Source organism: Apium graveolens, chromosome 10 (assembly GCF_009905375.1).
Source record: "Apium graveolens cultivar Ventura chromosome 10, ASM990537v1, whole genome shotgun sequence".
NCBI classification, from domain to species: Eukaryota; Viridiplantae; Streptophyta; class Magnoliopsida; order Apiales; family Apiaceae; genus Apium; species Apium graveolens.
In genome coordinates, this window is record NC_133656.1 from 196,498,609 (window position 1) to 196,570,697 (window position 72,089).

Consider the following 72,089-nt stretch of genomic DNA (forward strand, 5'->3'; position numbering starts at 1 on the left):
ATAATCTTGTGAGTTTCTCAATGAGACTATCATTGGTTTCCATTCCTTTGAAAGAGATCTGAGAAATTTCAGATTGGAGTCTTTAGTCTGATAGACTCTTCCATGCAACTTAAGAGCATTTAGTAGTTTTTGGAATCTACTAAAAATGTCAGTGAGTGACTCACTTTCTTCATTGTGAAAATGCTCATATTGCTGAATCAGGAGCTGCATTTTATTTTCTCTAACTTGCTCAGTGCCATCACAAATTATCTGTATTGTGTCCCAAACTTCCTTGGCAGTTTTGCAGTTGATGATGTTATCAAACATGTCTGCATCAACACCATTGAATAGAATGTTCATGGCCTTTTTATATTTCCTGACTTGTTCAATGTCAGGATCAGACCATTCATGCCTTGGTTTTGGAACAGATGGCTCGTTTCCTGTAGCAGCTCTCATTGGAACATGAGGGCCTCTTTCTATGCAGTCCACATAGGCCTCATCTTGAGAAAGCATATGAAGATGCATCTTTACCTTCCAATGATGGTAATTATCTTTATCAAGAAAAGGAATCTTGACTCCAACATCTTTCTTGTTCATCTTGCTGAATTGTTTTGATCTTTAAACTCTTTGTAGATTAAGAGCTTGCTCTGATACCAATTGTTAGTCCCTTAACAATATAGCAAGAATTACAGAAGGGGGTTGAATGGAATTCTTGAACATTTTTCTTGAAATAAAAATGTTCAACTCGAATATAGATATAATGTTTTGATTGGCACAATGCGGAATAGAAATATAATGAATCAAAACATAAGTAATTAAAAACAAGAGTCTTTAAAAACTTTCTGGTGGATTTAAACAATTCCACCAGAGATATATATAATATATCGAGAGGACTCTGTGTGCAAGAATGCTCACACCTGCTTACAAATGAACTACTGAGTTTACAGGAAATGCTAAAGATTCTGTTTACAAGGATTTCTCTGTTTTTGTGTTTCTCTCAGTTATCTCAGTTATTTTTCTATTTGCTACTCTCTTGGTTTATATAATACCAAGATTACAAAGTCAAAAAGACTGAACAAATATAAAATCTAACAGTCTTAATCTTTTCTGCTTTTCATCCTCTATTACCCAGTTAATGGGCTTCCATAATGTGTTTGTATACAACTCGACGGCTGTGTGTCAGCTTTCACTGTTCAACTGATGTTTGAATTCTTGATATGATCATCCGTCGACTTTTAGATCATCCGTCGATGACTTAATTGATCATCTGTCGACTGCTATGTTAAATATCCGTTGATAGTCATTTGATCATCCGTCGAAGGCTTTGTTAATCATCCGTCGGTAGCTATTTTGGCACTTGACTTCATTTCACTTATACAGAATTATAAGACATTACTTATGTACAATTAATCAACCTATTCTGCATATCTAGTTAAAGTCAACATGACTTATATGCTACTACAGATTCTATACAAAGGTGCATACATCACTGTGCTACAAACTTATTGTTACATAAGCTACTCACTCGATGGATAATAAGTTAATCATCCGTCGGGACTATAATGAGTTCTCCATCAGGACTATAATTCTTATCCGTCGAGTGCTACATTATTTCACTAAGTAAAATCTACTTAGATGTTTTGTTTAAGTGATCATCAAGTACACAACATATTCACAACACTCAACATCAGCTTTTTCTATGAGAGCATAATTGACTCCATCATCCAAATCTGATGAATCATCCAAGTTTCTCTTCTTTGAGATCAAAGCTTGTTTCTTCTTAGCTCTGGGTTTTCTTTAGTCAGCTGTAAAGTGTCCAATTTCATCACAGTTGTAACATCTCTCTTTTGACTTGTCAAGTTTTCTAAATCTAGATCCCTTTCAATCAGTATTTCTTCTGTTGTTCCTCTTATCAGAGTTTGAAGAACTAGAAACCTTTTCTGGAAAATCTTCTCCCTTTCTTGAAGTTCTTGTAGACCATCTTCTTGAAGATTTTAACTAGTAGGGAAGCCATTTGATCCATGTCTTCATTGTTGTTATGATCACTGTCAATATCTGATTCATTATCAGTATTGAGTCATCATCAGAATTTGATGATTCAGTAGCTAACTTTGCAATTATGACTTTCCCTTTGGAGTAGCTTTTCCTCCTAGCTTTCTCTTTTGGTTTCTCTTCAACCTTGAGTGCAGCTGGTGTAGATTTAGATCATTTCTCTTGCTTCTTTGCTCCATCTCAAGTTCATGAGTTTTCAGAACTCCATAAATCTCATCTAGAGGTGTGTCATCAAATTCATAGTTATATTTTATTGATGTGACTTTAAAGTCCCCTTTTTCAGAGAAAGCAAGTAGCAACTTCAAGTTTGAATCCTCCAAATCACATTCTTTGTCGACAAGGGATAAGTCATTCAGCAACTTCTGAAATCTGTCATAGATCTCAGTTAAGGACTCATTGTCCCTTGAGTCAAAGTGCTCATATTCTTGAGTAAGTACTGTCCTCCTGTTCTTCTTGATAGCGGTTGTACCTTGACACTTTACTTCGAAAGCATCCCACATCTCTTTTGTTGTCTTACAATCAATGAATCTATTGGACATAACACTATCAAGACTGTTATGCAGGATGTGTCCGACCTTAGCATCCTTCATGATAGATGAGAGACCTTCAGGAGTATAGTCCTTCTTGTCTTTGTATATCATCTTCTCTAGTTCTCCTACAAGAGAAACAACTACCTTCTTTGGTTTATGAGGACCATCATAGATCCTGTTTAGATATTCAGGATCTACGGCTTCCGAACACATGGCCATCCTGACTTTCCAGATTAGATATTCATGTATCTTCAGGATAGGAACCTTGATTGCTTCATACCTACTCATGTTGCTGCTAATTTGTGATGTGGCTGGGAGTGATGGTCTTGGATTCTGTGTTTCTTCTTCTTTGTCTCCTATTGTAGATTGATTTTCAGATCTTAAACTGTTTGTACGTTAACAGCAAGCTCTGATACTAATTGTTAGGCCCTTAATCAACTGTAGAGGGGGGTAAATACAGTTAATACAATCAATTCAACAAAGCTTCAATGGAATCAACAGTTTCTATATTAACAGATAAAAATTGATTACAAACGTACTCTCTCAAAAGGATGAACAATTATCCTTTAAAGTTGCTAGGTTATGCAAAAGATATAACAATATTGCGATGCTTATAGCATGGACCTAATCCGTGCTTTATATAGAGCACAGCTACACAATGTATATAGTATCATATTTAATTAACAAGGAAACCTAATACAATGCTTCTGAGATAAAGTCCTTCACCGCCTTGAGTTCCTATTTCCTTTTCCTTATTGAAGATCAACCGATGTGACAAATACTGATTACATCATCCATTGATATCATCATCATCTGTTGAAATATAAGTTCTGATGTGAACTTCTGATAGTTTCTGCTTGATATCATCAATTGCTCTTAACAAATACTATTGCCGCTAATTCCAAGTCATGAGTATGATACTTTTGCTCATGAGGTTTCAGTTGTCTAGATGCATATGTAATAACTTTATCGTGTTGCATCAAAACACAACCTAATCCCTTATAAAGAGCATCACTATAGATTACAAAATTTCCTTGATCATCTGGAAGTGACAAAATAAGTGTCGTGATCAATCTTTTCTTCAGTACTTAAAAACTTTCTTCACACTTCTCATTCCATATAAACTTCTCATTTTTCCTTGTAAGCGTCGTCAAAGGCATCGCAATCTTCGAAAAATCATGAACAAATCTCCGATAATATCCCGCTAATCCCAAGAAACTTTTCACTTCTGTTGGTGTTTTTGGCCTTTCCCAATTCATAACGGCTTCAATCTTCAATGGGTCCACTTTGATTCCTTCATTACTAACTATATGTCCTAAGAACTGAACTTCCTGTAACCAAAACTCATACTTTGAAAATTTAGCATACAACTTTTCCTTCCTCAAAATTTCCAAAGATATCCTTAGATGTTCCGCATGGTCTTTTGTTGACTTCGAGTAAATTAAAATATCATCTATAAACACAATGACAAACTTGTCCAAATAATCCTTGAAAATTCTATTCATCAAGTCCATAAACGCTGCTGGGGCATTGGTCAATCCAAAAGTCATCATTAAAAATTCATAATGATCGTACCTTGTTCTGAAAGATGTCTTTGGTATATTTTTAGGTTTAATCTTCAACTGGTGATATCCGGATCTTAGATCAATCTTAGAGAAATACTTGGCTCATTTTAGCTGATCAAACAAATCGTCGATTCGAGGTAATGGATACTTGTTCTTAATGGTAAGCTTGTTAAGTTCTCGTTAGTCGATGCACAACTTCATGCTCCCATCCTTCTTCTTAATAAATAACACCAGTGCACCCCATGGGGATACACTGGGTCTAATCACTCCTTTTTTCTAACAACTCTTGTAATTGCTTTGCTAGTTCCTTCATTTTAACTGGCGCCATTCTGTACGGGGCCTTAGATACTGGTTTCGTTACAGGTGCTACGTCGATTATAAACTCAATTTCTTTATCTGAAGGAAGTCCTGATAACTCGTCTGAAAACTCATTGACTACTAGAATATCTTCAAGTTTTGCTGGCTCCTGATTTCTATCTATCACATAAGCAATGAAATGCTCACATCCTTGTCACAGTAACATCTTAGCTTGAATCATTGTTAAGAACTTCTTTGCTTGCCTCTAACCTCTAAACGTCACCTCTTTCTCGTCCAGCATCTTTAAAATTACCCTCTTATTACGATAGTCTATCTGAGCATCATGCTTAGATAGCCAGTCCATTCCTAAAATAATGTCAAACTCTCCTAACTTAAATGGTATCAGATCCACACAAAACTTATTGCCGGAAATCTCAATCTCACAGTTCACACACACTTGATTAACAGATACACGCTCTTGATTTGCTAATTCCACAGTAATTATTTCATTTAACAATTCAACTGGACAATTCAACCTATCAATAAAATCTTGAGTAATAAAAGATCGAGTTGCTCCCAAATCTACTAACACTTTGGCACATAAAGAATTTACAGTAAGCGTACCTGCCACAACATCAGTGTCTTGAATGACGTCCTTCACGGACATGTCAAAAACTCTAGCTCTTGGAGGCTCATTCATTACCGGAGTAGATCCCATGATTCTCAACGCATTAATGACTGGAACTAATGTCTTGCAATCTCTCGCTATGTGTCCTGGCTTTCTGTACTTGAAACATGTAAATCCAATTGTTGGAACTTTGACTGCTGGATTCCTGGTAGGCTGGTCCTTATTTACTGGCTCTCTGGCTGGTTGATTATGGCACTCCCTTGAATAGTGCCCTTTCTGGTTACATCTATAACAAACCACATTCAAATTATTACAAACTCCTCCATGTTTCCTTCCACATACCTGGAAATCTGGAAAAGTTAGCCTCTGCTGATTTGGCTGATTTCTAGTGGCTGGACGGTTGCCTTGTCCTCCGTCGCATGCATTTTTGCTTCTAAAAATTGAAATTTCTCCCTGGCTGAAACTTTCCTTTCTTCTGGTTAAAATTTAAAAACTTCCCTGCTTGTGACTGCCCCTCATTTCCTTCAAACTTTCTCTTTTTACTCTCCTTCTCCTTCTGTGACATTTCACTCTCCGTCTCCGCAATCATAGCCTTCTGTACAACTCCTGCATACGTGTCCAATTCAAATATGGCTACCTTCCCTCTGATTCATGGCTTAAGACCTTTCTGGAATCTCTTAGATTTCTTCCTATCAGTATCCATATATGATGGTACAAACCTGGACAATTCCTCAAACTTACTTTCATAGTCCGCTACTCACATATTTCCCTATTTTAACTACAGAAACTTCAATTCCATTTGATCCTGAACAAACTGAGGAAAGTACTTCTCCAGAAATAATTCCTTGAATCTTTCCCAAGCAATAACATCCGTTCCTTCCAATGTCTTAATAGTTTCCCACCATTAGGTGACTTCATTCTTCAAATAGTAACTTGCAAACTCAACTTTCTATTCCTCTCTCACCTTAACCAAAGCAAATGACTTCTCTATCTCCTTTAACCAAACTCTCGCTTCAATCAGATCTAAAGAACCTTTGAATTTTGGTGGATTCACCGCCTGAAAAGTCTTAAAAGTTACCCGGGGATTGGTCTGTCTCTGCTGCTGTTGAGTCAGGTTGATTGTTTGTTGAGCCAAGATCTGGAGAATCTAGGCTACTGTTGGGTCTAGGGGACCTGGATTTGCATTTCGGTTATTATTGTCTTGGTTGTTTTTGTTATTGGTTTCTTCATTCTGGTTGGTAGAACGGGTATTTCTTCTGGGAGGCATTTTTGGTAAAGAATCAAACAACTTATTTAGCCTTTAAATCAAATCCTTTTAATGAAAAGTTTTTGTAAAGCAGAAATATCCCTTTTTGAAAACATTTGTAATGGTTGAACTAGGTAAATTGCATGCTTCTTTATAGAATGTAAACAGTTAAGGGGATAGGGTACATGTTATCATAAGAGTTTATAACTGGTGCAGTAAATAAAGTAAGATAAAACAAGTGCAGTAATGTAAATGACAATGTTGGAAAAGAAAAGGTATTGATATATATATATCAAAGTTTGGTAGTATAAGCGTGAAAACGCTTCAACAAAAGTAAAAGATACAACAGTCCTACACACTAGTCAGCAAGTCTAGTCTATAAATACAAACCAAAACCTGTGATGCCCTCCAAACCCGGGTCAGAAGTTTGGGGTTCATAACACATACACACACACATAATATTTATATATATATATTAACCTGCTTATGACAATAATAATATGCAGTGACCCTACTTACCATAAATCACGGGTCGCAACAGGTTAAAGTATGCACACAAGCCACAACCACACTTATATTAAAAATGTACCAAAACCCAACTAGTTTAACTTACATCTAAATAGTAAATATCCTTACAATTTTCAAACTTAAACTATTACAAAAGTCTTCCGCTAGCTTATTCCGTCCCAACCTGGAATCTGAGCTTGCACACTTGACTGGGGATCCTCTTTACCAACGGGCTCCTTCTTAACTGGAAAAGAACATAAACAGATTTGCAAGAGTGAGCTAAGTAGCTCAGCAAGTCACAGTGACAATATTGAGATTAAACAATGATCAAATGAAATGATTTAGGTTATCAAATTTTCTTAATAAGCAATGGTTAGAATTGGATATTCAATTTTTTTTAAAAAGCAAGGTTAGACTGCTAATCAGTCACGCACTAACCCCGAGCAAGGCACACAGCTCTGCTCTATATACTGTATCTAAGGAACACATTGGCCTAATACGACCACGAGTCTGGTTTGACCACGAATCTGGTCCACATTTATAAAACAATCCAATTCTATAACAACAATAAAATAATAATGTAAATTAATAAACAGAATCATAAACAACATTTTTCTTTGAGCATAAGGTGATTTGCAATCACCAAAAGGTTATAATAAGGTAAGTACAAAGATTGGCTATCAGCTAGTAAAAGAATCAGATAACAGAAGAATCAAGGTCTCGTGGTTATAAGGATTAATCTTCTGATGTATGAGGTTTGAAGGTTGTATTAAACAATTCCGGTTCAGTGATCAGTGTATAGTTTGTATATATTTGTGGAGTAATATCGTATATTTGTGGTTTATAACTGGTATTCAACAATCAATGATTTACAAAGAATAAGGCTTACGGCTCAAAATTAATAACTGGAATCAGGGTTTAGGGTTAAATACTTCAAAGCACTTGTAATATAAAATAGAACTATTCAATTACTTGTAACATATCTTGAGAAGGTTCTGAACACTTGCCTAATCTCAATTTGCTAACACTTCTCTTGCTCTCGTTCACCGACTCCTAATCACTGTCTATTTGCTTCCCATTTCTACGCCTCGCTTCCTCTTCTAGACATCATAAGTATCTATCAATACTCATTCTCACTTTATTATATTCGTTACAAACTTTTATCTACCCTTCGTTTCACTCAAATCCGACTTACAGTTGAAAGTTACGACAATAACCATCAAATAACATACACATAAGCTGATTACACATCAATCACATCACATATAGCACATAGCACATAAGATATTTGAAAAAAATAATTTTTCAAAGAAGATTCGGGGTTAAAATAATTTTCCAGGTATTTAATATGGATTTTTAAACATTTTTTGGAATTAAAACGGCTCGAAGAATCATTAATAACCGATTAAAAGGGTTTGAATACCTGAATCTGACTTTAAAATAATTTTATAATAATTATCGAGCCTTAAAAACAATTTACCATAATATTTTAAAGCTCGAAACTATTTTTCGGGATTTTTAAATCAAAAAATAAATTAAATCTAATTAAATAATCAATTAAAAATAATTAATAATTAATTAAATCAATTAATATTAGAATTAATTGACCAATTAAATAATTAATTATTAACCAAAATAAATTAATTAAATAATTCAGATTTATTTTTGAATTAAAAATAATTTTTAGAATTAAAATAATAATTTTTAGAATTTTTAATAATTAAAAACGAATTTATGAAATTAAAATAAATAGAAAATATGATTTTATATAATTTTAAAACAGGAATCGTATTTTCGCAACTTCTGGAAACCTCAGGGACCAAACTGTTTCATTTTCTAAAGTACAGGGACTAAAATGCAATTTTTACAAGGTTTGCCGGAAAACACCCATGTCTCGCCAGAGAACACGATCCGGGTACAGTCATGCCATGAAAAGCTCCAAATCACATCTTCTAATCACCAGGAATTCAACCATGCAATCAAAACAAACAGATAACCCCTGAGTTGGCCGGAATAACTCGAAAAAAACTCGCCGAATGGTGAGTTCTTCTTTTCTCCGGCCAGCTCGATTCCAGAATCGTTTGTTCATGAAACCACCACCAATCGATTCCTCTTTTCAAGTTCTACATGTTGGTATTAATCAATCATACTAATAACCCCTATATCAAAAAGCCCTAATTTTCAATTTAAAACATTCATACGGGTTATAAACTCTAATTTCATAATTCAAAAATTAAACTCAATATTGAACATGTTATTGAACTCCAAATTCATCATATGACATAACAAAATAATCAGAATCAAATTATCTACAACATGTAATCATCAAATCATGCAAACAACATCAAAATCAAAAATTCATAATTTAATCCAAAATAATTCGAAATTAAATAAAATTATAGAAAAATACATATTGATTATGTAGTTGTATGGCTTATAGATCTTGATAGTACTCTTCAATACCTTTGTTTTGATTACTTGAACTCCAAAATCCGATATCGATAACACCTTCGAATATAGGTTTGATTCTCAAGAACACTTATGAATATTATGGTTTTCTCTGAAAATTATATATTTTTACTGTTTGCAAATGATTATCTCTATAAAATAAAATACGGTAAGGGCTATTTATATTTACGGAATATTGGTACCCCGTTGGATCATATCGGATATGAAAATAGAATACTTAATCGCTAAGTATTAATAAAAAAGATCCAATTTGGTACCGATTTTAGGATAATTATCAAAACCAGGATATTTTGTAAATACAGACTTGGTCTCAGCGCTTTGGTTACACGAATTACGAGAAGATAATATAATAGTTTAATCAAAATATCTTCTGGAAGATACGGGTTTTATCGATTTACAGAAACGAATATTGTATCGAAAATTTTGTGTCGGGACCCGCACAGGTGAAACTGTACTCCGGATCGAAAAAGTCAAAACTTGGAAAATGCTCAGAATATTCCAATTAGGTTAGAAAGGAGTTTTACCGAGACTTTCGGGCTGTAAAAACGTACAAACGATTGAAGTCGCTCGATTCCTGATTATACAAAATAGTTTATAAATACTCGGAAAAATAATTTATTAAATCCATAAATCATTTACAAAATCATATAACAACATAAAAATTAATTAAAATATATCAAAATTATCTATAATTTATTTCGGACATATAAAAATTAAAATACTCAAATTTTACCACATTTAAACATCCAAATACAAATACCAATCAGCAGATAATTCACAAAAAAATTCATAAAATATTTATTTATTGATAAAAATAATTACATGATATACCCCGGATATTACAGTAACTTACAATGTAGAAGAGCTGGAAGACGAGGTGTCTTGGGACTTCCAAATACTGATACTTATACTAGCAATGTTTTAATTCTTAGAGAGCCTGGAAATCTGATAGGGATTGGAGAGAATATACAGCTTGAAGACTTACAGAAGATCATATCAGTTCAGATAGTGCTTGATTTGTATGACATAAATAAGCCTAAGGAAAAGATGCTATATTTTTTGGAATCCTGTAAGAGGTTGAAGATTTCACAAGAGTAGATGAGAGACAAACCATGGCAAGAGTTGGAATATATTATCACATTACTCAAGGTAATCAACTCTACTTTTGCTAGATGGTCTGCTTATCTAAAGGACCTAGTATACAGAAAGCAGAGAGGAAAGACTTACAAGTCAAGGTACACTCCAAAATATATTGATATATCTGGAAATGTTGTTGATATGCCTATTGGAGGAGCCAAGGTGCTTATGTCTTTAAGATCACACGTTCTTACTTTTAATTCTGATGGTAAGAAAATTGGATTCTTGGAACTGGATGACTTGTCACTTGAAAGATCTAATTTACATGACCTCAGAGTTGCTATCTATCAGAATGATGAAATTATATAAGAGATCAAGGTTATCAAACAGAGGATGAAGATGTATTTGAATGTTCTTGAAGCAAATCTACTCAAGAATTTCTTTGATGATGCTACTGGATTTAGTAGAATTGAAGACTAAAGTCTGAAGACACTGACTGTAAGATAGATTATTTATTTAGATAGTTTTGACATCATCAATTAGGAACTTGTACATGTTTACATAATGCACAAGTTGGGGGAGATTGTTAGAAGAAATTTATAATATCAGTACTTAAAATATCAGAGTTTATTGATCATCATTTGATATCAGTATTTGACAGTGATGACGTCATCATCATTTACCATCAGTATTTTCTGATAAGCTTTTGTCATCAAGACTTATTCATATCAGTATCTGTCGAGCTAGAAATCAGGAGATATCAAAGGAGAATATATTTGCAAAATCTATGTCAGTGTAGGAGTTTACTTATTGTAGCAATCAATAGATGGATATGTTATAAGATTCCTTTTTATATTGTAATAGGATTCCTTATTGATTGTGTAACTGTGCAGTATATGAGCACGAATTAGGTTTACACTATAGATGTTACAGATTGTTATATCATTCAAATAACCTACCAGCTCTCAAGGATAATTTTTCATTCTTTGAGAGAGTATTGTAAACAGTTTTTATACGGCAATAATAAAAGCTGTTGACTCAATTGTGTCTGTTATCTCGATTTGATTGTTGAACTGTATTCACTCCCCTCTACAGTTCGTTAAAGGCCTAAACCATGTCTGAGACATAATCTTTACAATTGGTGCCATTTTTTCTAGGTTTGCAGTTACATAGAGAAAGAGGGTTTTGGAGACGAAAGAGAGTAAAATTTGCCTTGTGAATTTAGAGAAAGATAAAAGTGAGATCTGAATATGAAATTGGCTTTTATACTTTCCCAGAATAAGATAAATAAATGATTAAAAATAAAAGTAAATACCCAATGATAAATGCCAAAAATAACCATTTAAAAATAAAATAAACTATAGAAATTCTAAAATTATCCATCAACGTATACACACAGACTGTAAGTATATATCAACGGATAAAGTTTTAGAATTAACGGTTATGATTGATCAACGGATGTCCAATACACTATTATCCGTTGAAGGACCATGTATCCAAAAATATTTTTGACTTTCCAGCGGATAATCCTTATCCGTTGAAGGAGTAATTTTGACTTAGCCAAAATTTCACTTCTTCAAGAAAATGAAATTTATTTCTGGCTGCATTACCAATTGCATAGACATCAATAATATTAAATTAAGAGTAGTTTAACATACCTAACTCATTTACCAACCTAGTAAAATATGATTCATCAAGTGGATTGGTAAAGATGTCTGCAAGTTGTTGCTCACTTGGAATAAAATGAAGTTCCACAGTATCATTCATCACATGTTCTCTTATGAAGTGATACTTGATGTCAATGTGCTTTGTCCTTGAATGTTGCACAGGATTTTTACTAATGGCAATGGCACTTGTGTTGTCACAGAAGATTATAATCTTGTCCACATGTAGTCCATAATCCAGTAATTGATTTATCATCCATAACATCTGTGCATAACATCTACCAGCTGCAATGTATTCAGCCTCAGTTATAGAAGTAGAAACTGAGTGTTGTTTCTTACTAAACCAGGACACCAGCTTATTTCCTAGAAATTTACATGTTCATGTTGTACTTTTTCTGTAAATTTTGCGACCTGCATAATCTGCATCTAAATAACCAATTAGATCAAAACCAGAATCTCTAGGGTACCAAATGCCAAGTTTTGGTGTACCCTTAAGATATCTGAAAATCCTCTTAATAGCTACTAAATGAGATTCTCTAGGATCATCTTAAAATCTAGCACAAAGACATGTAAGAAACATTATATCTGGCCTACTAGCTGTCAAATATAAAAGTGAGCCAACCATACCTCTATAACTTGAAATATCCACAGACTTTTCAGTTGTGTTTTAATTCAAGTTTGGTGGCAGTGGTCATGAGAGTTTTTACAGATGTGCAATTCATTAAGTCAAACTTCATTAAAAGATCATGAATGTATTTAGTTTGACTAATTAATATTCCATCACTAACTTCTTTAACTTGTAAACCAAGAAAATAGGTTAGTTCTCCCATCATGCTCATTTCATATTAACTTTGCATCAATTTGGCAAACTTTTTGCAAAGTTTATCATCTGTAGAACTAAATATTATATCATTTACATAAATTTGAACAAGTATACTAGAGCCATTTACATTCCTAAAGAAAAGAGTTTTTTCAACAATACCTCTAGTGAAGTGATTTTCTAACACTATCACACAAGTTTTTCTAGGTGCATACTTATTAGGTGTGTAGTTGTTGTGTTTGTTAATCCCTACTTTCCCATTGTTGTTTGTTTTCCTTTTAGATTCTATTTTGACCTCAATCTTTTCCAACATGTCATTAAATTGCTTCATTGACATATGCCTTACATTCCCTTTCCCTACATCCTTGGTTTTGCTTGATTCTCCTGAGACAAAATTCTATATAACTGAACCATATTTCTTATTAAGCTTTGATAGCTTTCCTTGACTGATGGTCTTTATCTCCTTCAACGGATGAGATTTATCATTCAACGGATAAGCTTCATCATCCTTTGATTCAACATTCATTGACAGACCATCAACTAACTCTTGGTTCAGTTTCTTCTTATCTTTCTTCCAGGCTGCTTCCCAAAATGATTTAATTTCTTGAACTTTGGAAATCTGTGTACTAACATCCCTAGAAGATTTTCAGGCTTTAATGACTTCTTGTTCTCGTTCAAACTGCTTTCTCAGAATTTCCTCTTTCTTCAAAGATTCTGTTAACTCATCTTTAGCAATTTTACACTGAATTTTTAATTTATCAAACTCAATAAATTGAGTTTCTAATGCAATATTTATATCACTTAAAAACACATTATTGTCTTTAATTCTATTATTCTCTTTAATGAGTGAATTAAGTGTGACACGCAAATGATATAATTCAGTAGACATGTCATTAATAGCATTATTGCATTCATCTTTAAAAAGCTGTGAAAGATTAGTAGTGATTACCTGATTGCTAGATGAGCTAACCTCTATTTCATCTGACTTGGCCATGAGAGCAAGGTTGACATAGTTCATGTCTTCATCTGCATCATTTCCATCAGCCACCTAGTCATTTTTTTGAGTTATGAAAGCCTTCTCTCTCTGTTTGAGCAACTCAAAGTATTTATTTTTATAGTCTATAGGCTCAACCTTTTCTTTTTAAAGCTAGGCTTTCTGCACTCATTTTCAAAATGACCACTCAGCCCACACTTGAAACATTTGAATTTGGTTTTGTCAACCATGTTTCTGTTAGGCTTGCAGTTCCAAAATTTTTCTTGAATTTGAGCTTTGAAAATCTTCTAGACAAAAAGGCTAGATGCTCATCAACTTCATCCATGTCATCTTGACTTGGACAGTCTTCATCTTCGGCCATCAACCCTTTTCCCTTGCTTATCTTAGACCTGCCTTCACAAACATTCATGTTTGGTGTAGTTTTAACAGCTTCAACCTTCATTTCCACCACTCTCTCTTACTCAGCTACCAGTGCTACAGACCCACCTTTCTTCCTTTCTTTCTCTATGAACTCATCTTGTTCCTTTTCAAGCTCATAGGTCTTCAAAATACCATACAGTCTCTCAAGAGTAAAATCCTTGTACTCTTGTGAATTTGTGAGAGAGATTGTCATTGGCTTTCATTCCTTTGGTAAAGACCTTAGGCTTCCATATAACTTTAGTCCATTTAACAATTTTTAAAATCTACTGAAAGTATCATTCAGGGACTCACCATCTTCAAAATGGAAATGCTCATATTGTTGTATGAGAAGTTGCATCTTATTTTTTCCGACTTGCTCAGTTCCCTCACATAGCACTTGAACTTGATCCTAAATTTCCTTAGTTATTTTGTAATTTAAGACATTGTCAAACATGTCTTGATCTAGACCATTAAACAAAATGATGATGGCCTTTTTATCTTTATGAACTGCTTCAATATATTCATCAATCCATTCTTATTTTGGCTTTGGAATAGTTTGCTCATTTTCAGTAGCTTTATCAGCTTCTGTTGCAGCCCTGCGAGGAACATGAGGTCCATTCTCTATGCAGTTGACATGGCTTTCATCTTGAGAGAGTAGATGAATGTGCATCTTTACTTTCCAGTTATGGTAGTTATCTTTGTCAAGAATTGGAATCTTCACTCCAACATCCTTCCTGCTAATGTTATTTGATTGCTTTGATCTTTTAACTCTTTGTATGTTAAGAGTGTGCTCTAATACCAATTGTTATTCCCTAACAATACAACAACAGATTTACAGAAAGGGGTTGAATGAAATTCTGGTTACTTTTTACTTTTTCTGAAAAACAATATAAAATTGTGTTCGTGAATATGCAAGAATATAAATAAGACTTTAAAAGTATTCAACAAACACAAAGTAAATAAACACAAGGAAAAAACTTTATGGTGGATTTGTCTTTCCACCAGAGGTGTATATTTGAAGTCTCTATGATGCAAAATGCACACAGCTGCTTACAAGTGTTTCTTACAACTTAGGAATTGAGAGTTCTAAAGATACAGCTTGCTTTTCTACTTGTTGTTCTAGTTAAGTTCTAAGATACTTGCTACACTTGGTTTATATATTTACCAAGCTACGTGTGCAATAAGAGAAGAATAATATTTCTATCAACTAGGTCCAATCACATGTTTCTTCATTTCTCTGTCCAGTGCAATCCAAGTTAGATACAACATCTTTGAACGAGCTTATTTTGCATGGAAACAAAATGCATCATTTTCTTCTAACGCCTGCAATCAGGCTGCCATATTCCTTTTATGCACTATCAACCCATGTGACTCTGTCAGCTTCTGTCAAGTCCTTATCAACTGCTATCTTGTTGATTATTTATTGAAGCTTATTAGATGTTATCCTTTGACACTATATTGGTGTCATCTGTTGAAGCTTTCTTGATAGCATGCATTGACAGCTTTGACTGATATCCGTTGAAGGCCTGACTTATCTGTTGAAGGCATATTGAGTTATCTATTGAAGCTTGTAGAGTCATCCGTTGAAGCTTCTTAGATGTTATCTGTTGACACTATATTGGTGTCATCCGTTGAACCTTTCTTAATAACATCTGTTGACAGCTTTGACTGATATCCATTGAAGGCTTGAATTATCCGTTGAAGGCATATTGAGTTATCCGTTGAAGCTTGTAGAGTCATCCGTTGAAATTTTGTAGATTAGCAGTTGAAGTTGTTTCCATAGCAGTTGATACTCTTTCACTTATACAAAGTTACAAGGAATTTATATTACACTTATCCCACCTATTTTGTATATCTTACTAGTAGTCAACATGACCGAACAATAACTAAGACTCCTAAACCCCTTAGCTATTATAGTGTACCAAATGTGTTACATACTTATTGACATAAGCTACTACTTCAACGAATAAATAACTGAGGTTATCTGTTGAAGATTACAAAAGACACTTAATAAATCTACTTAAGGTGTTTTGGTGGATTATCATCAAGACTACAACATATTCCTAACAGTTAGACACTTCATGCTTATAGCCTAGAAGCTTCAGAATCAATTCTTCACTGCAGTGGATTCCTCCCCTGCAAATAAGATGAAGTTTAATTACGACGGAGCTTATAAAAATGGCTCAACGACAATTGGAGTTATTAGGAGAGACCATGTGGGGCAGCTTAAAGAAGGATTGGGATATTGTGTTCAAGCTGATTCCCCTCTTCAGGCGGAACTAATAGCTATTCGAGAAGCATGTCAAGTCGTCAATCATCAACAAATTTCTTCTACCATTATTGAATTGGATTACAAAGCAGTAATTGAGCTTTTATCTTCAGATGTTGATCTTCCCTGGAATTGTGATATTTTAGTTGATGATATTAAAAATATGACATCTGAATTTTCCAACGTCTTCTTGTTTCTGCCTCGTCGATGCAATGTTCCTGCGCACTGGGTTGCAAAGCAGTCGTTTCATGGTCTGCTTCCTTTTGATCAGATTTTTAATCCTCCAACTGTTTTCCTCTCTCGTATGAGTAGTGATCACTTTTCTGGTGTTTCTTGAGCTGGTTATCAGCTCTTCTTCCTGTCAAAAAAAAATACATGGTATCACCACTACGATCAAATACCCAATTTCATCAATCGATTATAGAATCTCATACAAACAACTATGTGAACACAAAGACATTGAAATTTAATGGGATAAAGACATGTGTTATGCATATATACTGAACTTTGATCGAGTTTACATATACGCTCAAACGCATTTTAATTCCTCTAATTATGATCTAGAATTGTAATTTTTATGTGGTTTTATTGGCTGTTAAGTATGTTATTGGTCCAGTCACAGTATTTGTACTATTTTTCTCCCTACCTCTATCAATTATATTTGAGTTACACAACCTATGCTACTTGTACTCGACTTCAAACTCTTATATTAAAAGTTATCAAAATAATTAAAAATAAATTATCAATAAATCAGAACGTTAATCATGTTAGATCAATAACAATATTATTGATATCAATTTGTTTATGACGGGTGGCCAAGAAACAACTAAATTTAGTTATCTTAACATATGCAAGTTCATACTAATTAGGGTTGCACATGGTTTGAGTTGGGTCGGTTTAGCTCTTTTAATGACTCAACCCATTTAATACGGGTTATAAAAATATTGACCCATTAATCTCAAAAAATATATGAAACCCAACCCTATTAAGCGTGTGATAGGTTGGGGCGGGTTGGGTTGGGTTAATCGGGTTGAGTAATAAACAAACCTGTCAAAACTTTATATAATAAACTAATGTTGATCGTAAAATGCAAAAAGGAAAAAATTAAAAACAGGAAATTAAGTACAGAATTTAGAATATTACGCTGATCCAAAATATTACATCATCCATAAATAGTTCAAGTAATCCCAAATATTATATCATCCATAAAAAATAAGTCCTGAAGCATATCATAAAATATGAAAATAGCAAGTGGACAACAATTTTTTTGCTCCGAATAAATGGAACACTGAACAACACTAAACAGTGAATCAGTTGTCACTAAGATTAATAATTTTGGCCCTGCTGCACTTCTCATTTGATCCAACCTTGTCTTTCTTTTTTCCCATTGCATCTACAAAATATTCAATTTTAAAAATATAAAAGAATTTGTTATAAAATCTATTTTAAGAAACGTGTTAGAAATAGTTTTTCACCTTCTTCAACTTCCAGGAACTCGTAGCATTGAGTTTCATCCAAATAAGTATTAGATTTAATTCCTTCGTGACTACCCTTCAACCAACTTTGAGTACAAATGAGCGCCTCCACCATTTTTGGACTAACAATCTACTAATCAAAATAACTTAAATAAACAAGTAACAACTTAAATGATATCAAGCATGTCAGAATTGAAATATACAATATACAATTAAGCAGGCAGCCTTCATAAGTTCCTAGAGACAAAAGTGCAATCTTCAGAACTTTGTTGCAGCCTATAATTGAACACATTAAAAAACAATTTACAAGTTATCTAGTATTACACCATGCTTTACTTAAACTATTTAGTTTAACAGAGAGTCGGGAGAATAAAAAAAGGATTAAAGAACTTGTTCATTTTATGATTGTAGTAAAATGTGGAGAATTATTTGTCCTAAACTTGTTCTTTTTAAGAATGTTCGGCAAATTAATAACCCACTATTCTCTCTGTCTTGGGTTTTAAAACAAATTAGAATCCTGAAAGCATATATAAAAATAAACACACACATCAGAAACTTGAAAGCATATATAAAAATAAACACACACATCAGACATATACAATCAAATAAAATGAAAAGACTAAGATTAAGATTAGCAAGAATTGAGCCAAAATAAAGATAAATAAAAAAAATATTTGAAGAGATTATAATAATCAGCTTACAAATTGATCGAAGATTTGGAAAATATTGAGACTGTGATGACTGATGAGCTGCTGCTATCTGATACTCTGATCCCCGAGAGCCGAGAGTGAGGTGAGCGGTGAGGACTGAGAGAGAGTAAGAAGCGGCTGTTGTTTGTGTTTGGTATAATATTCACTAGGGTTTAATAAATGGGTCGGGTGTGGGATTCATGTCTTAGGGTCACTGAGTCGGGGAGTGTAAAATATTTAAAATGGGCTGGGTCTAGTAATATAACCGGGTTGGGTTGGTTTAGGTTTTTAAAAGAATAAAATATGACCCAACCCATTATAAACGGCTTGATTAGAAAACAACCCAATTAATCCACGGTTTTAAACGGTTCAGTTTAAACGGTTTATTTCAGGGTTGGGTTGGTTCATGTTATGCGGGTTACGTAATTCATGAGTAGCCCTAGTACTAGCGGATAAAAGTTTAGAAATTCGGGCATTTCACGGTCACAGGCTAATAATATTTAAGCCTGTAGAGTAGTATTAATTACTACTACCTCCGTCCCGTTCGATTCTATACGTTTACTATTTGCACGTATTTCGAGACTTATATAAAGTATAGTTTGATAATGTTTTTATCAATTTTTTTTGAATAAAAGTTTAAACATGAACTTTTATTCAGAAAAAAAATATTTTAAAAAAATATTCTGGAGTTATGTTTTAAATGAGTATTAAAAAGCGTGTCAAAAAGTAACCTATAGAATTGAACGAGACAGAGGAAGTAATTATTACTCGGTACAATGTAAATTTGATAGTACGAGAGCATTTGTTTATCACACTAGTTTATAGCCCGTGCTACGCACACGGGGATCTCAAAAATTATTTAATAAAATAAATAAATAAATTTATAATTCAAATTGAATAATATGATTATGAAAGATTAAATTATCTATATAATAAGTGTATTGCATCTACATATTATGATAAATTTATGTAAGAACTACTTTCGTTACATATGTTATTTTTATGTTAAATATTTTATGAGATTATTTATATAAATAGATCTATTAAAATTTAAACTTTACTTCAAATTTGTATTAAAAACTTACCATAGTAACACAATTCATATTTAAAATTGTATTGCAAAGTTTCTATAATTAAAATGGGTCATAATAAGTACATGAATCTTTTATAAAGTTAATATGGATACCAAACCTAAAAATGGATAGTCCATTGGGTCAAATTAAAGTTAAAAATCATATCCAAACCAAAATATGGACACCAAACCTTAGGAAAGGGTTATCCATCAATTTATAATATACTAGACTATAACCCGTGCGATGCACGGATAGCTTTTAACATTCGATATTTTTTAATAATATATTTTATAATATAATTTTCAATAGTTGAAAAATAAATTGAAGAACATAATAAGTTATAACAATATATGTTTTATAATAATTTGAGACTTGACTGAAAATAAATAATATAATATAATATGTTGTTCACGGAACTCGAGCCCTGAACCTATAGCATAATAAGTAGCATAATAAAGAATATAAGAGTTTAAATATAATAAGTTCTTGACAGGGTTCGAACCTTGAATTCATGAGAGCAGATTAAATATTAATATAACAATATTTTATTATTGCATCCAATGATTCTCATCTTTCTGACTTTAGATCTGACGGTTGTTATTTGTCGTACCAAACAACTGTACCGAGCAACCGACTACCAAATAGAGGGTGTTCTGCTTATATAATAGTATAGTTAGATAGATTATTAAAATATCGACCCATTAATCTCAGAAAAATTATTAAACCCAACCCTATTAAGCGTGTGATGGGTTGGGGAGGGTTGAGTTGGGTTAATCGGGTTGAGTAATAAACAAACCTGTCAAAACTTTATATAACAAACTAATGTTGATCGTAAAATGCAAAAAGGAAAAAATTTAAAACAGGAAATTAAGTACTGAATTTAGAATATTACGCTGATCCAAAATATTACATCATCCATAAATAGTTCAATTAATCCCAAATATTATATCATCCATAAAAAATAAGTCTTGAAGCATAGCATAAAATATGAAAATAGCAAGTGGACAACAATTTTTTTGCTCCGAATAAATGGAACACTGAACAACACTAAACAATGAATCAGTTGTCACTAAGATTAATAATTTTGGCCCTGCTGCACTTCTCATTTGATCCAACCTTGTCTTTCTTTTTTCCCATTGCATCTACAAAATATTCAATTTTAAAAATATAAAAAAATTTGTTATAAAATCTACTTTAACAAACGTGTTAGAAATAGTTTTTCACCTTCTTCAACTTCCAGGAACTCGTAGCATTGAGTTTCATCCAAATAAGTATTAGATTTAATTCCTCCGTGACTACCCTTCAACCAACTTTGAGTACAAATGAGCGCCTCCACCATTTTTGGACTAACAATCTACTAATCAAAACAACTTAAATAAACAAGTAACAACTTAAATGATATCAAGCATGTCAGAATTGAAATATACAATATACAATTAAACAGGTAGCCTTCATAAGTTCCTAGAGACAAAAGTGCAATTTTCAGAACTTTGTTATTGAACACATTAAAAAACAATTTACAAGTTATCTAGTATTACACCACGCTTTACTTAAACTATTTAGTTTAACAGAGAGTCAGGAGAATAAAAAAAGGATTAAAGAACTTGTTCATTTTATGATTGTAGTAAAATGTGGAGAATTATTTGTCCTAAACTTGTTTTTTAAGAATGTTCGGCAAATTAATAATCCACTATTCTCTCTGTCTTGGGTTTTAAAACAAATTAGAATCTTGAAAGCATATATAAAAATAAACACACACATCAGAATCTTGAAAGCATATATAAAAATAAACACACACATTAGACATATACAATCAAATAAAATGAAAAGACTAAGATTAGCAAGAATCGAGCCAAAATAAAGATAAATAAAAAAATATTTGAAGAGATTATAATAATCAGCTTACAAATTGATCGAAGATTTGGAAAATATTGAGACTGTGATGACTGATGAGCTGCTGCTGTCTGATACTCTGATCCCCGAGAGCCGAGAGTGAGGTGAGCGATGAGGACTGAGAGAGAGAGTAAGAAGCGGCTGTTGTTTGTGTTAGGTATAATATTCACTAGGGTTTAATAAATTGGTCGGGTGAGGGACTCATGTCTTAGGGTTACTGAGTCGGGGAGTGTAAAATATTTAAAATGGGATGGGTCTAGTAATATAACCGGGTTGGGTTGGTTTAGGTTTTTAAAAGAATAAAATATGACCCAACTCATTATAAACGGCTCGATTAGAAAACAACCCAATTAATCCACGGTTTTAAACGGTTCGGTTTAAACAGTATATTTCAGGGTTGGGTTGGTTCAGGTTATGCGGGTTACGTAATTCATGAGCAACCCTAGTACTAGCGGATAAAAGTTTAGAAATTCGGGCATTTCACGGTCACAGGCTAATAATATTTAAGCCTGTAGAGTAGTATTAATTACTACTACCTCCGTCCCGTTCGATTCTATACGTTTACTATTTGCACGTATTTCGAGACTTATATAAAGTATAGTTTGATAATGTTTTTATCAATTTTTTTTGAATAAAAGTTTAAACATGAACTTTTATTCAGAAAAAAAATATTTTAAAAAAATATTCTGGAGTTATGTTTTAAATGAGTATTAAAAAGCGTGTCAAAAAGTAACCTATAGAATTGAACGAGACAGAGGAAGTAATTATTACTCGGTACAATGTAAATTTGATAGTACGAGAGCATTTGTTTATCACACTAGTTTATAGCCCGTGCTACGCACACGGGGATCTCAAAAATTATTTAATAAAATAAATAAATAAATTTATAATTCAAATTGAATAATATGATTATGAAAGATTAAATTATCTATATAATAAGTGTATTGCATCTACATATTATGATAAATTTATGTAAGAACTACTTTCGTTACATATGTTATTTTTATGTTAAATATTTTATGAGATTATTTATATAAATAGATCTATTAAAATTTAAACTTTACTTCAAATTTGTATTAAAAACTTACCATAGTAACACAATTCATATTTAAAATTGTACTGCAAAGTTTCCATAATTAAAATGGGTTATAATAAGTACATGAATCTTTTATAAAGTTAATATGGATAACAAACCTAAAAATGAATAGTCCATTGGGTCAAATTAAAGTTAAAAATCATATCCAAACCAAAATATGGACACCAAATCTTAGGAAAGGGTTATCCATCAATTTATAATATACTAGACTATAACCCGTGCGATGCACGGATAGCTTTTAACATTCGATATTTTTTAATAATATATTTTATAATATAATTTTCAATAGTTGAAAAATAAATTGAAAAATATAATAAGTTATAACAATATATGTTTTATAATAATTTGAGACTTGACTGAAAATAAATAATATAATATAATATGTTGTTCACGGAACTCGAGCCCTGAACCTGTAGCATAATAAGTAGCATAATAAAGAATATAAGAGTTTAAATATAATAAGTTCTTGACAGGGTTCGAACCCTGAATCCCTGAGAGCAATGTAAATATTAATATGATAATATTTTATTATTGCATCCAATGATTCTCATCTTTCTGACTTTAGATCTGACGATTGTTATTTGTTCTACCAAACAACTTTACCTAGCAACTGACTGCCAAATATAGGGTGTTTGGTGTTCTGCTTATAAGAATATTGATATTGGACACTAGAATGGCGGGTTGACGGGGCCTACAAACATTTGACGGTGAGCCTAATTAATCACGGATCCAGTTCTACTTTCACTTCACCCCTTAACTACCAAAAATACGCCTACCCTCCACTTATACAAAACACAACCCCCCAAGGTCATTCCGGTAATTTCATCCCCTACAACAGACTCCACTACACTCCAGCTATTATATTTGTCTCCTCTCTTCTCCCTCTCATCAATTTCAGCGCAACGAACAGATTTACAGCCGGATATTAAAAAATCTCTATAGAGATCTCGAGAGAGAGAGAGATTGGAGAGAATGAGAGAGATTGGAGCGCAACAAGTGATTGAAGGTAGTAACGGGAAAGGTAATGGTGATCAATTTAACGGCGGCGGTGGAGTGGCGGGACCGCCGCAAGGTTTGGTTGAGAGATTGAAGGATTATGGACAGGAAGATGCTTTTGCGCTGTGGGATGAGCTTTCGAATGAGGAGCGTGGTCTTCTTGTTAAAGATATTCAAGTAATTTTAATATTAATTTCGCAATTGTGATGAAATGTGTTTGTGTATACGTGTGATGAATGGATTGAATTGATTTTTTTTTTGTGATTGTAGAATGTGGATCTTTCGAGGATTGATCGGATTATTCGTTGCTCACTTCAATCACATGGTCTTTTTTTAATGTTAATGTTAATTTGTTATAGCTTTGTATGACTATGTTTCGAGAATTGAGTTGTTATGATTGTGATTTAGGGCTACCTGCTGCGGCAATTGAGCCGGTGCCAGAGAGTAGTGTGTCGACTGTGGAGGATAGAAAGCTCGAAGACCGGGAACGGTGGTGGAAGATGGGAATGAAGGCTATTTCCGAAGGCAAATTGGCTGTCTTACTTTTATCCGGTGGTCAGGTAGTATTCTTTTACTATCTTTTAGGATTGCAAATTGGCTATTTCCGAAGGCAAAATTGGCTGTCTTACTTTTAGAGAGAGAGAAAGAGAGAGAGAGAGAGAGAGAGAGAGAGAGAGAGAGAGAGAGAGAAATTTGGTGAAATTTGGCTTTCTGGGTGTCGGCAATTCGGTGAGGATATGCTGATCTAGAAAAGAAAGAGTAAAAAAGGAATCTTTATTATGCTTTGATTATAGTGGGGTTATACTTATAATATTAATGCAATCAGTCATAGGGTGAGTGAGGGATAATTATGTTCCTATTGTTTAAAGTAATTTCTTTTGTTATATTTCACTCTTTATCCACTACATGGCCCTGAGGACATTTGACTTGTTTTAATAATCATATTTTCTGCAATCAATTGGTAAAGTAAAATCATTTTGTTTTAACACAAAAAGGAGCATACTTTTGCTTAATTATTACTCTCTGATTGACCATGTTCAAACTATCAAATAATCATATTTTCTGCAATTGATTGATCATGTAAAAGCATTTTGTTCCGACACAAAGAGCTTACTTTTGTTTAATTACTAATATTTTGCATTCACGGTATTAACTAATTAATCGATCATGGTCAAAATCCAAAATTTAATTTTGGAAACAAGTTCAAATATTTTTCAGGAGTCAGGAGTAATGTATGTTATTTTCCAAAGAAGTAGAATTAAAAAAGTGATTTTATCATTTTGGGATTTTCCTACTCCAGACCAATTAGGTATCTACAATTCTAGGTAAAATAATAATAATTTGCTACTACTTCCTTATATAGTTGCTAATATTGGTAATTTGTACAGTATCAGCATTTAAAAAAAACTGTTTATACAATTTTTTTTACTTAGTATGTGTATACAAATATCTATTTTTATATCTTAATTTTGTAAATGTTGTCTAGAAACCCATTTCCCAATTTGGTCTGAGTGACATGGTGGAAACCACTACTTTGGCATTTTTACTTGTGTTTTACATTTCACTTGTTTATTATGCTCTTAGATGTATTTTCTCGTGGTTAATTTGATTGCAGGGAACTCGGCTTGGAAGTTCAGATCCTAAAGGATGTTTCAGTGAGTAACTATCATTTTAAACTATAAAAGATATTATTATTATTATTTATTATTATTATGTTAATACTCGCGTACCTTAAGATGTAGAACAGCAGGATAGTTCTTATTTGTGATTACCTTACTCTCAAGAAAACTTTGATAAAGATGAATAATATTGTCTGTTAGAAGTTAAAAGTATATAGTTAAAGTTTGTTTCAGTGTTCTGCTGCACTCTTCCACTGTGCAACTCCCGTACAAGATGTACAGTGAGTCAATGACTTCAACATCAATTTTATCTTCAGTGCTTTATCTTCTCTGGCACGTATATTTTCTCTTACATTCATTTCACTGTCAATACCAAATTAAGCCATACGTCAACTTAAAAATTAGTCTGCAATCTTTAATTTCTAGAAACTTAGATGTCTTAAGAAGGAGCATATGTTCTTAAATTTGAGTACGTGTCGCGAATTCCTTTGGCGAAGTTAATATTTTCCTTAGTGTGCTTATGCAAGCCTTAGGTCTCCCTTATAATAGCGAAGTTTTAACAATAATTAAAGATCGAATTAGTGAAGTAGGAAAAATAAAAGATATTACTTGGAACAAGCAATTAAGTCTGACCTCTTAGCAATGCAATAGTGTGCCAGTGGTTTTCTTCATCATGTACCTTCTCTAATCTTTCTAGATAGGCAATTATTTTGCAGTTCTTCATATTGGAATGATGGATGGTTGAAAATCTTGGTTTTACATTCGTAAAGAAAACAAGAATTTTGAGTTACACAGAGCACTAGCCCATTCAGTTATATAAAATATTAATTCATCACCCTCTTAACTGCTTCTATATCACCATGTTTCTTCTTCGTCTTCCATCATAAGATAATCTATCATAGAGTCCGCAAGCTCTACAAATTCTACTGTGTGGATGTGATAGGTCCCAATCAAAGCTTATATTAAGAAGATAAGTATCTCTTATGGTGAGAAATGAACCAGTTGTATACACAATAATTCTCTGCTTTCTAATTCAGCAGAAACATTCATAAATAGAGTTAAACTACAATACCTGCTTCCTAAAACTGCTCAACATGACTTCCTAAAACATTGGCCACTAATTCTACCAACTGCAAATGACTAACATACACTAACTAATTAGATAAAAATAAATAATAATAGATAAACTTATTCCTAAGCATAACATATTATCAATGACCTATCAATACCCTCCTTTTCGACTAGATCCTTGTCCTCAAGGTCCATGCTCTGGAACCTCTATTGTGTCACTTGTGATCGTAGTAATGTTTTCATTTTGACACCCTTTAAGCAACAAGAGTTGTGGTCCAGTGCATCTATGACCAACAGTGAACTTATCATTACAATTGTAACAGAGGCCTTAAGTTCGTCTCTTTTGCATCTCCTCCCAAGTGAGACGTTTCATAGTCGGAGGTTTGCATCTCCTCCCAAGTGAGACGTTTCATAGTCGAGGTGTTGCCTTTGCTGGGGATGTCGAATTCAATCTGACCACGACAAATTGGGGGAGAATATATAGTCCTTTGTTGACGAGTGAGTTGTTCCTCCTTCATTCGTGCAAAGCTAATAGCCTCCTTTAGTGTTTTTGGTTTGAACATTCTGATGCCATCTGCAATTTCAGGCTTAAGACCTCCCATGAACGTGCCAACCAAAGCCTTTTGTGTCCATCCACACACTCTATTCCCAAGCCTTTCGAATTCCTTTTGATAGTTACGTACCGAGCCTGTTTGTTCTACCCTCGAAAGTGCTTCATCGAAATCTTCGCAATCTGTTGGTCCAAAGCGTGCCCATAACTCATCGTGGAAGATGTCCCAAGTTACTTCTCGTCTTTCTTCCTTGTATGCACGTAGTAACCACTGCCACCACTGATTTGCTTCTCCTTCAAGGTGGAATGATGCCAAGGATACTTTTTTCGTTTCTGCAGTGCCTTGAAATTCAAAGAACTGACCAACGCGGTTGAACCACTCCGTTGGATCTTCGCCAGAATATTTTGGGAACTCAAGTTTGGCCATTTTGGATGAAAAAATTTGGCGATTCGCTTCCAAATCCTCTCTCTTTTCCTCTCTGTTGGAACGAGAGGGACCATCTCGATTATTGTTATTGCCTGCTTCTTTATTTGCAAGTAAAACTTGTGATAACCTGTTAACAGTTTCCTCTAGTTGGCGCATCTTGTCGGTAACATCAACTTCCATTCTGCTCAAGCCATCTTGAAGTCCACCAAAAGCAGCCTCTAGACTCTCGATTCTTTCCTTGTTTGATGCCATTATTAATCAAGCTCTGATACCAATGATAGGTCCCAATCAAAGCTTATATTAAGAAGATAAGTTTCTCTTATGGTGAGAAATGAACCAGTTGTTTACACAATAATTCTCTGATTTCTAATTCAGCAGAAACATTCTTAAATAGTGAAACTACAATAACTGCTTCCTAAAATTGCTCAACATGACTCCCTAAAACATTGGCCACTAATTCTACTAACTGCTAATGACTAACATACACTAACTAATTAGATAAAAATAAATAATAATAGATAAACTTTTTACTAAGCATGACATATTATCAATGACCTATCAGGATGGGCTCGAAAGCGATTGTTTCAGACGTTCGAGAATACCTGGCTACATTACCTGAATTATTTGTTCATTTTTTTTAAAATTCTTCCTGAAGTAGTTAATGATAGGTTAAGTTACAAACTATAGAAGGATGATGTAAAATGACACTACATATGATAAAGTACATACGAATTATTTGTACTTTTTGTCTTATTTAGAATTGTGAACTAGTATAATTTTTCCATATCTCCCCTCTCCATAAATTGTAGTTGTAATATCAGAACTGGGTTTCAGATATTGGACTTCCATCCGGGAAGTCACTTTTTCAACTGCAAGCCGAGAAAATCTTGCGTGTTCAGAGATTAGCAGCTCTATCTCAAAATGAGGGTGAGCATCATACTTGGGTTGTTCGGGTTATAAATTTATCAGACACACTCTCCTTATTTTTCTAGTTCATGCAGGATCTTCTGATGTTGTGCCAATACATTGGTACATTATGACTAGCCCGTTTACTGATGATGCCACACGCAAGTTCTTTGAAAGTCATAAATATTTCGGTCTTGAATCTGATCAAGTACGCTATAGATTTTTGCACACTTCCAACTTTGACTGATTCTAGTCTTCTAGATGCTCCTTGTTGGTTGATTCTTTAAATTTAATTCTTATACATTTTAATGCAGGTTACATTCTTCCAGCAGGGCACAATACCTTGTGTTTCCAAAGATGGTAGATTTATAATGGAGACTCCATGCAGAGTAGGGTTTATTCTCTTTTACTTCCACAGTTTATGTTTGCGCTTATAATATGGGACAGATGTAGGCCGTGTTGGCACTTTCCCAGTGAGCATATTTTAGCAAATTAATTATTTATGCATCTATTTTTTACTTTTTTTAATCCACTCTAATATATGTACTTTCGATAGACTCACATTTACCGTTATTGATCAAATCTGGCTAAATAAGAGAGTACTTCAGAATAGTTGTCACTAAATAAAATTTCAGAAGATGCCTTGTAAACATCCACAAAGAATGGACGTAACTGAAATGGGGAAGATGATTTATTATTGAACTCGATAGCATCATCATTCTTTTGTCGGTATTTTAGGTTTACTATTTTCCTTGTTATAGCCCACTTCCGAACATATGTTCTTGAGTTTTATTGTATGTTCAGTTGAATACAGTAGCTAGACTGCACCGTAGTTTTGTTTTCCTTCTACTGAAAACGGTGTAAGACAACAAGGACTTGAATACAAAACTGATGAGACAACGCAAAGTTACAAGGTTGATGTTCTCTCTGCAAACATGACAGTTGTGTATTTTTTCGTTAAACCATATAGAAAATTATAGGCATTTTTTCTGCTAAAATGTTAAAACATCAATTGATTAGGATTTGCAATGAATTTTTGGTATACTATCGTTATAGTGCTTTGTTACTTTTGATGTTAATTGAAAATTTCTATTTGCTTGTAATATTATACTCCCATTTACTACTATACCTAGTTATTTTTGTGAAATATCTGTGAATATGGTAGTTATGGAAATCTAAATTTGTAAAGCCAGGTAGCGAAGGCTCCAGACGGAAATGGAGGAGTCTATTCAGGTATAACACAATTCGAGTGTTAGTTCTCTAGGAGGCTTTGTTATCACTATTGCTGATCATATACATTGCCATTGTTGTTTTTATATAAAGAGTTCTGATTTGATATTGTACTATATGTCAATTTTTAGCTTTGAAATATTCAAGGTTGCTGGATGATATGACAATGAGAGGGGTTAAATATTTGGACTGTTATGGAGTTGACAACGCTCTGGTGTGTTTTCCTTTACTACTGCTTTTTAAAAGTTATTCCATGTGAAACCTTAAATATTTCTTGCGAATCATAAATTCTTGTTTCTAATTCCATTTGTTTGCAAGCAGGTTCGTGTTGCTGACCCTACTTTCCTGGGTTATTTCATTGATAAAGGTGTAGCTACTGCAGCTAAAGTAGTCCGTAAGGTACATTGTTTATGCTTCTTTATATGTCACTGGATTTGGTAAAATATGAATTTGTATATTTGTAAGCACCAAGATTGCTTTCCAACATATCCGAAGTCATATTTGCAGAAGTAACCATCCCAATATTCAGTTATTTTAGTCTTTTATCTCCTCGTTAAGTTTGAAGGGTAGCGCAGAGCATTTGTAGGGTCGCATCAGGACATACAATAACACAATGTAAAAAAAACATGTACATATTAAATGCAAGAGAAACTATTACCAAACATCTGGACTAGTCAAAGAAGTCAGAGTTAACCAGAACAACAAAAAAAAGGCAGAGCATTGCAGTTGAAAAACTTGTGCGAGTCCACAGTGAGATGTGCTCATGTTTGGGTTAACTGATACTCTTCTTTTTGCACGCATTTTAAGACGCATAGTTAAGGTACTTAGAAATAATATATTTCAATTTTTTTTTTGTTTTGTATAAAAGTATGAACTTTATATTTTTATACAAAACAAAAAAATTTGAAATATATTATTTCTAAGTACCTCGTCCAAAAACATTGAAATGCGTGAAAAAGTTAGAGGGCCAGCCTTTTTGGGACGGTGGGAGTAATTAATAGCCTAAAAAAATAGTTTTGTGCATGCTTATCTATGATGGAAGAAATTATATGCCAGTGAAAAGTGGTGATCTATCTTTGTGACATTGGTGATTAATAAATAGTAGCAATCCAAGATTTTATGATTATAGAATCATCTAGCGGGTGCTGTAGGTTATATAGTGGCTTCTCTCTTTTATGCAGTCTTCTCTAATATGTTGTACCATATTAAGCCATCATAGAATAATTTGATTGCAGGCTTACCCTCAAGAAAAGGTTGGCGTGTTTGTAAGGCGAGGGAAAGGTGGACCTCTTGCTGTGGTGGAATACAGCGAGTTAGATTCATCCCTGGCTAGTGCAATAAATCAGGAAACTGGAAGGCTTCGTTTTTGCTGGAGTAATGTAATGTCTATCTCACCTTTATCACTTTACTCTTCCATGATTTCATTTTAAATTTGTTCCCTGCTTTCCAAAGTTTGCATGTTATACCTTAAAGTTGCTTGCAGATTAATTCTGTAGCAGTCAACCTTTTTTACTACTTCATAACTTGTTACTTTATTTTTATTTTTTTTGCCTTTTGCAAGATGCTTCTATCTGCTTTAATCTTATGAAATCGAGTGATGCCTTGGCATTGTTTTATAGAAATAATTGTATCATCCGAATTTATGGTTTCTTTTCCTGCCTCAGGTTTGCCTACATATGTTTACAGTTGATTTTCTAAATCAGGTTGCAAATGGCCTTGAGAAGGACAGCATGTCAGTAAAGTTTCTGCTTAGTTGTATATTTTCAGTTGTGTGTATATATATGATTCCGTCTGATATATGATTTAAAATTATGACTTGATTACAACTAGGTTTGCCTTGAGAGATTAAAACAAACATAGATGCTTGTAGCTGATTTACACTCTGCGCAAATGTAGTATGACTCGATCTTGACATCATGAACGAAACGAAATTTTATTATTTTTGCACATAGTGCTCACGTCTGTCTGGAAACTTTAAAAGAATATAGTTGTCATAAGTTGAGAAGTTGCACCACCTAGTGAATGTTTATATATTTGCTTAGCTTTAGCCACTAGTGTATTATTGAATAATTCTAAACAAAAATTTCTTCTTTTCTTCTGAAACTTTTTAACAGTTTCAAAATTCACCTGATAATTGTAAATTAATTAGCACAGTGAATAGGAAGATTTATGTACAGTGAGAAGTTTCATCACCTAATGAATGATTATATATTTGCGTAGCCACTAGTGTAATTATTGAAGAATTCTAAACTAAACTTTCTTCTCTCTCTCTGAAACTTTTTAACATTTTCAAAATTCAGCTAATTACAATAAATTGATTAGCGCAGTGAAAAGGAAGATTCTATGCAAAAGACCATGTTGTAAATGGGTCTACATTTCTCAGTTCTCACCATCCTGATTCACACATTTTTACCTTGTTTATTGCATAAAATTCCATGCACTGCAGTGTATCATTTGTTAGTTCCTCTAATCAAGCAATTTTTATTTGTTATTGAAGTGTTAGTGTTACGAAGTTACTGTTTTTAAAACAAATTGATGTAATGCAGTTATCATCTCGCGGAGAAGAAAATTCCATCAATCCATGGATATACAATGGGATACAAATTAGAGCAATTTATATTTGATGCATTCCCTTATGCACCTTCCATGACACTTTTCGAGGTAATTTATCCTTCCGTAGTTGCTAAAATCTGCAGTTCCCTTTGGACTTTGTTTTTATATCGAGAGTGATAAGATCATATTCACATAGGTTTTGCGTGAAGAAGAGTTTGCTCCAGTTAAAAATGCGAATGGATCGAATTATGACACTCCAGATAGTGCTCGGTTGTTATGTCTTCGTCTTCACACTCGTTGGGTGGTTGCTGCTGGTGGCTTCTTAACACATTCGGTCCCTTTATATTCGACGGGTAATTAACCCTGTTTTCTTAGATTTGCCTATATGATGAACAATAATTAGATATATCTTAGGACAAAAAACATTTGATAATACTGGACAATAGTGATGAAGTTTCAAATATTGACCTATCGTTTTGTTCTGCAAGACGGAGCCTTAAATTACCGGCTACACACAGTCGCACCCCTTTATATATCTTACTATTTAGCCTGTGAGTTTTTGATTTAGCACTCAGTTGATTTTACTTTTATAATAGCAGTGTTCTATCACTTTGAGCGCAGGTGTGGAGGTATCACCACTTTGTTCTTATGCCGGAGAAAACCTCGAAGCTATATGTCGTGGAAGAACATTTCACGCACCTTGTGAAATCTCATACTAATTAGTTTTGCCACATCAAGTTGTGAGTTTTTCTTCAATCATTTGGCGGGTGTTTTTTCAGCTTTTCTTTTGCTTATATATTTTACTATAGAATTTGTGCTTATGAGGTCTGTAATTTCACGCTGATAGATGTATTGCTCGACTTGTTGTAATGTTTTTGGTTGTCTTCGAGCAAGTTTTTGAGTTGTTTCTTATTGTATTTCTCCGCTGGTCACTCGGATGTACAATGAGGGGGGGGGGGGATATTTCTTTCTTTTTTTAGTATTCTTTTTCAACCACCGAGTGAAAAGATTATGATAACTAATGAGGTGTCAGTTTAATACAGTATATTTTAGTAGAAAGAAGGCCTGAAGGACCTATATAACCTGCTAGATATTGCACTAAAAAATCATGTAATAATTAAATGAGCACTGCCCTGTCATTAGAACCAATTCCCGTGTGAGTATAACAATCAGTAAAATCAGAAGTTACCAGCTGTATAATTTCAATAGTACAGAAAGTGTAGATAACGGCAGATGTATAAACCTTACTGTTGTAACAAACGACTTCTCCTTTGCTGGTATAGTAACGCTTGTTGCTGTCCTCACTTCACGAAGTTGTCCGGTCTTTAGCTACCCATATTTGTAAGATATATTTGATAATTGTTTCCTTAAAGTATAATGTATGAACTAAAATTTAAAAAAACTCAAACTAATATTGGACATGCCTGTACAATACAAGATCAATCACATCCGTTCCAAGTGAGTTTGAAGGTAGATTAATAACCCCTAATCTATAAATATGCCTGTGGATGGAAAATACAGACGCACAAATATTGTACGCCTCTATCTTGTAAATAATTATTATAAATTTTTATAATCTATAAATATAAATATGCATGTGGATGAAAAATACAGACTTGCAAATATTGGGGTGGTGTCTTAAATGTCATTTTTGAGTTAAAAATGGTCCAAAATATCACTTTTAAAAATAATGGCCCAAAATGTCACTAATAACGACACTTCATTAAGCTTTTTAGTATAACGGTATTTCGTTTCACGTTTTGCTTTTTATTTTCTATTTTTTTTCTTTTTAGCAAGTAAACGCTACACATGTAGCGTTTTTACCCCAAAAACACTATTTCATCTAGCCTTTTACATATGTAATGTTTTTTTAAAAAAATATTTTTAATCTCAAATAAAAAATTGTTAATTCTCAAAATACTAAAATATTATTTAAATTATTTCTAAAACCCAAAAGGGGATTGGTGAACCCTAAAATGTTAAAAATTACTAAATTAAAATACACCCTTAAATTTTAAAATTGTTTAATTAAAAATTTACATTTTTGGTTTTTAGGGTTTACGGCCTTTCTCTAAACCCTAGTTTAAATTAGGGTTTAGGCTTTAGGGTTAGGTTAGCCCTAAACCCTAAATTGGTGTAACATTTATTAATTTTTTTAATATTTCTAGAATTCAAAAAGGAATTGGTAAATCCTAAATGTTAAAAATCGTTAAATTATGATATAATATTAAATTTTAAAAATATTAATAAAAAAAATGTCTAAAATGTAACATTAAATGATATTCTCGGACCGCTAAACAGACACCAAACTGAGTAACAAATAAGGAAAAAAAAACACAAAACGTTACATTAACTAATGTTATGGTCTTTGACTAATTAAAAAAAAAGAGTTGCATCATCTAGCGTTTTGGGCCTTTTGCCTAAACGCTACACGATGTAGTGTTTCGAATTGATATTTAGGGCCATAATTTTCAGAAGTGACATTTTGGACCATGCCAAAGTGACATTTTGATCCATTTCTGCAAATATTGTGCGTCTTTGTCTTGTTGTAAATAATTATTCTAAATTTTTATAATCTATAAATATGCTTGTAGATGAAAAGTACAAACGCGTAAATATTGTGCGCTTCTGTCTTGTTGTAAATAATTATTCTAAATTTTTAGTAAGAGACCTACGACAGTCACGTAATTATTCTTCAGATTCTCATCCCCACTTTGACTTGTAACTTCATTTATCTGCTGCTTTTCATTTGTTTTTCTGTTTAAGAGATCTGATTTCACTAAGAATTTTATTTTTAGAAGTATAATCCATTGTTTTCTCTAAATACTCTTATTCAATTTCAAAAATTTTAATATCATCAAATTTATGAGCACTTTGCTCAAATCAGCTCCTAGTTTATCTTTGACTACAATTTGTAAAAATTAAGTTACAATTTGATAGAGATCTATAAAACCGAACCCGAAGTGAACCCAATGGATCTGGGTTCGGGTTTCTCCAAATTCGGGTTCTGATTTGACAAAAAAATCTGTTCAAATTTAGTTTTTACTAAACCTGTTTCGATTGACATCTTAACCTTGAGACTCGATGGTATCCATGGTGTTTTTTAAAGGTCGTTTGGTTCAGAAGACAGTATGGGTATGGAATAAAGAATCAGGTTAGACCGGTACGGGGTGAGAAATTATTTTTGATATAATATGTTTGGTTCAGTACTGAAATAGAATCTGTTTGATTTAAATGTGATTGAATTAAATTTTTATATATTGCATATGTAGAATTTAAGTTAATTATACAACTTATAAACAAAAATAAATAAATATAAGTGATTAAAAATTAAAATTTCAAAATTTCAAAATTAATTTATAACTTTAAAACAAACAAAATAAAATAATACTAATTTGTATTAAATAAAAATAAGTACAACTTATTTAAGATTAAACAACATGATATTTAAAATATATGTTTTAAGATTGTATTTAATTTTATAAATAAAAATAAAATTTAATTTGATAACTCATACCTTTCGCTCAAACTTACGTCTCCACTAAGATATGAAATCATGAATATAAGAAATTAGTATGAGATTTCAAAAACAGCAAATCAAATATAGGTATGGGTTTGGAAAGGAGAAAACCCTATTACAGAAACAAACGACCCATTATTTGCCAATTCATACCTCCCCCTTGTTACAAATAATAAAACAAACTGAACAAATTGGTTCCCAGTTCATGTATTATGCATGCTCATACGATCATATTTCTGGAACAATCTCTAGGATATCAAAGTTTGTAAATTCAGAAATCATCAGTGCTGGAAAAATTAACAAAAACTTGTCTCCAGACATCAATAGAATCACGGTCAGCCGAAGATTATTAAAAATATCTACACCAGTGAGACTGTGAGGGCAATGAAGCATACCCGACACTATAATATCACTGATGAGATAAACTAAACAAATACACACACATCACGATCAAGTTGTAGGTGCATCATGCATGGACCATGTGCAACGTGGTTATACCTACATCAGTTCATTTTGTACAACATTATCATATTGCAAAATTTAATATACAAATTCAAATTAGATATTTACTTTCCCTATAAAAATTTTAAACTTAATATCCCAATCCTCAGTCCTCACTTCTCAGTTTCCCTTTTGTCAGATATCTCTCTCTCAGTCCTTACTTCTCACTCCCCCTCTCTGAAATTAGGAATATAATAAGAGTGAAGTAATAATAAGAAGAAAGATGAGTCATACTGCAGGGAAGCCACGGGCCATGAGCTGCAGCAGGGACACCAATAGAACAAAGTCCTCAACTCCATGCTGCTGCAACTTGATGAAGCTTGTGGGAAAACTGTTGCAGATACGCAGACGCAGTGTCCGGTTGCTTGGCGGGGGTGGTGGAAACTCTAGTAAGCAAACGTGCAAGTATGATCCGTTAAGCTATTCCTTAAACTTTGATGCAAATGGTTGCGGTATTAATTTATCTGACGACCAAGACTATTATTATAGATTTTATGCCTTCTCTTCTAGGTTCGTAGCTACTTCTACTGCATCAACTTCTTGTCCAAGATTAGTTGCTACTACTTCTCAGTACTAGAAATGTAATCCGTAATTTCGATCTGTAATCCGTTTCCCCATATATATGTTGCTATAATCATGTCTTCACAGTTCATGCAATGATACGAGTTTCTGTTTTTTCTAATTGAGTAGAGTGAGCTAGTGATGTGGGGTTAGTTAAAGAGTTGCTTGGGTAATTTTGGATCTCGTTATTTTCCCTAATACACAGGTGCTGATATTTTTATTTCGGCTAGTTAATTTTTTTTTTTTTAAATATGAATATTGGATAAAATATATAATAGTAATGAAATTTGGACTTTCATGTTTATTATTAAATGGATTCAATCTGTTTGTTTTGTGCAGTGTTCTAATAATTGGTTATGAGTACTCAGGTGAATATTCGAAAATCGAATACGAATCCATTCGGATTTAAACGAGTACTCGACCGAGTATTCGAATGTTACAAACGAGTATTCGAATTTCGGCCGATTACACAGATTTTAGACACGTATCAAGCCAATTCGATTTCTGAATTTTACGATATTGATTTTTTTATGTGTGCTAATAGAGGTTGTTGTGGATCCGTCACGGGTCAGGGATAATGACGATTAAACTTCTGCGTTTTGAATATGGAAGTATCAAACGATTGTTAATAATGATTTATATTTTTTTTCCAGATAGACTGGTATATTTTATATGCACACCCTCAATTTATGCATGTATTGTATATTCTTTTTTAAAATTAAAAATGGACTCTTAAAAAAAACCTGGGATTTAAAAAAATCTGATTGAGTCGGGCATTTCTTAAAGTTAGGTCGAGTTAGATATCCTCTAAAATATGAGGTTCGACCAAAGTTTTCATATCTTTTCTTATTTAAATTTAAATATTAATACTTTATTATATCCCGTATGATGCCCATATGGGTTTTAATAAGTTTCGTCTTGATACTTTTTATATTTTAATACATTATTTTTTCATTAGTAAAAAACAAATTCAAAACTCTGAAAAATAAAAGAATATATTTGATGATATTACGAGCAATGATCCTTGTGTCTAATCTGGAAAGTATGCGGTCTAACTAAAATAAGTGACTAAATTCTGAATCACTTATAATATTTTAGAAAACAAAAAATATAAATATTTAACTATAATATATTGTCTGGATTTCAACGTCAACATCTGTGAGTAATTAATATACTGAAACAAATAATATTCCTTTAAACTATATTCAACTGTTCTCGTTTATTTGACGTAAACATTTACCATTTTTGTTACTATACTAACCAAAAATCAACTAAATAAATCACGTTCTGCTTATAATATTATAGATTGTAAATTTTATTAAAAATATTTTATATATTTTTAAGTTTTATATAGAAATAACTAAATTTTTATCCAAGTTCCTTGAAAAGTCGGAGATTTACTCATGTGGTCTAAACTTTTTTAAAATCCGAGCTTCTAAATCTGGGTTTTTGTTCACATTTTTTTGGTTTCGGGTCAAACAGGATGTTCAATAAAAACATGTCATTCAGGCCCTCGAGCCGGCTCGGGTGTTTAACAAAAAAGAAGGCCCATTTAGTGTTACATATAATTGATGATATCAATATTTAGAACTATTAAAGTTTGTCATCATATTTTACCACCGAAAGATATCAGAGTTTATCGAGCTTATCAGTATTTGACATATGAGAGTATATTATCAGTATTTGTCTATCAGCATGTGTCTAAACTGAATTCCAGGAAGTGATTGATTCTATCTAGAAGACTTGATTTGCAGAAGATATGTTGGTGTACAACATTACTTATTTGTAACAATCAATAGTTGTATGTGTTAGGATTCCTTATTCATGTATATTATATCAACTAGATTGATTGTGTAACTACGCAGTATATAAGTACAAATTAGGTTAACACTATATGTTTCGATTATTATTTTATCATTCTGTGTAACCTAGCAGCTCTCAAGGATATATGTTCATCCTTTGAGAGAGTTTTGTAATCAGTTTTTTCATCAATACAAAACGGTTACTATACTTTGGGTTTTAATTCGAATTGATTGTGTAAAGTGAAAATGATTCAAATTAGAATAAGGATTTACCGGGAATCAGAATCTGCCATCAGTCAGGATTAGTATGGCATCAGGATATGGCGTTATGATGAAGACATTTATCAACATATGATTGGCTGTCAGGATTATAGAATAAATCAGGATCTACTGATTTATACAGTCCCAGTAATTGAGGAGTAGTTTAGTTGTTGGTTCCTGATTTGTAGGAACGTAGCTGTTAATTGAGATATGTATAGAAATATGATAAATATCTTTTTGGCATATCTAGTAATTAATAGACCAGCTGTGTATTATATAAATACGGAATAAGTTATCATTGATGATGAGTTTTTACACGAGAATCATTGTAACCTAGCTCTCAAGAACATCAGAAATTCTTGAGAGAGTTTTGTAATAGTATATATCAGAATTAATAAACTATTATTGATCTTACATCCTGATTTCAATTTTTTAGTATAATTGTATTCAACCCCCTTAAGCAATTATATCTCTAATGGGTAACAAGTGGTATCAGGGCGGTCTAATTATATTTTAATTAGAAAAGATTAAAGATGTCAGGAAGCAAGTATGAAAGCATGCATATTCCAAATATGAAAAAGGTTGACTACTCAACATGAAAAGTGAAGATGCTAATGTGTCTTGCCTAGCCCAAAGAAGCATATTCCAAAAGGCAAAAGAATGAGACATGCGCTTGTTGAAGAAAAGAAAAAGAAAGAGAGGGCAAGAAGGAGCAAATGTTTCGGAATCAGATGTTGATGATGTTCCTTTAGTGTTCAAACTCAAACCTATAGGAGTTTCTGGTGATAATAAATAAGATGAAAGTGTGGTTGAAGAAGGTGTTAGTCAGAAAAAGAAAAGAAAGTTAGTAAAGTTGGCTGACAAGCTTCAAGCTCAACAAGACAAAGTCAAGATATAGACAAAGTTTCATACTACAACTGATCAATCTAGTCTATATCCTGACAGTGAGAAAACTGATTTTCCAAAAATAGTGATTAATACTACATCAGTTCCCGACTCTCCTCCAGCCAAATTTGTTGAAGTTTTTGCCGAGAGAATGTCTTAATTGGAAAAGGAAGTTGGTCTTGATACTTTGGGGAAGAGAAAATCTGAGGATAAAGCAGTTTTCATGAGGAAAAAATTAAAAATCCAGTCTCCACAGAAAGAGCATAACACACAAGAACCTGATTTTCAAAGGGTTTCAGCAGCTGTTCAAGCTCCAGGCACACAAGAACCACTCTCTCAAAGTGAGAGTGCAGACACACTTATTCCAAGGACAATTTCTAACACTGATTAAGGTAGTCCCGATTATATGGAAATTGGGGTTACAATACATGTGCAACAAAAGGAAGCTCATCAGGAGCATTTGGCCAAACTGGATGCAGTGATTAATTATCCAGTATTTGAGGGAAGCCCAAAAGAACCTCCAACTCAAAAGGTTGAAGAAGTTTCATAGCCTCAGGTCCTACAAGAACCATCAGTTCAAAGTACTAATACAGACCAACCTGCAATTCCTGATCCCAAGTCAAATCCTAACGCTGCTCATCCTGATCCTGATGCAGCAAATTCTGATGCTACATTTCCTGATCCTAATGTTAACATAGTGGCTGCAAAGCAGAACACTAGAGCTATCCTGGTGACTCCTCTTTCCGCTATGCCTTTGGAATCAAACACACACGGTATAATTTCTACTCAAACTTCTACTTTATCTAGTCACTATGACTATAAATAGACCTTTGCATGAGGATACCCTTATTTATATGACTGCATACCACTCCTCTCATCCATCTCTTATATCTTCTCTTGTGACTAACTTAATCCTTTCTAGTGAGACTGAGGGAAAATAATTAGTGAAAATCAAATTAATGAGAGGCAGTTTCCTGTACTGGTAAAAGGAGAGGTAGTATTGAGAGAAAAGAGTAAGAAAGTGTTATATATTGAGTACAACACAGGGGGGGGGTGAATGCGTTTCTTTGGATTTTTAGCCTTTTTAAACAATTTGGTTGTTTGGTGAACAAAGCAGTTTCTAACTTGCAGAGATATTGTGTTAGCAGAAATAAAACAATAAGAACAATATTTCAAAACTCACTTAATTTGTATTAATTAAGTTTGTCTTGCTACAAATTCTGTGTTCTTAAAAATATCTTCCTTGAGAGAATACAAGAAAATTTGAATCTGTTTGTTACTTCTAAACTAAGGACTAGTGCATGCTTTATACACTAGCAGTACGGGTTTACAAGACTTGCACCAAAATGTACTAAATCTTTTTCTAAACCAACCTTTTTCTATTTCCAATTCTAGATTAGCAAATCTGTGCAGAATCTTGCAGGTTTGTGACCATCCTTTGTCCAGTTCATCTTGGCCCTTGATCTTGTATTCTCCCAGCTACTTTGTAGACTTTTCAATCTAGTTGATAAATCATTTGTTGACTGATAATCTTGAATCTTGAATTATTTGCATTCTGTATTTGAGAGGCATATCGAGATCTCCAGTTTGTTCAATAGAGAAGTGACATCTCGATAAGTATAATGACTTATCGAGATCTCTAAGTTCTCTATAAGTATATTTGACTTGTTGAGGTCTCTCGATCTTTGCATGTGAAATGACTTTTCGAGATGACTGAGATCTCTACATGTAGAATTGACTTGTCGAGGTCTCTGATACCTCTATATATATTTTGACTTGTCGATATCTCTGAGATCTCTAATGAGAAATTGACTTGTCAATATCTTCAATTCTTTATATCTTCATTTGACTTGTCGATATCTCTGAATTCTCTACATGTAGAAATGACTTGTCCATATCTCCAATCTTCACATCTTCATTTGACTTGTCAATATCTCTGAGACTTCTCTATAAGCCATTTTGGACTTCTCGATAAGTCATTTTGAACTTCTCGAATGACTTCTCGATATTGCTTAATTTGTGACTTGTCAATATCTTGACTTAGATTATTTTTCATAAAACAGTTTTATTCAACTCCAAGCTTCTTCACTTTTCTCTCAGGCATGATCATGGTTTGATTTTATTCCAGAGTTTATTCCTTAGCTTGAATCTGTTTACAGAAAAATACTCCACTCTAATCTCCTAACCTTTTACAGAAGTAAACCAATACAAAATATAAAATAGATTATCAAACAACTAAATCTCAGGATTGTCAATGTGACTTAGTCCTGTTATAGTACAAGCATGTCTTGCACAACAATATCTCCCAATTTATGAGAAGATTGCTTATCACAAATTTATGCCTGATAATAAGATTAACCCTAAGTTAAAAATAATTACATAAAAACTGACAGATTGACAAATATAACTTTTATACATTTGATGATTACATAAATTCAATAGTTACATCCATCAAGTGAATTTCTCATAGTATGCTTATTTTCTAATGAGGTCCTTTAAATTTAATAACACTTGGAGTTCTTCTATTATTTCAGTCCCTCTTAGAGCTTCTAAAGATTGAGCCAATCATCCAATGAGTAACCATATAGGTAACCAGCTCTAAATCTTGAGAATCTGCTAACTTGTATGTTCATAAAATGTCCATCCTTTGATATTCTACTCAACCCCTTAGTAGATTTAACTTAGTGAATTTTGTAGCTCTCGACGGATGTTCTAATATAGTCCCGATGGATGAACTTTATAGTCCTGACGGATTATAATTTGACATCCATCGAGAGTGTAGCTTATGTAACAAATAAGTGCTGTAGCACATTTCTGCAAACAACATGTTTTAGTCTAGTAGATTCTGTAGGATTCTCTAAGTCATATTGATTAATAGATTGATATGCAGAATAGGTTGGCTAATTGTAAATATGAGATGTCTTGTAATTCTACACAAGTGAAATAGAGTCAAGTGACAGATAGACTCCCGACGGATGATCTACAAGGCTCCCGACGGATGATCAACATATTCCTGACGGATGTTCAATATAATCCCGACGGATGATCATATTCAAATAGCTGTTGATAGTGACAACACAGTCACATGCGTCGGGTGTTTGCAAAAGGAATGTGGCAGCCTGTTAAGCAGGATTTTGAGAACAAAGAAGTATTACCATTTTCATGCAACTAAGAAGATGTTTAAAGATGCTGGAATAAAGTAATGAAGTAGCACGGAGTTTGTTAGATATATTTGATAATGTCATGGCTAATATGTTTTATGTTTAGTTTTCAGATCTTACTTAACAGGACAAATCAGTACTTAACTGGGAATCAGTACTTATACTGGAAGTCAGGACTTAAGGATATCAGTACTTATATTATCAGGAGATAATCATCAGAAGTTGGATATCAGAACTTAAGTGCTGAAGGACGATTAGATAAGGGAAGTAGCTGATTAAAGGAAAGAAGATCGAGATAAACATAAGAAGAGATATGCATGAAGAAGGAGTTCCGTGAAGAATGGAATACATGGAAGAAAAGATATCTGATTGATATATTTTAGAAAGCAGAATTATATTCCATATCAATTAGCGAATATCTTGTAACTGTGTAGTATATAAACACAGACATAGGGTTTACACTATAAGTGTTATCATTATTCGAGAAGATTATTCATTGTAACCCTAGCAGCTCTCGTGATATTTGTTCATCACTGAGAGGTAACAGTTCCATACTGTAACAGAGTTTATTATTTCAATAAAGTTTGTTTTCTGTTACTTACGATATTAAAGTTCGATTTGATTGTATTATACACTGTATTCACCCCCTCTACAGTGAGTGTGACCTAACAAGTGGTATCAGAGCCTATCTGTTAACACACATACAGTTAAAGATCCAAACACAATCATGTCTGACACAGAAACTCCAACTAAGCCTACCAAAACTGAAGAACCTCCAAAGACCCAAATTCAAAGTCGGTATGAAACCATCAGAGTTCCCATACTGAGACCATCTGAATATGCTATATGGAAGGTGAGGATGACCATGTTTCTGGAAGCCACAGATCCAGAATATCTTGATAGAATCAAGGAAGGGCCTCACAAACCAACCAAGCTCACTGTTGCAGTTGCAGGTGAAGCAGCAAAAACTGTACCAAAGGAAAATAGTGATTATACTGCTGAAGATATAACATCAATTGCTAAGGATGCTAAGGTACGACACTTACTGCATAGTGCCATTGATAATGTAATGTCAAATAGGGTAATTAACTGTAAGACTGCTAAGGAGATATGGGATGCTCTGGAAACAAGGTGTCAGGGAACCGACACAATTAAGAAGAACAGGAAGACAATACTCACTCAAGAGTATGAACACTTTGATTCAAAGGCTAATGAATCATTGACTGATTTATATGATAGATTTGTCAAACTCTTGAATGATCTGTCACTGGTTAATAAGGAGTATGATCTTGAAGATTCAAACCTTAAATTCCTGTTAGCTCTTCCTGAATGTTGGGATTTGAAGGCAACAACAATAAGAGACAACTACAGTCTTGATGAAACAACTCTTGATGAAATTTATGGAATGCTCAAGACTCATGAACTTGAGATGGAACAAAGAAGCAAGAGGAAAGGAGGAAAGTCAAGGACAATTGCTCTTAAGGCTGAAGAAGAATCCCCCAAAGCAGCTTCCTCAAGGAAAGACAAGGGTAAAGCTCTTTTTACAAAGTCTGATACTGAGTCATCAAGTTCTGAAACTGATGATGACTCAGATTCTGAAAGCTTGCCTGAGACTGATACCGATGAGGAGATGATGAAGCTGTGTGCTCTTATGGTGAAAGGAATCACAAAGATTGCATACAGAAAGTTCAAGAAGGGAAAGAAGTTTTCCAGGAAAGGCACAAGTTCTAATAAGAAGAATTTCAGAAGATCTGAAGGCAGAGTAGGAAAGTCTGACAGAGGAGATTATACCAATGTTAAATGCTATAACTATGATGAGAAAGGCCACATATCTCCTAATTGCAAGAAAGTGAAGGGTGACAAAGGCAAGGCTCTTGTCACAAAGCAGAAAAGCTGGACATACACCTCAGCCTCTGAAAGTGAGGAGAACTATGCATTGATGGCAAATGCTGATAAAGAAAGTGCTGAGAGCAGTTCTGAAGCTGCTGAAACAAAGGTACCTCAGACTACTTATGCTTTTCATACTGATGATATTAATGAGTTGAGAAGATATCTTAAAACCATGTTTGTTAGTTATAGAGATCAAACCTTAACATATGAAAGATTAACTTCTGAAAATCTTGCTTTTAAGAAAAGAAATGATTTCTTAGAAAAAGAGTTAGTTATATTCTATCAAACTCAGAAGGATAGAGATGATGCTTTTTATGTTAGGAATGAAGTGCTAAAAATGAATGAATCTCTAAAAACTGAGTTAGAAAAGGAAAGAGAGATAATCAGGACTTGGACTAACTCTGGCAGAACAACTCAAAATTTGCTAAGTAGTGAAAATTGGAAAGAGGGCTTAGGTTATCGAGAGGATAAGAATGATAAAGGAACTGAAGAAATTAAGCCTGTTGTTAAGCAAAAGCCAAAGTTAAAACCTGTTAAGTTTGTAACTGTAAAGTCTGATAATGAGAAATCAGAAGTTAAAGAGGAATTAACTTCTGACAAACTAAAACAGGAAAAGACAGCTGAAGTAAACATAGGCTTAATGACTAAGAAGCAGCTTAAGCATAAGATGAAAGATGTTAAGAATGCAAACAAGGTAAAATCACCTAGGAAAAATAGGAATGGAAAGGAAGGTGTGAATAAAACCAATGATTATAAACCTGTTCCTGATGCTCCTAGGAAAACATGTCATAACTGTGGAAGTTCTAACCATCTGGCTTCTTTTTGCAGGAAGAATAAGAACATTAACTCCTTACCTTCAAAATCAGGAGTTAAGAGTCAGTCTGTTAGATATAAACCATAAAATCCTTGTTTTCATTGTGGTAGTTTATGGCATTCCATTTATACTTGTAAGGAATATCATAGTTTGTACTATGATTATTATCAATTAAAACCTTCTTTGAAGAAAGTTTCCATTGTTCCATCTAGTGTAAATTCTGATTCAAAGTCTGATAGTGTAAGTTCTGATAAGAAAAATGTTAACATAAATTCTGATGCTAAATCCGCTGCAAATGTTAACAAACTTAATAAGGACAAAGGATCCAAGCAAGTCTGGGTCCTTAAAACTAATAATTAGTGGTCTTTGTGATTGCAGGGCAACAGGAAAAATATTCTAGTTCTGGACAGGGGATGCTCAGGACATATGACTGGAAATAAAGCCCTGCTATCAGACTTTGTGGAGAAAGCTGGCCCAAGTGTTTCTTATGGAGATGGCAACATTGGAAAAACATTGGGATATGGCAATATCAATCTTGGGAATGTCATCATTAAAAAAGTAGCTCTGGTCTCATGACTTAAACACAATCTGCTGAGTATAAGTCAAATCTGTGACAGAGGTTATCATGTTGATTTCTTTGAAGAACACTGTGAAATTGTGAGTAAATCTAAAGGCAAAGTTGTTCTGAAAGGATACAGGCGTGGTAACATTTATGAAGCTAAGCTTTCAACAAGTACTGATGGTTCTGCAATCTGTCTGATAAGTAGAGCATCAATTGAAGAAAGCTGGAATTGGCACAAGAAACTCTCTCATTTAAATTTCAACAATATAAATGAACTGGTCAAAAAGGATCTTGTGAGAGGACTGCCAAAGTCAGTATTTGCTCATGACGGTCTTTGTGATTCTTTTCAGAAGGCCAAACAAAGAAAATCTACATTCAAGAGCAAAACTGAATCATCAATTCTTGAGCCTTATCATCTACTACATGTTGATCTATTTGGTCCAGTAAATGTCATGTCTATTGCAAAGAAGAAATATGCATTGGTCATAGTGGATGAGTTCACTAGATACACATGGGTGTATTTCTTGCACACAAAAAGTGAAACTGCATCTATCTTGATTGATCATGTCAAACATTTGGATAAATTGGTCAAAGATTCTGTGAAAATCTTAAGGAGTGATAATGGCACTGAGTTCAAGAATTTGATAATGGAAGAGTTCTGCAAAAACCATGGAATTAAGCAGGAATTTTCTGCTCCTGGAACTCCACAGCAAAATGGAGTTGTTGAAAGGAAGTATAGAACTCTCATTGAAGCTGCACGTACAATGCTTGAAGAAGCAAAGTTTCCAACCTATTTCTGGGCTGAAGCTGTGCAGACTGCTTGTTTTACTCAAAATGCAACACTCATTAACAAGCATGAAAAAACACCATATGAGATGGTGAAGAAAAAGAAGCCAAATCTGAAGTACTTTCATGTATTTGGATGCAAGTGTTTTGTTCTCAAGACTCATCCTGAACAGCTATCAAAGTTTGATCTAAAAGCTGATGAAGGAATCTTTGTTGGATATCCACTTTCCACAAAAGCATTCAGAGTCTATAATTTGAGAACAAAAGTGGTCATAGAATCTATCAATGTCTCTTTTGATGACAAGAAGATTACTGGTCTTGAAGATTTTATTGACCATGATCAGCTGAGATTTGAAAATGAAGACTCAAATTCTAATACTAAAAATCCTGACAGTCTAAGTCCTGATACTGTAAACTCTGATGGATTAAACTCTGATGTTATTGAAACTGTGGTGACTACGCCAAAGGAAAATGCACCTATGCAGGGGGAGCATACTCAAGATCTTACCACATCTCAAGAAACATCAGAACATACATCTGGCTCTTCAAGTTCTGATTCGTCAAGTTCTGATAGTGCTGAAAATCTAAATTCTGAAGAATTCAACTCAGAGAGCATAGTTTCAGGGGGAGCATCAGAAAATGAAAATGAAGACAGTATGGATCATGGGGGAGCATCCAGTTCTAAAGAAAACCTTCCATCTGCAAGGAAGTGGACAAAATCACATACACCTGATTTGATAATTGGAAATCCTGATGCAGGTGTCAGAACTAGAACAGGTACTTCAAATGAATGTCTTTACAATTCTTCTCTCTCTCAGACTGAGCCAAAGAAAGTGGAAGAAGCTCTTCAAGATGCTGATTGGGTGCAAGCAATGCAGGAAGAGTTAAATGAATTTGAAAGAAACAAAGTCTGGACCCTAGTGCCAAGACCAAAGAATAGATCTGTTGTTGGTACAAAGTGGGTATTCAGAAACAAAACTGACAGTGATGGCATAATTACAAGGAATAAGGCAAGACTGGTTGCAAAAGGATATTCTCAGCAGGAGGGAATTGATTATGATGAAACATTTGCACCAGTTGCTAGGTTAGAAGCCATAAGGATATATTTGGCTTATACTGCTCACAAAAAGTTTACTGTCTTTCAAATGGATGTGAAAAGTGCTTTTCTCAATGGAGAATTGGAGGAGGAAGTATATGTTGAACAACCTCCAGGCTTTGTAGACTCCAAACATCCAGATTATGTCTACAGGCTTGATAAAGCACTTTATGGACTTAAGCAAGCTCCTAGAGCATGGTATGAGACTTTAGCTCAGTTTCTTCTGGAAAGTGGATTCAACAGAGGAACAATAGACAAAACACTGTTCTACCTCAACCATGGAAAGGACTTACTTCTGGTCCAGATTTATGTTGATGATATCATATTTGGGTCTACAAATGACAGACTTTGCAAGAAGTTTGCCAAACTGATGCAGTCAAGGTATCAGATGAGTATGATGGGGGAACTTAGCTATTTTCCTGGCCTTCAAGTCAAGCAGAATGAAGAAGGTACTTTTGTTTGTCAAACTAAGTACACCAGAAACTTGCTGATGAAATTTGGAATGCAAGATTGTTCAAGTGCATCCACTCCCATGGCCACTGCTACAAAACTGGATAAGGATATTGGTAAATCAGTAGATATTACTGATTACAGAGGTATGATTGACTCTCTACTCTATCTAACTGCTAGTAGACCTGATATCATGTATGCTACCTGTCTTTGTGCAAGATTTCAAGCAGATCCAAGAGAACCTCACTTAACAGCTGTGAAATGAATTTTTAAGTATCTTAAAGGAACAGCTGATCTGGGATTGTGGTATCCTAGAGAATCAGATTTTAAACTAATAGGTTACTCAGATGCAGATTTTGCAGGTTGCAAAATTGACAGGAAAAGTACAAGTGGAAGCTGCCAATTTCTTGGAGGCAGATTGGTTTCTTGGTTCAGTAAGAAACAAAAGTCAATTTCCACATCAACTGCAGAAGCAGAGTATATTGCTGCAGAAAGCTGTTGTGCACAGATTCTTTGGATGAAGAATCAGCTACTGGATTATGGGTTAACATATTTCAAAATCCCTATTTACTGTGATAATCAAAGTGCTATTGCTATGACAGGTAATCCAGTTCAACACTCTATGACAAAGCACATCAGCATCAGGTACCACTTCATAAGGGAACATGTGGATGAAGTTACAGTGGAATTGCACTTTGTTACAACAGATCAACAACTAGCAGATATCTTCACAAAACCATTGTGTGAAGCCACTTTTACAAGATTGGTAAATGAACTTGGAATGATTTCAGGTTCTTTCTCTAAATCTGCTTAGTCTTGTTCTGTGTTATCAGACTTTATGATCAGTATTTACAGAATTTAATCTCTTTGTGTATTCTGTGATTAATTGATAAATGTGTTTAAGTACTGACTGTTGTCTGATATATATTTCTAAACTCTGATAAGTGATATGTCTGTTTAAGTAACCATTCAATCCTATGAGGATAACTGTGCTAGATGCTGACCTAGTAGTCTTCAATAAACAAATGATCCCATGTAAGAAGTAATTATTTCTATGGAAATCTATTGACACAAGCAAATTCTAATAATAGAGCTAAGTTGAGTTTACTTTGTTTATCTTATTACTAAGTCACAAATTAGAATAATGCTACTCATCTGTTAAGTTCTGATACTAGTAATTCTGCTGAATGCACTAAGTGCTGATAAACCTCTCCTATCAAAAAGAAAAAGCAAAAGGATCAAAGAATAAAATCAGGTACTCCTTTGAGATCTAGAGTAAAAATGTGGAAGGAACGACCCAAGTGCATTGCTGGTATTAAGTAAATATGCATTAGAAAAGCAAAATATTTTCTTGGTGACTTTTTACACTCTATGATTACTGGAGAAATACTCTGATAATAGCATAAATTCTGATAAGCAGTCGTGACTCACTTACACTGAGAAGCCACTGTAAAATGGAATTCAAAAAGATGCATAAAATGAGCACAAAATAGTTGAGGTGGACTCTAGCATGAACTCATTCAACAGTAGGTTACAGAATAATGACAGCTCTTTAGCAAAGTTTTAATTATGCCTTATTTATAAGATGTACTGAAGTGAATCAGACTTTATTCTTTGTCTGAAATTTAGCTTAATGCACACACTAATCACTCTATAAGAATGATGAAAGTTACTGTGGTGGTCTGTGTTGTTTTAGATAAACAGTCATTGTGTCACTTTGCACAAATTCTGAGGACAAGTTCTGGTTGCATGTTCTGATGATTAAGTTCTGAAAAATATAACTTAGAACTTGTATGAGGACTTACTAAGATAGGCATTCCTTTTTCGAGTTAAGAAATTATGTTCTGATGACTGTTAAGTTCTGATATAAGTCTAAGTTCTGATATTCCAGTCTAATTCTTTACTTGACTTATCTGTGGATAAAATTTAATAACAGTCTCGGTTCAAACTAGATTTATGTTGAAGTGGAAGATTAATAGTCACTATGGTTAGGGTTAATGGTATTCGTACTTGAACAGTCAACTTTTACTTGCTTCTTGTGCGCATTAAACCATGTTTTCTCTTTCCAATGAATGTTTTTCTTTTTCCAAGTCCGGGGAGACGAGGTAGAATAAATTCTATCTGTCAACATTAATTTCCTTTGCGTCTCCTGGCATTCTCTTGCCTATATAAGCAACCACTTCACATAGTCTTTCCATCAAATCTTTTCTCTCAACATCAACTTACCTTCATACTTTTTCCTTCAAAAACACCATGATCAGATACAACATGTTTTTGAACTACCAAAACTTCAATATGGAGCTAAGCTGTGCCGATTGGCAGCAAGAATGGCACGTTACTGCCATTCCTGATGAGATATGGGACTCTGTCCCACAGGAGGTACTCACCCACCTCCTGTTCTTCTATATGGACTACCATCGCCATCTGGAGCGATTGGAGGAGGAAAGGCTGGAAGCTCTCCGCCAGCAAGAGCGAATCATTCGACTCGCCATTCTGTTTGTCGAGAGTAGGAAGAAGAAATGATTTATTTTCTTCTTCCTATTTTTCTTCATCATCAGCCTTGCCCTGCTTCTTGAGCTAGGACTAAGGCTGTTGATGTGAGGTCTAGCAGCTTAGGGAAATCTTGTATAAATTCTGATGTAATTTCAATTTCATGAATGTATTCACTTGATATATTAATGAAATTTGTTTTTTTTTCAAGATTTTGTCTCTAAGTTATTTTGTAATGCATTGATAAATCCTGATAACGATTCATATTCTGATGACCATATAAATTCTGTTTTCATTTAAGTTCTGATTTTCCTTTTTCAGTACTTACTCACCTGATTTATCTTGATCATTTTCACTTGTTTTATTTTCAGAATATTAATGATACAGTGAAAAATAATTAAATCAGTGGGAACGGTTTCAATTTTGAATTAAAACTGTTTCACCTTGATTAATGGAATATCTGGGTAAGTGGAACGGTTTTTCCTTGAAAAACTGTAAGTGGGTAAGTAATGATTACTGTTTTCTCACGCCCAGTAACTATCCGTTATTACTGCATGTCTGACAGGTGCCCAACGGTAACATTTTTTTCAGAGTATAAGTACGACAGAGAGAGGATTTTTTAATCTTTTATTTCCTTTCATACTTTTTCTCTCTACTTGCTTTTACTCTCTCTCTCTCTTCTTCTCACATTTTTTTTCTCATACAGACATTTTATCAAACACCTACCAGGCACTCTTCAATCTCAACTTTTCACATGGCACCCAAGGACATAATCTTCAATGGAGCAAAGTTTGTTCCTAATAACTTCTCTGCTATACTTCACACATCAGAGGCACCCTCTGAACTTCACTTCATTCAGGATTTTCTCACTAGTTCTGATATTGGGTACGCTCTAACTGAGCCTGAGTCAGTGATAAGTGGCATTTTATACCACTTAGAACGTCTTAAAATGGCTTAAATTGGTGTCTTGAAATTAAGTATTTTGTGTATTTGATGCGTTTTTCTAGTGTTCATGTATTTTAGGGTATTAGTTGCATTTCGGGGGAGGAATCATCAAGAATAAGCCTTGGCATGTGTTCACCATTGCGAGAGGAAAGGAACGGGCAGATTACAGCAAAGAAACAGAGCAAACTTGGATTTTTTCCAGTGGAGGCCTGCGCGCCCGCGCAGCTATGCTGAGCGGCCGCGCAGCAACCTGCGCGCCCGCGCAGCTATGCTGAGCGGCCGCGCAGGGTCGGGAATTTTGCTGAATTATTTTAGACTTCTACTTCTGTTTGGCTTCCAACTTCTATGTAATCTGAGTTTTATGGGACTATTATATAAGTAGATTTGAGATGTTTTCACAGGGGATTGGAAGAAGAAGAAGATTGTGTTTTGCGCAAGAAGGGAAGATTGGGATACCAAGGAGAAGACCTAGAAGCGCAGAACAACTCCGAAAAAGAAGATCTTGTTCAACTTGTGATTCTTTGAATTAGTTGTAACTTTGGATGCTCGTTTTCGTTCTTGTTGAACCTAGATCTCGTTTATTCGTACTTTGATTATTATTTAGTTTATTAAGACCTTGTTTATACCATGCTTTCATTGGAACCCATGGTGACGATGAGTTCGATTATGGGCTAATCGTTGTCATGGGATTCTAGCGGATTTACTTATGGATTTCAATAGTTGATTATTTCGATATCTTGGTGTGTGGTGATTGATTGATATCCTAGTATTGGTTGTGCTTATTCGTCTTATGTGCGTAGCTAACATATAAGATAGCGTGTTAATCTTTATTGAAGCGACAGTGAATATAGAGGTTTAGAACTTGCCATGCTAGCATAGGTTCATGTACGTGTATGCATGATTCGTAGGTAACTCTAACCGTTTTACTTGCCCTATGTAATCAAGATAGATAACTTGTTCTTAAACCGTTATGTTGTCAAATTCTATAGACATATAGGGTCTCAATATAATTGGTGCCTATTCAGCTTCTATTTCTTTTGTGGATGTCGGGTAGAATGGTACTCGTGCAACGAAAGTTGGCGTTTATCAGTTTCGTGTTATCTGATTAGTGTCATCACCATCACATGCTAAGGTTAAAAACAATAAGGCTATTGAATGAAGTATTTAATGAAGTTAGAATCCCATATTTGTCATATATAGTAATTCAACCTCAATTCTCTTAGTTAATGTTATTTAGTATAATCTCTTAGTTTAATAAAAACCCAATTTGTTATTTGTCTTAGCATTGAGCGATAACCATACATTGTTGCATAGGTGCATAAATTGAACTTAACCTAAACTAGTCTCTGTGGGAACGAACTAGAAAATATTCTATACTACTTACGAACGCGTATACTTGCGTGAATATTAGCGCGTGTTTTCGCCCTAACAAGTTTTTGGCGCCGCTGTCGGGGACTCGGTGTTAATTTTTAGTTTATGTGCTTGTCATCAGTGGTCGTTAAAGTTCACTGACTCAGATTCTTTTACTTTCACGGTTTATTTGTTTGTGTTTCAGGTACTCATTACAATGGGAGATCCAGCAGCACGAACGAAAGCCTTGATGGATTTTTCTCAACCCAAGATCAATGACATTCAATCTAGCATTGTTCGGCCAGCTATCACAGCTAATACCTTTGAGATCAAGCCTGGCATAATTCAATGGGTACAGACTTCAGTCCAGTTTGGGGGTTCTCCAACGGAAGATCCCAATACACACATTAGGGATTTCATTGCAATATGCGACACCTTCAAGTTCAACGGTGTTTCTGAAGATGCTGTGAAGCTGAGACTGTTCCCATTCTCTCTGAAGGACAAGGCTAAGAGCTGGTTACACTCTCTACCAGCTGGTTCGATTACTACTTGGGAAGATCTTGCTCAGACGTTTCTTACTAAATTCTTCCCTATGGCGAAGACAGCTGCACTCAGGAATGCTATTACTCAATTTGCGCAGCAAACAGGAGAATCGCTAAGTGAAGCTTGGGAGCGCTACAAGGAGATGCTTAGGAAGTGTCCTCATCATGGAATTCCTGATTGGATGATCATCACTTATTTTTATAATGGGTTGGGAGCACAGTCCAGACCCATGCTCGATGCAGCATCAGGCGGAGCATTATGGGCAAAGAGCTATATGGAAGCTTATGATCTAATTGAACTGATGGCTGCTAATGAATATCAGTATCCAACCCAGAGATATCCACAGGGCAAGGTAGCAGGAGTTCTTGAAGTGGATACAGCTACGGCTATCACTGCTCAACTAAAGGCGTTGTCTATGAAGATCGATTCTCTGGCTAACTATGGTGTTAAGCAGATAATTAGTGTTTGTGAGCTGTGTGCTGGTCCGCATGCGACAGAACAATGCGCTATATCTAGCGACTCAGCTCAGTTTGTGAGCAACTTTCAGAGATCGCAACAACCAGTTCCAGACACTTATCATCCTGACAACTGGAATCATCCTAACTTCAGCGGGAGAAACAATCAGAATGTGATGCAACAGCCATTCCAGCCGTTTGGAAATAAGCTGTTCAACTCTCTTGGTTTTCAGCAACAACTCCAACTTCAACAACAAACTAATGATGCAGGTCTATCTTCGAATGAAAAATCTGAATTGGAGGAGTTGAGGCTTATGTGCAAAAACCAGGCTCTTATATGCCAAAGCCAGGCTGTTTCTATCCAGAATCTGGAGAACCAAATAGGGCAAATTGCTAATGCCTTATTGAATCGACCATCAGGAACGCTTCCTAGTGATACAGAAGCCAATCCAGGAAAGAGGGAAGTTGAAGAACATGTGAACGCCATCACCTTAAGGTCTGGAAAGGTCGCAAGCCCCCAAATTCAGCAAGACGAAGAGCCTGAAAAATCTCAAGATTCAGAAAATGCAGTTGTGGCTGAAGAAGATGTGCAGAAGGGAGTAGAGGTGGAACCAAGGAAGACTACTGTGGAACACACTCCTCCTGAGGGTAATACAGGGGAGAAGCAGATCTATCCTCCACCTCCTTTTCCTAAAAGGCTGCAGAAGAAAAAGCTGGATAAGCAGTTTGAGAAGTTTCTGGAGGTGTTCAAGAAACTTCATATCAACATACCTTTCGCTGAAGCTCTTGAACAGATGCCTAGCTATGCGAGGTTTATGAAAGGTATTCTCTCTCGGAAAGTGAAGCTCGATGACTTAGAGACCGTTGCTCTAACGGAGGAATGCAGTGTTGTGCTGCAACAGAAGTTGCCTCCGAAGCTTAAAGATCCTGGAAGCTTCACTATTCCTTGCACCATCGGAAACTTGTCGTTCGACAAGTGTTTATGTGATTTAGGAGCTAGCATCAATCTGATGCCCTTATCTATCTTCAAGAAGCTTGGTCTGCCTGAGCCGAAACCAACATACATGTCATTGCAACTAGCTGACCGTTCCATCGCTTATCCACGAGGTATAGTGGAGGATGTCTTGGTCAAGGTGGATAAACTCTTCTTCCCTGCTGACTTTGTAATTCTTGATTTCGAGGAAGATAAGAAGATTCCCATTATCTTGGGAAGACCATTCTTGGCTACAGGCCGAAATATGATCGATGTGCAAAAAGGAGAGCTTACGATGAAGGTTCATGATCAGAAGGTCACTTTCAATGTGTTCAAGGAAATAAAATTACCCACAGCTAAAGAGGAGTGCTTTAAAGTAGAGCAAATTCAGGTTTTGAATGCACCTCTGTGGAAGAGGAAGTTGGATGTGCCATTCGATTCTCTTGGGTTAGCAGAGCTGAAAATTTCTCAGGATCGTCTCGAGTCGTCTATTGAAGATGCTCCTACACTTGAGCTCAACCCACTGCCAAATCACTTGAGTTATTCATTCTTAGGTGCACCCCTTGACAAGGGGTTGTGATATATCTTTGATGATGTAGAGGGTAGCCGAACGGATCCTCTAGTGCCTATAGAGGGTTCTTCTCATGTGCAGCAGATAATTGATAGGACTGGTGTTGGTGATGAGTAGTACAGGCGAGTAACTAGGCGTATGGAGGCCATGCACGATATTCACCGTCATTTTGCTGCAGATATGACACATGCTTTCGGTACTGTTGTTCGAGACACTGGTGGCGAGGTTGATTGGCCACCTGATCCTCCACCCGACGAGGGTGAATCTCCCGCTAATTAGGTATGCCTGAAATCCTTATTATTGCCTTCAATGAGGATATTGAAAATTTTAAGTATGGGGGTGGTAGTTAAGGAATATTGTGTGTGTGTCATTTAGTTGCATATTCATGATAGTTTAGTTCATATAGTTGCATAATTTATGCCATATAGTTTTTTTTTTATGAATGTCATGTAGCTCATGCATTTACCATGATCCCTTTTGCAATGATTTATCGACTGAATTGTGATATTGATGTGAGTGTAGTGATAGCATTAAAGTGATATTAAGTTGTGTAGGTTGATATGCATGCTAGAAACAATTGTAAGTCCACTAAGTCTTAGAGAATGCGAAAGGGCTAGATTGTGTTATGATTTGGTTGTTTTCAAGGTCAATCTATTTATTATGCTTAGAATTCGATTATAGGTTCTTAGTGATAAAGACATGAAAAAGAAAAATTTTGGAGAAAAAAATATGGAAGTTGTTGTTAGTTGTGGCTAGGCGTCAAATGGCTAGTAGCCGGCTCGCGTATGTTGCGAGTAGTCTAGGGTTGAGCAAGATGGAGCGAAACGCACTTGCTCAGAGTTTAAAAAAAAAAAAAATTGGCATAATTGATCAAGAGTGGGCTCTTTGGTATTCGAGTTATTAAGTTCTTAGGGGACTTTGTGCCTAGCGACCTAAGGCTTTTAGAGTCTGGGATCCGCTAACCTAACGCTCGTTACATGGATATCATTGTATAAGTCTTTTGTGGACCTCACTCATTGCACGGTCAAATAAGCATTTGAGTTGTAAATAAAAAGCACGATTCCGTAGTATGCTCCAGAGTTCTTGTAGTGTTGTATATCACTTTGTGCCTGGAATTTTTATTCTTTGTATAATCGTAGGATTGCCTTGAGGATAGTCTAGTCATAGTAATTGGTCTAGTTCCGAAGCATATCTGTTAAGCATTTGCACACACCACGTTTCTGGCTGTATGTCCGTTTGCATGAGTTTATTGATCTTTAGTTGTCTAACTGCATTCGTTGAGATGTGGCAATTTGGTTGATTAATTGTAGTAAGGGGGATCGCTGCATTTTCATATAGATTGTATTCATTCATATTTTTATTTGTTTTTGAATCTGTGACGCTTGAGGGCAAGCATCGATTTAAGTTTGGGGGTGTGATAAGTGGCATTTTATACCACTTAGAACGTCTTAAAATGGCTTAAATTGGTGTCTTGAAATCAAGTATTTTGTGTATTTGATGCGTTTTTCTAGTGTTCATGTATTTCAGGGTATTAGTTGCATTTCGGGGGAGGAATCATCAAGAATAAGCCTTGGCATGTGTTCACCATTGCGAGAGGAAAGGAACGGGCAGATTACGGCAAAGAAACGGAGCAAACTTGGATTTTTTCCAGTGGAGGCCTGCGCGCCCGCGCAGCTATGCTGAGCGGCCGCGCAGGGTCGGGAATTTTGCTGAATTATTTTAGACTTCTACTTCTGTTTGGCTTCCAACTTCTATGTAATCTGAGTTTTATGGGACTATTATATAAGTAGATTTGAGATGTTTTCACAGGGGATTGGAAGAAGAAGAAGATTGTGTTTTGCGCAAGAAGGGAAGATTGGGATACCAAGGAGAAGACCTAGAAGCGCAGAACAACTCCGAAAAAGAAGATCTTGTTTTCAACTTGTGATTCTTTGAATTAGTTGGAACTTTGGATGCTCGTTTTCGTTCTTGTTGAACCTAGATCTCGTTTATTCATACTTTGATTATTATTTAGTTTATTAAGACCTTGTTTATACCATGCTTTCATTGGAACCCATGGTGACGATGAGTTCGATTATGGGCTAATCGTTGTCATGGGATTCTAGCGGATTTACTTATGGATTTCAATAGTTAATTGTTTCGATATCTTGGTGTGTGGTGATTGATTGATATCCTAGTATTGGTTGTGCTTATTCGTCTTATGTGCGTAGCTAACATATAAGATAGCGTGTTAATCTCTATTGAAGCGACAGTGAATATAGAGGTTTAGAACTTGCCATGCTAGCATAGGTTCATGTACGTGTATGCATGATTCGTAGGTAACTCTAACCGTTTTACTTGCCCTATGTAATCAAGATAGATAACTTGTTCTTAAACCGTTATGTTGTCAAATTCTACAGACATATAGGGTCTCAATATAATTGGTGCCTATTCAGCTTCTATCTCTTTTGTGGATGTCGGGTAGAATGGTACTCGTGCAACGAAAGTTGGCGTTTATCAGTTTCGTGTTATCTGATTAGTGTCATCACCATCACATGCTAAGGTTAAAAACAATAAGGCTATTGAATGAAGTATTTAATGAAGTTAGAATCCCATGTTTGTCATATATAGTAATTCAACCTCAATTCTCTTAGTTAATGTTATTTAGTATAATCTCTTAGTTTAATAAAAACCCAATTTGTTATTTGTCTTAGCATTGAGCGATAACCATACATTGTTGCATAGGTGCATAAATTGAACTTAACCTAAACTAGTCTCTGTGGGAACGAACTAGAAAATATTCTATACTACTTGCGAACGCGTATACTTGCGTGAATATTAGCGCATGTTTTCGCCCTAACAGTCAGTCTCTGGAGTTCCAGTACTGGAGTTCTGGAGGAGTGGAGTATATGATGATGGTGGTGCTCAAGGGTCCCCGTGTATTATCTTTTCATCAGGGGACAATGAGTATGTTATGACTTTGTCTACGGTTCGACAAGCACTGCAGCTACCTGAGAACTATATTTATTCTACTGTTGACGAACCGGTTCTTCAGAACATGATGGCCAGTCTAGGCTATGAGGGAACATTGGCAAAGCTTGGCAAGTTGAAGAGATCTTTCATAAGGAGGGAATGGAGTTTCTTCTTTGACTGCATTACCAAGGCTTTTGCTAACAAATTCTTAAATTTTGATGCAATTCCCATATTCAGCCAACAAATTGGGTATGCTCTTATAAATCAAACTGATTTTGATTATGCAAGTGCTGTCTTAGGTTTTATTGGGGATAGGATGACAGAAGATCGAAATACTGTATATTTTTCCAGATTTTGTCAGCTTATTCATAGGTTCTGTTGTAATTAGCCCCAAAGTTTTGGTGATTTAATTCCATCTTTTAGACTAGCTAAAAGAGCTTTCACTGATTTATTATCTACTGATAATAAGAAGGCTGTGTTAAGACCCCTCTTAATACCTTTATCTGTCAAACAAGCATTAATCACCTATGACCCTGTTAAGTACACTGCACTTTATCCTGATGTTCAACCATCAGAACCTCATCCCTCAGTATCTACAGTGAGTGTGACCTAACAGAGTTAGACTATATAGTTTTGTTTTATTATCTTGTCTTACTGTCATGTAAACTTGGTGATATATAAGAACAATTAACTAAGCAAGCTTATTTTCAGAGAAACATATCAAGCTGTATTTTGTAAGAATTTCTCTGTAGTTTTGTTTATTCAAATTATAAAGCAGATGTGAGCTATTCAAAGCTTCACAGAGTTCTCAATCTGATATATATATATATATATATATATATATATATATATCTGGTGGATACTTTCAAATCCACTAGAAAATATTAAAGCTTGTGTTTTATTAGTTAGTGTTTTGATTTCTATTAATCTTTCATTCCGCACTGTTGAAAAATAAAAACTGTTATATATATTAAGTTAGAATAATTTTAAAATCTCAAAAAGTAGCCAGAATTACATTCAACCCCTCCTTCTGTAATTCTTGTTGTATTGTTTAGGGAGTAACAATTGGTATCAGAGCAAGCACTTGAAGTACAAAGAGTGTAAAGATCACAATAATCAACAAGATGAACAAAAAAGGATGTTGGAGTTAAAATTCCATTCTGGATAAAGACAACTGTTAGATATATTTGATAATGTCATGGCTAATATAATTTATGTTTAGATTTCAGATCTTACTTAACAGGACAAATCAGTACTTAACCGTTGATCAGTACTTATACTGGAAGTCAGGACTTAAGGATATCAGTACTTATATTATCAGGAGATAATCATCAGAAGTTAGATATCAGAACTTAAGTGCTGAAGGACGATCAGATAAGGACAGTAGCTGATTAAAGGAAAGAAGATCAAGATAAACATAAGAAGAGATATGCATGAAGAAGGAGTTCCGTGAAGAATGGAATAATTGGAAGAAAAGATATTTGATTGATATATTTTAGGAAGCAGAATTATATTCCATATCAATTAGCGATTATCTTGTAACTGTGTAGTATATAAACACAGACATATGGTTTACACTATAAGTGTTATCATATTCGAGAAGATTATTCATTGTAACCCTAGTAGCTCTCGTGATATTTGTTCATCACTGAGAGGTAACAGTTCCATACTGTAATAGAGTTTATTGTTTCAATAAAGTTTGTTTTCTGTTACTTAAGATATTAAATTTCGATTTGATTGTATTATACACTGTATTCACCCCTGCTTATATAGGCAAGAGAATGCCAGGAGACGTAAAAGTATTTAATGCTGACAGGTAGAATTAATTCTACCTCTTTTCCCCAGACTTGGAAAAAGAATAACATTCATTGGAAGTTAATGAAATTTGTTTTTGTTTCAAGATTTTGTCTCTAAGTTATTTTGTAATGCATTGATAAATTCTGATAATTATTCATATTCTGAAGACCATATAAATTCTGTTTTAATTTAAGTTCTGATTTACCTTTATCAGTACTTACTCATATAATTTATCTTGGTCACTTTAACTTGATTTCTTTTCAGAATATTAATGTTGCAGTGAAAATTAATTAAATAAGTGGGAACGGTTTCAATTTTGAATTACAACTGTTTCACCTTGATTAATGGAATATCTGGGTAAGTGGAACGGTTTTTCCTTGAAAACGGGCAAGTGGGCAAGTAATGATTACTGTTTTCTCGCGCCCAGTAACTATCCGTTATTACTGCATGTCTGACAGGTGTCCCAACGGTTACTTTTTATGTATAAGTAACAGAGAGAAAAGATTGTCAAATCTTTTATTTACTTTTCTCTTTTATTTCTCTCTCTTTACTTTCATCCTTTCTCATCTACTGACAATTTTTCATACAGATATTTTATCAAACACAATACAGGCAACCGTATTTATCTCAATTTTTCACATGGCATCTAAGGATTTAATCATTGATGGAGCTAAGTTTGTTCCAAACAACTATGCTGCAATTCTTGATCATGCTGAAGCTCCATCTGAATTGCATTTTGTGCAAGATCTTCTTGCACACAGTGAGATTGGGTATGCATTAACTCAGCCTTCAGTCTTTTTGAGCCAACAAGTTCAGACGTTTTGGCGGACTGGGCACTTTGATGATGGTGGTAGACATGGCACTCCTAGTATTGTTTTCGAAGTGGGTGATTCTTCTTATGCAGTTACTCCTGGTACAATACGCAAGGCTCTACATCTCCCAGAAGGTTGCACCTTTTCAATTCCAGAAGAATCAGCTCTTCAGGAGTTAATGGCAAATTTGGGGTATGAAAAGAGTTTGGCAAAACTTGGGTAGTTGAAACGGGCTCATATCAGACGAGAATGGAGCTTCTTCTTCGACTGCATCACTAAAGCTTTTGGGAACAAATGTTCGAATTTTGATGCTATCCCAATTCTGAGTCAGCACATCGGGTATGCTATTATACATCAAACTCATTTTGATTTTGCAACTGGTATAATTGGTTTTATTGGGGATAGGATGACAGAGGATAGGAATGTTGTCTATTTTGCTAGATTCTGTCAACTTATTTATACTTTTTGTACTGATAAACCTCAATTAGTCAGTTCCTCAACCCCACCTTTTAAAGTTGCAAAACGCTACTGTAATGACCTGGTAAATGCTGACACTAAGAAATCAGTGGTTAGACCATTACAGATTCCTCAGTCTGTAAAACAGATCCTAGTAAATGCTGATCCTGATACTTATAGATCTGTTTACTCTGATGTCCAACCAACAACAAACACTCAAAAACCATCATCCTCAGCACCTACCACTCATTCTACTCAACCTACCCTCAGGAAATATCTCAAATCCTATCTCTCCACTTCACAGACTGATCAACCCTCATCCTCAGCACCTACTGTGAAGCCTTCATCCTCCAAGCCAAAGAGGACAAAGACTGTTCCTCAAACACCTCAAAAGAGAAGGAGGATTGCCTTGAGAGATGAATCTGATACTGAGGACCGGGTTCCTTCTTCAGAACCTGTTGTAAGTGAAGCTGAGAAAGAGACTTCTCAGAAAGATTCTGGAATTGGGGGATCTAGGCTTCTCAAAAGGCTTAGAAGAATGACAGTTCCTGAAACTCCCAAGGAATCCAAATCAACAACGAGATACAAGAAACAGAGGGCAAAAAGGCCAGTTTCAGATGATGAAGAGGAAGCAGCTAAGGAAGGGGATCAGGAATCTCTGATCTCACAAGACAAGGAATTTGCTCCAGTCACTTCTTCTTCATCAACTCCATCTAAGGAAGCTGTTTCTGAAAAGGCTAACACACCATCTGTGTCTCCTGTTGATCCAGGCACAAGTGCTGATATTGATGTTCAAATCTTGGTTGTGCCTGAAGTAATTCTCTTAGAAGCTCCAACAACAACTAATCCTTCCACAACACCTGTTACTGATGCTGTTCAAACTCCAGAGTTATCTACAACACCTTCTCTGCATCAAGATGCTGATGATCAGACTTTAGGTTATCTACATCAAGATGCTGATGATCAGAGTTATCTGTGACAGAGGTTATCATGTTGATTTCTTTGAAGAACATTGTGAAATTGTGAGTAAATCTAAAGGCAAAGTTGTTCTAAAAGGATACAGGGGTGGTAACATTTATGAAGCTAAGCTTTCAACAAGTACTGATGGTTCTGCAATTTGTCTGATGAGTAGAGCTACACAAGATTCAGGAAGAATTTATCAAACAGGATCAAGTTTGGAAAATTGATAAGAAAAAGTTCTTCCAACCTACCTTTGACAGGATTGCTTATATTGAGAAGACTCAAGATCATCAACAAGCTCAGATTGATGATATTCTGAAAAATCAAGCTTCTCAGCAATCACAACTGACTGAAATCCAATCCTCAGTGGAATTGCTTATCTCTCTTCTACTACCTGCTGATGCCAAAAAGGGGGAGAAAGTAATAAAGTCCAAATGCAAGACTGACAAGACACTGACAGGGAAGGATGATGAAAAAGATGATCAAGGAAACCCTGGAATGGGTAGAGGTCATAGTCAAGGTAGAAGATTCACATCAAGAAAAGCTGAAATCACAAGTCACAGGACAAGTTCTGATACTGGGAAAAGAATAAGTTCCGCTGCCGGTAAAAGGATAAGTTCTGATGAACTTTTAGATCTTGATGAGGAAATGTCAAGACAGTTATTTCTTCTGGAAAATCCAGGAATGGACTTGGAAAGTTTAATGGAAGAAGAAGCCAGGCTTAAATCAGAGAAAGTCACATCTAAATCTGAAGCTTCTGGTAAAAAGCCACTTCCAAAACTTAAAGGCATTGTGATCAAAGAAAGGACACATACTGAAGCAACATTGGCTAGATCACAACCGCAGATAGATCCAAGATCCAAGGGTAAAGAAAAGGTTGGTGAACCTATCAAGGTTTATGTGCCTCCTGAGGATGAAGAAATTACTGATGAAAAGGATAATCTTGCTCTGACTTCAAGAAAAGTTCTTAAAACAACCTCTGACATGGCTCAAGTTGTTCAGAGTCAAGAAATTATAAGTTCTGATATTCAAAAGAAGCAAGTAACCTCTGACATAGCTCAAGTTAACTTGATATCAGAAGATAGACCAAAGACACTCTTACCAGGATTCACTAAATCAAAACAGACTCAATCTTTGAAGACTACTGCAAGTGGTTTTGAAGCAAGAGTAGTTACTGGAAAGGAAGCAAGAGATAAAACTGGATTGGGAAGTACTGATGAAAGAAGAATACATAACACTACCAATGATCCAACTTCCTTGAGTGAACTAAGTATTGGAGCAACTCCTGAGAGATTGAATCAACTAGAATCTGTACAGATGGTTTACCATACCTACTTGAAAGAATACATCTTGTTGTATTTCATGACAGATGGTAGGGTTTATCATATAAGACAAAATGCCATTCCATTGAAGTATTTTGAAGAATTGGAGCATGTACTATTCTTACTTCAAGTGGATGACAGAATAACAGGAACTGCTGCAAACTATTTAAAAGAACAGATTCAGAGACAGAAAAGGCTTTATTCTGTTAAGTCTGACAGCACATACGTTCCAAAGTACAGAGATCACAATGGTGATATAGTTGAAATGAAGCCCAACACTGCTAAGATTATAACTACCTTTCTGGGGTACAGGGCTGTTGAATTCAATCTTGAGTCTGATAAAGCTTATTTGATTAGACTGGATCAGGATATAAGAAAAGCAAAGATCAATGATCTCAGGGCTGCAATCTTTCAAATTGGTGAAGATACTGCAGAGCTTAAAGATGCCAAAAGAAGAATGATTGATGAACTCAGATATGCTAAGAGATGTTTGTTGAAGATTTATCTCAGAATAACTCCTGACATCAGAGAGATCAGATAATGAAGCCAAGTCGAAGATCTACAACTGCTTAAATTCTGATATTTGTACAGACTGAAGTTGTTATCAGAAGTTGAATATTGGTAAAGCTTTAAGGACTGTAAGTTGTAGTTATCTAGTCTAATTCTCATGCATTTGTACTTAATGTTTTTGACATCATCAAATATCTGTTAAACTTGTATATTATGCTAATTTACAAGTTGGGGGAGATTGTTGGATATATTTGATAATATCATGGCTAATATAATTTATGTTTAGATTTCAGATCTTACTTAACAGGACAAATCAGTACTTAACCGTTTATCAGTACTTATACTGGAAGTCAGGACTTAAGGATATCAGTACTTATATTATCAGGAGATAATCATCAGAAGTTAGATATCAGAACTTAAGTGCTGAAGGACGATCAGATAAGGACAGTAGCTGATTAAAGGAAAGAAGATCAAGATAAACATAAGAAGAGATATGCATGAAGAAGGAGTTCCGTGAAGAATGGAATACTTGGAAGAAAAGATATCTGATTGATATATTTTAGGAAGCAGAATTATATTCCATATCAATTAGCGATTATCTTGTAACTGTGTAGTATATAAACACAGACATAGGGTTTACACTATAAGTGTTATAATATTCGAGAAGATTATTCATTATAACCCTAGCAGCTCTCGTGATATTTGTTCATCACTGAGAGGTAACAGTTCCATACTGTAACAGAGTTTATTGTTTCAATAAAGTTTGTTTTCTGTTACTTAAGATATTAAAGTTTGATTTGATTGTATTATACACTGTATTCACCCCTCTATAGTGTGTGTGACCTAACAACAACTATCACCACTGAAAGGTGAAGATGCACCTACATCTTATTTCTTTGATGAATCTTATGTGGATTGCATTGAAAGAGGTCCTCATGTCCCTACGAGAGCTGCTACAGGAAATGAACCATCAGTTCCAAAACCTAGGCATGAATGGTCTGATCCAGACATTAAACAAGTCAGGAAATAAAGAAGGCCATGAACATATTGTTTAATGGTGTTGATGGTGACATGTTTTATAACATCATTAACTGTAAAACAGCCAAAGGGGTTTAGGACACAATACAGATTATTTGTGATGGTATTGAGCAAGTAAGGGAGAACAAGATGCAACTCTTGATTCAGCAATATGAGCATTTTCACTATGAAGAAAGTGAGTCACTCACTGATATTTTTAGTAGGTTTTAGAAATTACTGAATGCTCTAAAACTGCATGGAAGAGTCTATCAGAAAAAAGACTCTAACCTCAAGTTCCTTAGATCTCTCCTAAAGGAGTGGATGCCAATGACAGTCTCATTGAGAAATTCACAAGATTACAAGGAGTTCACCTTGGAGAGACTGTATGGCATCCTGAAAACCTATGAGCTTGAAATAGAGCAAGATGAAAGACTGGAGAAAGGAAGAAAGGAGGGAGGATCCATTGCACTAGTTGCTGAACTAGAGAAGGAGAAAGAGGTGAAGGTGGAAGCTGTTGAATCTACATCAAAGGTCTGTGAAAGTAAGGGTAAAGGGCTAGTAGCTGAAAATGAAGAGCAGTTGAGCCAAGATGGCATGGATGATATTGATGAGCATCTAGCATTCTTATCCAGGAGGTTTGCCAAGCTCAAATTCAAGAAGAATTTTGGAGCAGCTAAGCCAAACAGAAACATGGTTGATAAGTCAAAATTAAAGTGTTTCAAATGTGGCTTGGCAAATCATTTTACCAGTGAATGTAGAAAGTCTGATTCCAGAAAAAAGAAGTTTGAGCCTGTTGATTATAAGCAGAAATACTTTGAGTTGCTCAAGCAAAAAGAAAGGGCATTCATCACACAAGAGAATGACTGGGCTGCAGATGGACTGGATGAAGATGAAGATATCAACTATGTCAATCTAGCCCTAATGGTCAAGTCAGATGAAACAGAATTAAGTTCATCAAGCAATCAGGTAATCACAACCAATCTAGCTCATTTGTCTAAAGCTGAGTGTAATGATGCAATAAATGACATGTCTATTGAATTATATCACCTGCGTGTTACACTTAAGTCCCTCACCAAGGAAAATGCTAAAATTAAAGAAAATAATTTGTTTTTAAGTGAGAGGAACAATGTGCTAGAGTCTCAATTTATTGAGTTTGAAAAATTGAAATTAGAATGCAAGGTTGCTAAGGATGAACTTACTGAATCCTTAAAGAAAGAGGAGATTTTAAGAAAATAACTTGAACGAGAACATGAAGTAATTAAAGCATGGAAATCATCTAGAGATGTTCATGCTCAAATTACTAAAGTTCAAGGTATAGAATCCTTTTGTGATGCAGCCTGGAAAAAGAGCAAAGAGAAGCTTGATTCTAATCTGGTTGAAGGACTCTTTACAGATGTGGACTTGACGGATGATGAAAATCATCCATCGGATAATCAAAAGGATTATCCGTCAAGAGATAAGGAGCCATATCCGTCGATTGTGAGTAAACCAGTTAGCAAAGCTAAGTTAGTTAAATTAAATGAAAAGTATATGTCAGTTTCTAAAAACTTTGTTCCAGGAGAATCAATTCAAGTTAGAAAAGAAAAGAAAACTAATGTTGGTCATATGTCTATCAAGCAATTGAATGACAGACTGGAAAAGATTGAGGTTAAAACAGAAGCTAAAAAGAAAAATAATAGAAATGGGAAGGTGGGGATTAACAAACATAACAACTACAAACCTGATAAATATGCACCAATAAAAATCTGTGTTAATTGTGGTAGTGTTAATCACTTGTCTGTTAATTGCAAGATTGCTATGCCTACTCCCATGTCTGCACCTTCTTCTTTTTCCAACATGACTGCCATGTCTGCAATGCCTATGAATGTAATGCCTGCTCAGAATATGAATGCACAATTTGCTAATATGCCATTTGCACCTAATCCTTATTATGCTGCATTTATTATGCCTCAAATACCATTTAGCTTACCTTACTGGAATAACATGTTTGCTAATAGCATGCCTTTTCATGTAAACCAAAATATACATGATAATTCTGTCTCAATGACTGGTTTCAAAGGTCCAACTCAAATGACTAAGGATGAATCTAAGATCCCTAAATCAAATGAGGTCAAACCTAAGAAACCAAAGAAAAAAGCTAACATGGGAGGACCCAAGGAAACTTGGGTACCAAAATCAACTTGATTTGGTTTTGATGTGTGCAGGGAAACATAAAGAATCTTTGGTATCTAGACAGTGGTTTCTCATGGCACATGACTGGAGATTCTACCCTGCTCACTGAGTTCAAGGAAAGAGCTGGCCCATGTATCACGTTTGGAGATGACAACAAGGGTTATACTGTAGGATATGGCTTGATTTCAAAGGATAATGTCATAATTGAAGAGGTTGCCCTAGTGGATGGACTCAAGCATGATTTATTGAGTATCAGCCAACTTTGTGATAAGGGCAACTCAGTCACTTTCAATTTAGAATCCTATGTTGTGACCAATAAAAGGAGCAACAAAGTGGTTCTCACAGGAGTGAGAAAAGGAAATGTTTACCTAGCTGATTTCAACTCATCAAATGCAGACTCAGTAACTTGTCTTCTTAGTAAAGAAAGTCAAGATGAAAGTTGGCTATGGCACAAGAAGCTGTCCCATCTAAACTTCAAGACCATGGATGAGCTAGTCAAGAAAGAGTTGGTCAGAGGTATCCCTCAAGTGGAGTTTAATAAGGATGGATTGTGTGATGCCTGCCGGAAAGGAAAGCTGATTAAAGCATCATTCAGAAAGAAGCTTGATTCAACAATTGAAGAACCTTCGCAACTATTGCTGTAAGTCATATGTCATAGACCTATTTGTATATTCGAGGATTCAACTCAACTCAAATAAGAATGTAATAAGTAAATAGTGGATCGACCGTCAAAGAGATCTCGCAAAGTAATATCTGTCAAAGGATTCAGAGACAATGTTCATCTACAGACTTGAGGAGTTAATTCACTGGAAGAAGTTCAAGAAATTGATCATGCCTCAGTGATATAAGTCAAGATTGTGGATTTATTCAAGTGACAGAGATCTCATCAGAGTATCATTAATTACAAGGATTTAATTTGAAGAAAATCAAAGTGTCAAAGTCAAGACATGAAGAAACGTCACGGAAGTTAGTCACTCATGAACCAGACAGTACATCGAGTGTCAACGTTGAAGTGATGGAATTGATTCATAATTTTCAGTGATTTTCAGAAGATTTGCAGAAGAATGGTCGCTGCTCAAGACTAGAATTAATTCTCTATTAATTAATTAAGTCATCTAATTTAATTAAGAAAATAAATTATATCTGCGAAGAATAATTTATTTATTAATTGAATTAATTGATTAATTAATTCTGAATTAATTCTAGGAATTTTAGGAATTTTCAGAAGCTTAATTGGATTAAATTCAAGCATTAAATCAGCAAGACAATTGAAAATGAACTAGCATGACAATCTGGATTGTCATACCGATTGTCATGCTAGGCCATTTTCCATTGTCATACCGAAAGTTACTCTAGGAGGATGATTGTCTTGCTAGTTCATTCTGATTGTCATGCTAGTTCATTCTGATTGTCATGCTAGTTCATTCAGATTGTCTTGCTAGTTCATTCAATTGTCCTACCGAAAGTCTTGCCAGCTATAGGATTGTCATGCCAATTCAATTCTATTGGTTTTGTTGATTAAAAAGAAGCAGAAGACCTTCTTTCAATTATCATCCAATACACAAAGTCAAAAACAAGAAGACAGCAGCCGCAGCAAAACATTTTATCTTCATCTGCTTATTTCAAAGATCATAATTTCTAGATTGTAATGTTAAATCTAATCCACTAGAAATCTTTATCTTGTTCTTGTATATCAATCTAGCGGATTAAAATCCCTAGAACTTAATCTCAAATCGCATTTAGCATTTGATCTTTTAATTACAAAAATAGAAAAAGTTCATGTCGAATTTATTCTAGATTTGTAATAATTGATTTGAGATTAATACCTTGTAATCGATACAGTTGTTGTAACACATTTCAAGTTTAATAATATTTTTATTTAACTTGAATTTTGTTTCACATTTTTTATTCCGCATTTTATTCGATTATTTGGTAACGTTTGTATTCAACCCCCCTTCTACAAACACATTGGGACCTAACAATTGGTATCAGAGCCTTCTGATTAACGAACAAATCAAGATCCTAGACTTTTGTGATTTTTCAACTCCTTGAATTTTTATTTATTCAAAAATTCATAATGACTTCACATAAAGTTGGAACCGTTAAAATTCCACAATTTGATAAAGAGAATTATATCATGTGGAAGAAGAAGATGCTATTATTTTTACAAGTTGCAAATCCCAAATATTCAAACTTGTTAAAGAAGGGTATAAAAACTCCGATGGTTATTGAACCGGAGGTAATAATAGATGGTGTGGTGACTACTGAAGCTAGAACCTATCCAAAAGAGCCTGAAGATTTTACTCCTGCTGAGAAGGAAGAAGCCTCCTTGGATGCCAGCCTTCAATTAATATTAATTGATTCCCTTGATCCCTTGATGAACAGACATGTGATGAACTGTAAAAATTCCAAACACATGTGGGAAACTATTGAGGTGATTAATGAAGGCACAGAGGAAGTTAGGGAGAACAAGTTGGAAATCCTAACCTCTGAATATGAACATTTCAAATCAAATCCAGGAGAAGGAATTACTGAAGTGTTTGAGAGGTACAATGCGTTGATCAACAACCTGAACATCAATGGAAAGTATTATTCAATCAGGGAGGTCAACAAAAAGTTCCTTTTAACACTGCCAACTCATCTTGAACATAGAATCACTGCCATTAGAGAAGCTAGAGATCTGAGTGAGATTTCTTTGGACAGGCTCTATGGAGTGTTAAAAACCTATGAGTTGGAGCAGATTCAACAGAAGGAAGTCTACGGGAAGGATAGAATGGTCAGCACATCTACTGCACTTGTAGCTGAAGGTCAACAACAACAGCAATCTCAACAATTGGAGAGAATGGTACAGTGTTCCAAGGCTGAGGAAAATATGTTAGTAGCAGAATATGATCCTCCTACTACAAATCAATCAAGTGATGATTTTTATTCCTTGGAAGAGCTGGAGCAATTGGAAGATGAATCAATGGCCCAAATTGTCAAGAGATTCTCCCATGTCAGATTCAGGAGGAATCCCAAGCTTAAGTACAAGTCCAACTACAACAAATTCCAGAAAGGTGGATCTTCATCCTCTAACACCAGCAGTGGTGGGTACAAAACAGGGATGGTTGATCGAAGCACCATTAGATGCTATAACTGCAATGAGTTGGGACACTTTGCCACAGAATGTAGGAAGCCAAAGCAAGTAAGAAAGAACTCTGAAAGGGCTTATCTGGCAAAGGGAAGAAGCTGGGATGATACTGACAGTGAAGATGAAGATGAAGGAAATCTTGCTCTTATGGCTATTGATGGAAAAGCTTCATCGTCAAGAATAGAGGTAAAACTTTCTGATGCTGAAATGGTTTATCATCTAAGAGGTAACTTAGATTGTGCACGTCGTGATAATGAACTGTTAAGTTTACAGATCACAGACCTTGAGAAAGAGGTCAATGAATTAAGACTTGTGCACATTAATCAAGACAAATTAAAAGAACATGTATCTTTTCTAGAGAATAGAGTTGACTGTTATAGAAAACTCGAAACTATTCTCAAAGACAAGATCACCGGTCTTGAGACTAAGGTTAGAGCCTACTTCAATTCTTGTTCGAAGGCTAAAGAGTTCTACAGTAAGCAAGCTATTAATCAAACATCTGGAATAGGTTATGATTACAATGCTGCTATTGGAGAATTAGGCATAAACTCCCCTCCTCATGTCTGTGCTAAAGGGAGGGAAGTACCACATGTGCTTAAGGGTGTTGATGAACCCCTCTATAAAGCATCAATTGCTGAACCATTTGATGCGATCTCTTCTGTTATTCATGAAGAAATACGTGCTGAGGATCATGCTAATGAGAAGATTGTTTCCAAGTCAAGTGAGTCGAAAGTTCCAGTCAAAGTTGTGAAAGCAACTGAGACTAACTCAGACACACATGAGTTGGATAACAATAATGCCATGTCTACCATGCATAAATTGCCTGCTGTTAATCACTCTCATAAAGCATGTGGTATTGCTAATTGTATGTCTTGTGCTTTTAATATGATGTATGCTTATTTTAATGGTAAGCATGTGTCTAATGATAAGACTACTCCTCGTCAGCATGTGAATAACATGAAGCATGATAGGTCTAAGACTGCTAGTCCTTCTAAGGCTAGAAAGGAGACATTTGTGCCTAAGCTTAAACAGAAATTTGTTAAGGCTGTTTACAAGGTCAAATGTTCAGTCATTGAGAAAGTTGAGACAATTAAAATTAAAAATGTTGTTTTGCCTGACAAAGGACAATTCTACAAGTATGCCGGGCCCAACCAAGTTTGGGTTCCGAAGAAGGTCTAATCCATTTGTAGTGCAGGGCATTAAACAAGTATAACCGGTAGTGTGGATTCTTGACAGTGGATCATCAAGACATATGACCGGAGATAGAGCCC

General features: G+C 34.7%; 1 protein-coding gene and 1 non-coding gene across 2 annotated transcripts; one reads left to right on the forward strand and one right to left on the reverse strand.

Moving 5' to 3' along the window:
• The first annotated feature begins 23,502 nt into the window (after positions 1–23,502).
• Positions 23,503–32,991, forward strand: LOC141690192 (UDP-N-acetylglucosamine diphosphorylase 1-like). Its single transcript, XM_074494870.1, has 15 exons — positions 23,503–23,895; positions 23,989–24,043; positions 24,127–24,278; positions 25,334–25,373; positions 28,220–28,312; positions 28,387–28,499; positions 28,606–28,680; positions 29,485–29,524; positions 29,653–29,735; positions 29,843–29,920; positions 30,757–30,900; positions 31,186–31,253; positions 32,068–32,182; positions 32,271–32,427; positions 32,696–32,991. The coding sequence occupies exons 1-15, from the start codon at positions 23,695–23,697 to the stop codon at positions 32,791–32,793; spliced, it is 1,512 nt and encodes a 503-aa protein (XP_074350971.1). The 5' UTR covers positions 23,503–23,694; the 3' UTR covers positions 32,794–32,991.
• Positions 32,992–53,755: 20,764 nt separating this feature from the next.
• LOC141694839 (small nucleolar RNA R71) lies at positions 53,756–53,862 on the reverse strand. Its single transcript, XR_012564121.1, has one exon. It is a non-coding gene; the product is annotated as a small nucleolar RNA R71 (small nucleolar RNA).
• Between the last annotated feature and the right edge of the window lie 18,227 nt (positions 53,863–72,089).

What these genes read in the sequence shown, in the direction of transcription:
- LOC141690192 (XM_074494870.1), top strand. Translation starts at nt 23,695, where the DNA reads ATGAGAGAGATTGGAGCGCAACAAGTGATTGAAGGTAGTAACGGGAAA. An exon ending in GGCCTTGAGAAGGACAGCAT is followed by an intron (nt 31,254 to 32,067) that starts GTCAGTAAAGTT and finishes GATGTAATGCAG; the next exon opens with TTATCATCTCGCGGAGAAGA. An exon ending in GGTCCCTTTATATTCGACGG is followed by an intron (nt 32,428 to 32,695) that starts GTAATTAACCCT and finishes CTTTGAGCGCAG; the next exon opens with GTGTGGAGGTATCACCACTT.